Source organism: Colossoma macropomum, unplaced genomic scaffold, assembly GCF_904425465.1.
Source record: "Colossoma macropomum unplaced genomic scaffold, Colossoma_macropomum, whole genome shotgun sequence".
Lineage (NCBI taxonomy): Eukaryota > Metazoa > Chordata > Actinopteri > Characiformes > Serrasalmidae > Colossoma > Colossoma macropomum.
The window spans coordinates 2,237,421-2,309,509 of NW_023496020.1; the positions used below are offsets into that span (position 1 = coordinate 2,237,421).

The 72,089-nt window shown below is 38.9% G+C and overlaps 3 protein-coding genes across 4 annotated transcripts in view; all 3 read right to left on the reverse strand.

The window, feature by feature from the left end:
• Positions 1-19,869: 19,869 nt before the first annotated feature.
• Positions 19,870-28,805, reverse strand: bcl2l10 (BCL2 like 10). Of its 2 annotated transcripts, none has more exons than XM_036564595.1 (3): positions 28,395-28,805; positions 25,153-25,563; positions 19,870-20,937 (listed from the first exon to the last, which is right to left on the reverse strand). In XM_036564595.1, the coding sequence occupies exons 2-3, from the start codon at positions 25,558-25,560 to the stop codon at positions 20,815-20,817; spliced, it is 531 nt and encodes a 176-aa protein (XP_036420488.1). In that variant the 5' UTR covers positions 25,561-25,563; positions 28,395-28,805; the 3' UTR covers positions 19,870-20,814. The 2 variants fall into 2 exon arrangements, with proteins under 2 accessions (XP_036420488.1, XP_036420487.1); XM_036564594.1 differs by having other exon boundaries at positions 28,659-28,803.
• Positions 28,806-29,340: 535 nt separating this feature from the next.
• Positions 29,341-58,271, reverse strand: gnb5b (guanine nucleotide binding protein (G protein), beta 5b). Its single transcript, XM_036564603.1, has 11 exons — positions 58,027-58,271; positions 57,091-57,227; positions 56,110-56,160; positions 54,623-54,699; positions 50,824-50,956; positions 45,918-46,061; positions 43,672-43,763; positions 41,156-41,204; positions 39,782-39,878; positions 33,110-33,276; positions 29,341-30,585 (listed from the first exon to the last, which is right to left on the reverse strand). The coding sequence occupies exons 1-11, from the start codon at positions 58,136-58,138 to the stop codon at positions 30,574-30,576; spliced, it is 1,071 nt and encodes a 356-aa protein (XP_036420496.1). The 5' UTR covers positions 58,139-58,271; the 3' UTR covers positions 29,341-30,573.
• An 11,440-nt stretch (positions 58,272-69,711) lies between these two features.
• myo5aa (myosin VAa) overlaps positions 69,712-72,089 on the reverse strand; it is a 94,997-nt gene continuing 92,619 nt past the window's right edge. Inside the window, exon 44 of the mRNA XM_036564573.1 lies at positions 69,712-72,089. This exon is cut by the window's right edge and continues 283 nt beyond it. The gene's annotated coding sequence lies outside the window, so the exon portion shown is untranslated.

Sequence of the window (72,089 nt, forward strand, 5' to 3'; positions counted from 1 at the left end):
AAGGTTTAAAATAATTACAGTGTATTGTTCGTCACTTAATAATGATAGTCTGAATCTTTTTTTTTTGTTGCAAAAATCCCATATATAAAGAGTAAATAATGTAATAGATAATGTTAGTTTAGCTTATTATTTTCCATTTTTGTTATTACAGAATAAATTAATAATACACAGGACTGTGAAAAGTCTTAAGCAGCCAAGAAAGTTGATTAAAACTATTTCTGTGGGCAGTAAATGTGTTTTGCCTATAAAAAACATCGCCATCAGCTCTATCAGCAGCACCTGATTTCATTTGATGAAGGATTGATTAGATAAAGCATCAGTGTATTGGATGGTAACTGTGAACACTGGACATCCTCCAGGAGAGCATTGGAAACAAGAACGTTTACAATGTACAAAGTTTCTAATGTTTGTGTTTTTGTGAACAAATAAACTCTGACCTCCCAGATAAACAGATCAGAAAGGTTAATGCTGTGTGTTTCACATCAGTGGAGACGGATGGAGAGTGACGGGAAACGTCAGAGACAGTCCGGTCCCAAAGAGATGAAGGGGACACACGCACTGCCTTCTGAAGATAAAGGCTGATGAGTAACAGGGTACACACTATCACTCAGAGCATCATCTCTCCCAGAGAGATCACAGAGCTCGTCCCAGAAGTTCCTCCAGTGATAATAATCTACACGCACTGTCCGCTCATTCAGCCTCTCCTCGTATCACCGCTGCAGTATGTAAAACTCAGATCAGACAGCGCACTGATACCATCACGCCAAACTGCAGACGTAACGGGCTGCTGTGAACTGTCTAGCTTCTGTCTCAGTCCAGACAGTCCAGCACAGCTGTGGTTTCCACTGGAGACGGGGGGACGTGTCCCCACCCAACATTTCTCAGAATGCAGCTTGAGTAAGAAGTATGCAAATATCGCTCATCTTTCGTAATTCTGATGATAGAAATACAATCAAAACATGACATTATTGATAAAAATCCATCTGATTTACTCATGCTACGCTAATAGTTACTCTACACCCATTTCCATAGTTACACTGCGCCCATTTCCGTGATTACCCTATAGTCATTCCTATGGTTACACTGCACCCATTTTGAGGGTTACACTACACCCATTTCCATGCTTATTCTACATGCCTATCCATGGTTACTCTACACCCATTTCTATGCTCATACGCTTCACTGATTTCAATGTAGTGTCACCATGGACATGGGTGTAGCATAACTTTGGAAATGGGTGTAGTATAACCATGAAAATGGTTACTTTACACCCATTTCCATGGTTACGCTACACTCATTTCCATGCTTATTTTACACCCATTTCCATGATTACGCTACACACGCCCATGGTTATTTTACACCCGTGGTTACGCTACACCCATTTCCATGCCTATTCTACACACTTTTCGATGGTTACGCTACACCCATTTCTAAGGTTGTGCTACACCCATTTCCATGGTTACGCCACACTGATTTCCATGGTTATACTATACCTATTTCTATGTTTAGGCTACACCCACTTCCATGGTTGTATCCATTTCCATACTTATTCTATACCCATTACCATGGTTATGCTACACCCATTTCCATGCTTTTTCTACACCCATTTTCCATGGTTATTCTACACCCATTTTTGTGGTTGTTCTACACCCATTTTCCATGGTTATTCTACACCCATTTTCGTGGTTATGCTACACCCTTTTCCATGGTTACACTACATCCATTTCCATGGTTATGGTACATATATTTTCTTAGGTATACTATACCCATTTCCTTGGCTACAGGACACACATTTTCATGATTTCACTGCATCAGTTTCTTTGGTTCTGATTTCAATGGTTATACTACACCCTTTTCCATGGTTACGCTACACCCATTTCCATGGTTACGCCACACCGATTTCCACAGTTATACTACATCCATTCCCATGGTTAGGCTACACCCATTTTCATGATTACACTCATTTCCATGCTTATTCTACACCCATTACCATGTTTAACCACCAGGTGTTTTTTTTAGCATTACACAACTTTACCAGCCTTTTGTTGCCCCCATCCCAACTTTTTTGGAACATGTTGTTGGCATCAAATTCAAAATGGGGATATATTTTTTTTAAAAATAATAAAATTTCTCAGTTTCAACTTTTGATATGTTGTCTTTGTACTATTTTAATGAAATATAGGGTTTAAATGATCTGCACAGCATTTTGTTTACATGTTTACATACAGCTATATGCAAAAGTTTAAATAAAGCCACTGAAATTTTGTGTTTTGTTGATTTTCTAATTACATACAGGAAAAAAATAAATAAAATAAATAACTAAAAAGTGTGCCATAACTTTTGCATAGGCCACATTTTATGTTTGATTTTTTTCTCCAATAAGTTAAATTCAGTAAATAAACTGTAATCGTGTATTAAAATGTACAGAAGTGTGTCTCTGTAGAGGATGTGTTCACTTATTTACACTTAGAACAATCAACAACAACATGGAATTTCACCAGGAGTGCACAAACCTTTGACTGTATAAAAGTCAAAACAAAACAAAAAACCCCTGAAAGTCACACTTTGCCTTTCTTGTTTTCATGTTGAATGTTCTTTTAAAGGCCAAAATGAATGTTAATGCTTATTTTGCATTCTAACAACTTTCATGTGCTTTTATTTTGTATGTATTGACCTTATTGTTCCTGAAGTTCATGGTGGTCTTCTGTCCCAAGTTTTGGAAAGAGTTTCCATTCGGTCTGGAAACAGTGGACAAACAGAACAGCTGACGGGGGATGGGGGTCAAAGGTCGGTTTAGAAAAGGATATCTGGATAAAAAGTTTTGTCTGACCCCTAAAATCAACAGGAGAAAGTAAGACCCTCACTTTATCCCTCTGGAGAAATCAGAATGAGAGTAAATAGCGGGTATTAAGTGAGATGAGGAGCGTCAGTGCTGGAGTAGAGAGACTGAGTCTGAGTGGCAGCTCTGTTGTGGCTGCAGTGCTGATACCGTCTCCAATGACTCAAACTAGAACAATGAGAACAACAGCTGCTCTCATTCCGTCACTTCAAACTGAAACTGCCTGTGGGACAAATCACTGCTGGACAAATCACACAACTGTGTGCCCACAGTTTAGATGGAAAGGAATAAAGGTTAAAATAAATAAAAGCAGGATTATATAAAAATATATAACATTATATACAAATATACATCTGACCACAAGATAGTGCTGTGTTAATAAGGCCCAGAGCAAAGTCAGCTCTTAGTTAATGTAAAACAATTATTTTCATTATTTTCAGTTTGTCACTTGTTCGTTCACTATTTGTTGTTTTTCTGCTTTAACACGTTGGTAAAAAGCTTCTGGATTGTGCACCGGATCAGCTGTGTTAGAGCAGGGTAATCTGGGAGTTATACAGACAGACGTTAATCTTTGTACTAATCAGGCTCTGTAGGGCTGCACTGTACAAGATCCTTACAAAGTTCTGGTACATAGTGAACAGAATGCCCTGAAAGTACGTCATGTTTTCAGTCTAGACAGTCAGAATGGATACACGCACAACACATAATAGCATTCTGAGAGGAGTGGGGTGTGTCTTCTCACAACTTGTTACCAGTGTAACCATTGAAATGAGAGTAACCACAGAAACTGAGGCAGTGAAATAGTGAAAATGTGTGTTCTGTAGCCATGGAAATGGATAAAGTATTCCTATGAAAATAGATGTAGTGTAACCATGGAAATGAGTATAATGCTGTCATGGAAATGATTGTAGAATAAGCATGGAAATGGGAGTAGAATAAGCATGTAAATAGGTGCAGCGTAACTATGGAAATGGGTGTAGCTTAATTGGCAACTAATTAATCATTAATCATTAAAAGATTCAGAGAATCTGGAGAAATCTTTGGATGAGGGGTGCTGGAGCCCATCCCAGCAGTCATTGGGCGGAAGGCAGGATACACCCTGGACAGGCTGCCAGTCCACCACAGGGCAGACAGACAGACATATACATTCACACACACCTAGGGGCAATTTAGCGTGTCCAGCTGGCCTGACTGCATGTCTTTGGACTGTGGGATGAAACCCACACAGACACGGGGAGAACATGCAAACTCCACACAGAAAGGACCCTGATTGCCCGGCCAGGGAAACCAGGCCCTTCTTGCTGTTATTATTTTTAGTTTTATTGTTATTATTAATTGTACTCTAAAGTGTAAATGATGAGCTTACTTAATAAAATGTTGAAAAAGGGGTCGTCTCACTTTTAAAGTCTATGTAATGCAGTATGCAAACACTGTTAACGTTTTACAACATACTATTCACTCTCATGTCCACACAGACCATATGTGGAAACTAAACTGCAGCTCATTTTGAACTCATTATTTTTGTGATGTCACAAGAACCAGCTCATTTACATATATCCACTTACTCAGCCTACAGCAGTTTAGCTCCAACTACTTACACTGAAGATATAAGGAGTGTTTCAGCCTGGACTGCTTGAGAATGAATGAGAGCAGCCAATCAGAACAGAGCTCATTTACATATGTCAGTCTTGAAGGCGCAGTAAAAAAACAATTATTTCTTAAGGTTAAGGAGAAGTTGGAAAATGGTTATGCAAAAATGAATTATGATTGTTTTCCGTGCATAGAAGTGTATATCGGGGAAAAAAATCAAAAATGTCGGATATGGGCCCTTTAAATTCTTCAAGTAAAATATTACTTTGTTAAAAATAAGTACATTTTCTCAAAATGTTATAGTAAAGTGTGCTATGTATTATCATTTACTGTGTAAAATATATTATTTTTACTATTTCTTATTTATTATTATTTATCATCATTATTCTTATTATTTTATCGTGATTTTTTTATTGTTTCCAGTTCTGAGCAGCTTAGTGCTGTTTTCAAGTGCTGAAGTCAGACTATGTTTGTTCTGATTACCATCAGCAGTCGTTATGAGTGATGTAATGACTTTCGTGCTCGAGCTTGTTTGTAATGGTGGGTTTCGGAGGCTCGATTATCCGGGACGCCCCCCCGTTCCGCCTCTTTCCTGCTTCTTTCCCAGAATCCAAACCCAAAACCATCCTTCTGACCCGCTCACCCCAAAGGACTGCTGACTCTAACAGCCCCTCAAAAACAGGCCGCCAGCCTGGCGCGTCCCAACTCACCAACAATCTGCTTACCAGGAGGAACTTCAGTCTGATTTTACGCCTCATACGCAGCTGCTCTTTAATAATGGGGGGGTGGAGGGGCTCATTTCACTAAAATCTGGGAATCCCAAACCGCCCCAACCGACCCCACCCCACACACTTCACTATAATCTCTCTAAAATCCGTCACAAAAACAGCTTAATAAAGACAGATAGATTTCCTGGATGTTTTTACGGAGGCCAGATGTTTTGAAGTGTATCGACCTGAAACAAACACAAACAGGAAATACATCACAAGCGGAATTACACCATGTGCTCAGCAACAATACAGGAAATGATTTTACTAATTTGCTCAGCACAGCGTGACACACATCATCTTTGTGTTGTTTTTATGCTTTGTTCTTCTTTTCTTTATCTCTCTCTCTCTTACAGGGACCCTATAGCGGGGGAAAGGTCACTATCTGGGTCAAACGCAGAAGATGATCTCATATAGAACAGCTAGTGTAAAGCTTCTTTCAACAGCCAGGCTAAACGCGAAATAAATAGTTCAGTCAGAAACGCAAAATGCTACAAAAACATGCAGCTACTTTTATCATATTTTTATCCCACAATTTTCATTGTTCTTTGTGAGTCTGTGTTTTTTGCACAAGCTTACCTCTCAAAACAGTTTCAGGGTAGCATTAGCTTTCGTGGTGTTAAGCAAAAACTAGCCGACTTTAAATCGCTCTCATGTTTTATTTAGACAATGTTAGCTACCTTGCTAATGCTACTTAGGCTCCAGCTTTATTTTAGCTAAAGACTGTAGCTGTAGCTGACAGCTAGCTAACTAACCATTAACTCTACCATGCTACTGCTAACATAGCTAACATCAGCACCAGCCCAGCTACGGCTACAGACAGAGTCTTTCCTTTGTTTTTAAACCCTTTTCTTTTGTTGTGTAAAAAACTTTTGTGTTTCATATGAAAACCTGATTTTTCCTCTCATGACGTCCTGCTGGCAGATGTGTAGGTTGTTATCGGACTCTTAGGAAAGAGTTTCCACTCAGTCTGGAAACGCTGGACAAACAGAACAGCTGATGGCCACATGCAGGGATCAAGAGGTCAAAGGTCGGCTTGTTCCATTGCACCACTACCTACTTGCGTAGGAGCTCACTTTCTCTCTCACACACTCACACACCTGTGTTAGTATATTTACAAGGACAAAGTCTGACCCTCAGACTGACCTTAACCTGAACAACAGAAAGCTGCTTTCTTTCAGGAGGAATATTCCTACCTGTGGATCACAGGGGTCATTTTTTCTGGACATTTTACTTTTTACAGGTTTGAGAGGAGCTGTTTACTTTAAGCTTTGGGGTAAGTAAGTAAGTAAGTAAGTAAGTAAGTAAATAAATAAATAAATAGGATCAGAAGTAAAATATATTTTTCTGTTAAATATTTGCACTGAGTCTAATGTATTTCAAAACAAACCACATTCACTCTCAGTCCACAATCAGAACCAAACAAAACAAACAGAACAAAAAGAAGAAAAGAAAGAAAGAAAGAAAGAAAACTAAGAGTAAAAAAAAAGAAAAGAAAGAAAAACAAAGACGGAACAATAGAAAACAAAGTAAGAGGGATGAAAGAAAGAAAGAAAGAAAGAAAGAAACAAAGAAAGTAGTAAAGATAGAAAATAAAAAGAAAATAAACAAGGAAAGAAAGAAAGAAAGAAAGAAAGAAAGAAAGAAAGAAAGAAAGAAAGAAAGAAAGAAAGAAAGAAAGAAAAAGAAAGAAAATGAAAAAAGGGCAGATAGAAAACAAATACAAAAATTAAGAAAGGATAGAAAACAAAGAGAGATTAAGGAAAGAAAGAAAGGAGAAAAAAGAAAAAAGGGAAGACAGAAACAAAAAAACAAGAAAAGAAAGAAAGAAAGAAAGAAAGAAGGAGACTAAGAGGAAAGAAAAATGAAAGAAAAACAAAGAAAGAAAGAAAGAAAGAAAGAAAGAAAGAAAGAAAGAGAGGAGAGAAGTATAATGGAGGTGTGGCAGCTGTTTAGAGAGCGTAAAGCTGAAATATGAGAGCAGCGGCTTCGTTTATAGCAGCATCTGTTGTTTTTAATAATAATGATGGGATTGAGGTCAGTGTTTGGACAAATACCCACACTAAGGGCCAGAACAGAGCATGAACACCATCAGAGGGGGAGGGGTAGGGGGGATTTTTTACGCTGCTTCAGATCTTTCTGTCCATCTTTCCACTGTGAGAAGACGACTCAGCGCTATGAGTCTGAAAGGATGAGAACCTCACTGAGAAAAGGAGACAGAAACACATCGAACAAAGAAGCTGACCAATGGACTGACCACCCTGAGTCCAGATTACTTCAGAAAATTATCAACCAACTGAACTTTGCAGGTGTGTCTGCAGATTCTTTGAGAAACTGAAAGTGAGACTCCTGAAAAGAATGGAAGCTGGAATAAACGTAAAGAGTGACACACTGGATACTCAAAAAGGATGATATATTTAGTGTTTGAGGCCTCTGTGTACTTTTCTGTTAAACATCTGTTTTGCTTTTTTGATCCACACACTGAAAAATGAATGAATTGTATTAATGGCTGTTGTATCTGGATGAAAAAAATTAATATTTTTTTAATAAAGTACATATTCGTGGCCATTCGTGGTGGTTCAGAAGCCCTAAGTGACTGCTTCTACCACTTACCTGCTGTCAGATGTCCCTCAGACCTGGCACGCCGCTCTACCTGCCACTCTCCTAAATGAACAGCAGAGATCAGAATCAGCCTGTCAGGATCAATCACATCACATTAATATCACTGTCGTTAGAAAACGCTTGATTGACACAAAGGTCAAGAGAGGGCAGGGCCTAAAGCAACACGACACGCTACACACAGCACCTTCTCTCATAAGCACTGAGAGCCGCTGTAGGTGGTACTGAATGTCCCAGACACACACACCCACACACACACACACTGTACAGACGGCTGTTCTCACTAGCGGTTAATATTTAACAGCAGACCTACACTGGAAAAACTGTAACAGGCCAGAGCAGCTGGAGATCCTTCACACAGGTCAGTGGATGTCAAACATAGGTATAGATATAGGATTAGGACTGGACATGTTGGCATAGTGATGGGGTTACCATCGTTACCGCAGTTTCCGGTACAATTAGGTCATTTTCAAGTGCTTCGTAAGCCAGGTCAGGTGTGTTTGAGCCGAGAAATTTTGCACCAAACAGAAGTTACTGCACAGTTCCCCACGTCACTGAATCGCAGGTGACTCAAAAACTGAATTCCACTCTGTATATCTGTGAGCTAATTCACTATCAGTTAACTGTTAACAGCTGGATAGACAGAATTTTTCAGGATACAGTTGAGTTTAAACAGAATTTTATCTGCTACAGTCGATTCAGACAGATTTTTTAGGCTACAGTCGGGTTTAGACAGAATTTTGTCAGCTACAGTCGGGTTCAGAAAGAATTCTATCTGCTACAGTTGGGTTCAAACAGAATTTTGTGGGCTATATTCAGTTTTGGATTCAAAACTTGGTGTTGTGGGTCAAGTCAGGAATGTTCTTAGGCTCTATCAGAATTTCAGGCCTGATTAAAGCTCTAAACAGTGGCTTTTCAGTCTTCTGTTCCCAAAGCTTTCTGCTTATAGCACTGTTTTCTTTCCACGTCACCATAGGTGAACTTTAGAAGTTTCTCATGGGAACCAAATAAAGGGGCGTCTTCCTTTTCAGAAATACCTCATGCAGGATGAACAGAGCCGCACCCAGAGGCCCAACACCAGGGCCTGATAAGGCCGTGTAGGCCCGAGGACACATTGTTCCAGCACACTCTCCCATGGTTTCTCCTTCTATTATTAAACCTCAGGGACTTTGTGGAGGTCAATCATATCTGCAGTGCTTCCTGCTGCTGAGAGTCTACATTCTTTCCTTGGGCATTTATAGCTTGCTTGTTCCTCAGCAGATTGACAGGAGCATTTTAGGAGTGCTGGCATTTAGCGGTGCAAAAATCTACTGTTGGAGTCAACGGAGCTATGTTCTGTGTTCAACATCAATTAAGTTCAGTTTTATCTATTTACTCTTATTTTAGTTACAAACAGCCATTGTCTCAAAGCTGCTGTCCAGAAGTGCAAGTCCAGTCCACTAAGAGGTGTCACTGAGGATCACAGTGGCAGGAAAAACTCCCAGAAAGTGAGAAAGACTTACAGGAACCAAGAGAGGAGTCATGATGCAAGTACTGTACAAGTAGAGTTAGTTAGCATTTAACAAGTTTCAGCTGCATTGTGGCAAGTAACCACTGTGACGCCTCTGCCAGGCTCAGTAACAGGACACGGATCAGCAACTTTTCTGTAAAAAAGGACAAGAGGTGCATTTTCTCACTCTTTCAAGTTTCAGCTTTTCTTTGTGTTATTACCCTAATACATCTCCTTTTACCACAGCCCCTTAAGCACCATATATCTGTTAGCTTCATATTGCTATAGATTGGTTAGTTCCACAGCTTCTTTATCACCATAGACCCGTTAGTTCTATATCCCCATTACCACCAAAGATTCAAGTTCCATAACCTATTTAGGACTATAGACCTGTTACTTCCAGATCCCTTTAGCACTACAGAACTGTAAATGTCTTACCCCCTTAAGTGCCATAGACCTGTTAGTTCCATACCCCCTTTAGCACTGTAGAACTGTTAGTTTCTATAACCCTGCCAGCACCATAGACATGTTAGTTCCACACCTACCAGCACCATAGACCTGTTAGTTCTACACCTGCCAGCACCATAGACCTGTTTGGTCTATACCCATAGGCAACATAGAACTGTTAGTTCTATACCCGCCAGCACCATAGACCCATTTGTTTTATATGCCCCTTTAGCACCACAGACTTGTTAGTTCCATAAACCCTTCAGCACTACTGAACTGTTAGTTCTATAGCCCATTTAACACCACAGACCTGTTAGTTCCATAAACCCTTCAGCACCATAGACCTGTTAGTTTCATAACCCCTTTAGCACCATCGACTTGTTCGTTCCATATCCCTATTTAGTACCATATACCTGTTAGATCTACAGCCCTTTTAGCACCATCAACCTGTTCATTCTATGTCTGCCAGCCCCATAGACCTGTTAGTTCTATACCCGCCAGCACCATAGACCTGTTCCATAAACCCTTCAGCACTATTGAACTGTTAGTTCTATAGCCCCATTAGCACCAAAGATCGGTTAGTTCCATAAACCCCTTTAGCACCATAGACCTGTTAATTCTATAGCCCCTTTAGAGCCATAGGCCTGGCAGTCAGTCCTTCTGCACTACAGACCTGTAATTTTGCATTTTTAAAATACATGTAATATATTTTATTTTGATACTTTTGATGTTTGAATATTGCAGTTAATTCACATTTGGAATTCATATTTTGCATTTTGTACCACAGCCATAAGAGGTTCCTAGAAGTTATAGCAGTCAGTTTGTTAAATGTGCTGAAACCCAAAATGAAAGGTAATGAGTGTGGATCTAAATCTCAGGCCTGAGCTGGGAGGCCGCTACCAGCATATACATCCAGAGACAAAAGCCAAATGATGTCTGAAGGCGGTGCACTGCAGGTGGTGCGGGCTCTGAGGACATCTTCCAAACAGAGAACCAGCCACACGCAGCACCATCCGTCTTATATGCATGACATCTGAGTTATGATGGGGTTGTGGTTGGAGGGGGGAGGGGGGTGATGACTGCAGAAGTCATCAAATAATTTCTATGAAGAGAGAAAAAAATTCTCATATTCAGCAACGCTGGGGAAAGCACCGCACGCCGACTGCATGGAGGCAGAGGCAGCCTCAGCTGAAGCTGCAGACCGACAGGAACAGACATGCAGCAGTCTGGTTTGAGAGCAACACACAAAACACAAAACTGCAAACGACACTGGAAACACAAGATGCTGGAATGTGTTAGTAACTACAGACACACAGGAAGGACTCAGTGTTGACAGAGTCTCTCAGTCTCTGAGACGAGAGGGTAAGAAACGAGATAATATAGAGATAAAAAAAGAGGGACAGCCAGAGCAAAAAGAGGAAAAAAGGACAGAAATACAGAGAGAGAGAAAAGAAAGAGAGGGAGAGAGAAATAGAGAAAGAAGGGAGAGTAGAAAAGAGAGGGGACAAGAGGGGGAGAGAGAAAGAGTAAAGGAGAAAAAATGGGTAGAGATAAAACAGAGAGGGAGAAAAAACAGAAAGAGGGAGAGATAGAAATGAGAAAGAAAAAAGCGTGAGAGAAAAAAAGGAGAAAAAAGAGAGGCAAAAGATGGAAAGAGTGAAAGAGAGCAGAGAGGGGGTAAAGATAGAGAAAGGAAAGGAGAACCAAAAGGAGGGAAGAAAACAAAAACAAGGGAGAAAGAAAAAGAAAAAGAGTGAGAAAGAGAAGGAATTGGAAGACACAAAAAGGGAGAGAAAAGAGAGGGAGTAGAGATAGAGAGAGTGAGAGAGAGAAAAAACAGACAGAGTAAGTGGAAGAAAATGAGGGAGAGACAAAAGAAAAAAGAGGGAGAGAGAAAGGGAGAAAAAGAGAGGGGAAAAGAGGGAGAGAAAGGGTGAATGAATAGAAAAAGAAAAAAAAGAGAAATGGCAGGGAAAGAAAGAGTGAAGGAGCAGAGAGGGGGTAGAGATAGAAAGAGTGAGAGAAAAAAAGGAGAGAGTGAGAGAGAAAGAATACAAGTGAGACAGAAAAGAGGAGTGAGGAAGAGACAAAGATAGAAAGGGAAAAAGAAAGAGGGAAGGGAGAGGGCGACAAAGAAGGAGAAAAAAGAGGGGGAAGAAATAGAGTGAGAAAGAAAAACAGACAGAGGGAGTGAGAAAGAAAATGAGAGAGAGTGAAAGGGGGGGGTGAACTCCATGATGTCTATGAGAAGTAAGTGAGATCAGGAGATCTTGTTTAGAAGACTCCTTTGCTCTGGTCAGTCACAGAGGGCCAGTGAGGTACACAGTAGGACGTTTAAAGGTCTGAGAGAGGGACAGTCAGCAGAGCTGCTCTCAATCTGTAAACATGAACGCCACTCACACACGATCTTCCACCTGCAGAAGATCTGGAATCAGTCAGGAAAACGGAAGAGCTCATGCAAACCAGCGACTAAATCTGTCTATCCATGCAAAACACCAGCGTGTGATACTCTCAACCACTGCTGACAGCAAGAGCTCCTGCTGAGTAATAAACGACAGTCCAGACAGCAGAGTCACTCCTCAGCTGACTCGCAGTTCTGTCTTCCTCTCATTTGCAGCGTTAGGAAAACATGCACACATATACACAAGTTGAACACATGCTCTACAGAGGACTATGAATATGCACAATGTTGTTTACAGCTTCTGCTTATCTGCTAGGTTTAACCCTCTGGGTCCGCAATCATGCCTGCACATCAAATTCTGTTTCTATATCTGTATCTTTGTGATAAGAAATCCAGTTCAAACAGTTCCTGAGTCTGCAGAATCGCCCTTTCCATTCCATCTTATCACGAGATCATACATGACTCACATCCGGAGTTATGAGGCTATGAAGAGGGGCTGAGATACACGTCATCTGTTTCAAGCTTTTAGGTCTCTCCCCATCCATCCAAAGGAATAGGAGTCTGGTCTTGTAAGACTAAACATAACTTCCTGGTGATTCCAAGATGGCCTCTGAGTGGACAGACCTGACCAGAGAATGTGTAGAGAGGAGAATTACCACTCTGTAACGTGTTCCAGGTTTCTCAAACACTAGAGGGCGCTCCTGAGCGATTCCAAAATGAATGTGTTAATATGGGCCATTTGTGCAAAATCATAGTTTGTAAATGCTTAAACATTTTTAACATAAAAGAATACATTTATTTGCTGAACACAGAGTCAGCACTCAGTAGCAGTAATGCTAACCAATGGCACTCAGCAGCAGTAATGCTAAACAGTCGGCACTCAGTAGCAACAATGCTAAACAATCAGCACTCAGTAGCAGTAATGCTAATCAATCAGCACTCAGTAGCAGTAATGCTACACAATCGGCACTCAGTAGCAGTAATGCTAACCAATCAGAACTCAGCAGCAGTAATGCTAACCAATCAGCACTCAGTAGCAGTAATGTTAACCAATCAGCACTCAGTAGCAGTAATGCTAAACAATCAGCACTCAGTAGCAGTAAAGCTAAACAATCAGCACTCAGTAGCAGTAATGCTAACCAATCGGCACTCAGTAGCAGTAATGCTACACAATCAGCAATCAGTAGCAGAAATGCTAACCAATCAGCACTCGGTAGCAGTAATGTTAACCAATCAGCGCTCATAAGCAGTAATGCTAAACAATCAGCACTCAGCAGCAGTAATGCTAACCAATCAGCACTCAGCAGCAGTAATGCTAAACAATCAGCACTCAGTAGCAGTAATGCTAACCAATCAGCACTCAGTAGCAGTAATTTTCACCAGTCAGCACTCAGTAGCAGTAATGCTAAACAATTGGCACTCATTAGCAGTAATGCTAACCAATCAGCACTCAGTAGCAGTAATTTTCACCAGTCAGGACTCAGTAGCAGTAATGCTAACCAATCAGCGCTCATAAGCAGCAATGCTAAACAATCAGCACTCAGCAGCAGTAATGCTAAACAATCAGCACTCAGTAGCAGTAATGCTAACCAATCAGCACTCAGTAGCAGTAATGCTAAACAATCGGCACTCGTTAGCAGTAATGCTAAACAATCAGCACTCATTAGCAGCAATGCTAACCAATCAGCACTCGGTAGCAGTAATTTTCACCAGTCAGGACTCAGTAGCAGTAATGCTAACCAATCAGCACTCATTAGCTGTAATGCTAACCAATCAGCACTCAGTAGCAGTAATGCTAAACAATCAGCACTCAGTAGCAACAATGCTAATCAATCAGCACTTGGTAGCAGTAATTTTCACCAGTCAGGACTCAGTAGCAGTAATGCTAACCAATCAGCACTCATTAGCTGTAATGCTAACCAATCAGCACTCAGTAGCAGTAATGCTAAACAATCAGCACTCAGTAGCAGTAAAGCTAAACAATCAGCACTCAGTAGCAGTAATGCTAACCAATCGGCACTCAGTAGCAGTAATGCTACACAATCAGCAATCAGTAGCAGAAATGCTAACCAATCAGCACTCGGTAGCAGTAATGTTAACCAATCAGCGCTCATAAGCAGTAATGCTAAACAATCAGCACTCAGCAGCAGTAATGCTAACCAATCAGCACTCAGCAGCAGTAATGCTAAACAATCAGCACTCAGTAGCAGTAATGCTAACCAATCAGCACTCAGTAGCAGTAATTTTCACCAGTCAGCACTCAGTAGCAGTAATGCTAAACAATTGGCACTCATTAGCAGTAATGCTAACCAATCAGCACTCAGTAGCAGTAATTTTCACCAGTCAGGACTCAGTAGCAGTAATGCTAACCAATCAGCGCTCATAAGCAGCAATGCTAAACAATCAGCACTCAGCAGCAGTAATGCTAAACAATCAGCACTCAGTAGCAGTAATGCTAACCAATCAGCACTCAGTAGCAGTAATGCTAAACAATCGGCACTCGTTAGCAGTAATGCTAAACAATCAGCACTCATTAGCAGCAATGCTAACCAATCAGCACTCGGTAGCAGTAATTTTCACCAGTCAGGACTCAGTAGCAGTAATGCTAACCAATCAGCACTCATTAGCTGTAATGCTAACCAATCAGCACTCAGTAGCAGTAATGCTAAACAATCAGCACTCAGTAGCAACAATGCTAATCAATCAGCACTTGGTAGCAGTAATTTTCACCAGTCAGGACTCAGTAGCAGTAATGCTAAACAATCGGCACTCATTAGCAGTAATGCTAACCAATCAGCACTCAGTAGCAGCCATGCTAACCAATCAGCACTCAGTAGCAGTAATTCTAACCAGTCAGCACTCATTAGCAGTAATGCCAACCAATCAGCTCTCAGGAGCAGTAATGTTAAACAAAAAGCGCTCATTAGCAGCAATGCTAAACAATCAGCACTCAGCAGCAGTAATGCTAACCAATCAGCACTCAGTAGCATGCGAAACAATCAGTACTCATTAGCAGTAATGCTAAACAATCAGCACTCATAAGCAGCAATGCTAAACAATCAGCACTCAGTAGCAGTATTGCTAACCGATCAGCTCTCAGTAGCAGTAATGCTAAACAATCAGCACTCAGTAGCAGTAATGCTAACCAATCAGTACTCATGAACAGTAATGCTAACCAATCAGCACTCAGTACCAGTAATGCTAACCAGTCAGCACACAGTAGCAGTTAACCAGTCAGCACTCATTAATAGCAATGCTAAACAATCAGCACTCATTAGCAGCAATGCTAAACAATCAGCACTCAGTAGCAGTAATGTTAACCAATCAGCACTCAGCAGCTGTAATGTTAACCAATCAGCACTCAGTAGCAATTAACCAGTTAAAGGTAGCCCTCTTGTGTTTTGCAGTCATGTTTTTGATATAATGGTAAAAACAGGAAGAGGCCAGACTCCTCATAAACTGGCTCTGACTTGACTTTGCTTTCATCTTAAATATTTCTGGCTTAGAATGTTAGAGGTGCTAATGCTACTGTTAATGTTGATTCACTGTTCAAAATCTGTCATAATCCAGCAGAGTTCATCCATGTTGAGCACGCTTACAAGAAACGTTCAAATTTAAAAGAAGAGTTTGGTGAAAAATCTTCTGTAGTCTTACACTGGAGCTATGAAGCTAACGTCTCTAACAAGCAATGGAAGTTTATGTGAACCAGTTAGCCTCAAGTAAACCACACTATGGAAATCTTCAGGCTTTTAGTCAGTCTACTTGAGATTGCTTAACAACTTGACACGGTTTAAAGCGATTGTGTAACAGTTTAGACATGATTAGCGCCATGCTAACTGGTAATGCTTAAAAGCTTCAATACTTGTTAGCTACATTAGCCTCATAGCTCCAGTGCTAAAACGAAAGAAGCCAAACTCCAGACACAAAACATGTCTTGGCTGATGGGCTACATTTTGGGTAAAAGGGGAACCCGAGTAAATTGAACTGTCTGCCGCATGTCACTTCATGTTTAATTTTTTTTTAATCTGAAGATGGTTCTTCAAAGGTTCTTTAGTAAAGGCAGTGTTTCTATTGAGAACTATGAGAACTATTTGCATGCTTAAGTGGTTTTTTGCATGGTGAAATGGTTCTTCAGATTGATGGAGACTGTGTTGTACATGGTTCTATAAAGAACCTGTTTGAAAATGGTTCTATATAGCACCAAAAAGCGTTCTTCTACTGAGACAAGCTTGACATCATAACAATATAAAAACTCTTTTTGGTGCTATACAGAACCACATAAAACATACTTCATGAATCTCAAGAACCATTTCCATTTTTAAGCATGAAATGGTTCTGTATAGAAATAATACCACTGCCTTTACTAAAGAACCCCTGAAGAACCGTCTTTTTTAGTTCATCTTTGCTGACTGGCAAACTGCTAGAGCGCAGAAAATGTCAGTAGGTCACTAACCTACATAGTTTCCCTGAAAGCAGATTAGTGCTGCTGTCTATGACAATAAAAGGCATTGTGCAATAATGTTCAAGGGTGTTTTACTTCTGATATGGTTCTGATTTTAAATGAAGGCCTCCATTTATGTGCACCAGACCTACAGACTTTCAACACCCTACAAATAGCTAAGGCCAAGATCAAAGGTTTTAGCATAACAGAACCAAATGGACAATGGAAATGAACACAGTCCCTCCGAACAGCCTACAAGCAACTGCGCTAAAACTAGCCTCAACTCATCTGCAGCACATTTGTCTTCTTGTTCTATTTTGTTTCTGAAAGATCAGGTACCCTGGAGCGTTTGCCAGAGCGCTACACGATAGTTTGCGCTTGGCGATCCACGCCGTAAAGCGATCCATCATTCGGGTCACGTTTAGCGAAGCACAGTTTACGCAGCAAGCTAGTCGGGTTTCAGTGGGTAAAAGTTCAGTGAAACTTGAGCAGGTGGTCAAGGAAGGAAGGTGCATTGGAGGAACCTAGCTTTGAATTCCAGGTGAAAACACTAGTCTGTACAAGCAGAGCTACAGTGAAGGTATGAGCGTCCTGACTGAAAAAAAAAATGTACACATTTTCAACATTTACATTTTGACAAATAGCCCCAGTGTTATCAATTTGCCAAGACAAATTCTTAGGTGCCTGAAATTTACTTCTTTAATAGAAGTCAATTAGCAAATAGCATTAGCTGATTGCATGCTGAAATCATCACACTTCAAACTGCACTGATGGAAGGCTATTAGCAATTAGCATTAGCTGACTGCATGCCTAAAGCATCACACACTCTAAACTGCACTGATGGCAGGCTATTAGCAATTAGCATTAGCTAACTGCATGCTGAAATCGTCACACACTCCAAACTGCACTGATGGAAGGCTATTAGCAATTAGCATTAGCTAACTGCATGCTGAAATCATCACACACTCTAAACTGCACTGATGGAAGGCTATTAGCAATTAGCATTAGCTGACTGCATGCCTAAAGCATCACACACTCTAAACTGCACTGATGGCAGGCTATTAGCAATTAGCATTAGCTAACTGCATGCTGAAATCGTCACACACTCCAAACTGCACTGATGGAAGGCTATTAGCAATTAGCATTAGCTAACTGCATGACTAAATCATCACACACTCTAAACTGCACTGATGGAAGGCTATTAGCAATTAGCATTAGCTAACTGCATGCTGAAATCGTCACACACTCCAAACTGCACTGATGGAAGGCTATTAGCAATTAGCAATTAGCTAACTGCATGCTGAAATCGTCACACACTCCAAACTGCACTGATGGAAGGCTATTAGCAATTAGCATTAGCTAACTGCATGCTGAAATCGTCACACACTCCAAACTGCACTGATGGAAGGCTATTTGCAATTAGGATTAGCTAACTGCATGCTGAAATCATCAGACACTCCAAACTGCACTGATGGAAGACTATTAGCAATTAGCATTAGCTAACCGCATGACTAAATCATCACACTCCAAACTGCACTGATGGAAGGCTATTAGCAATTAGCATTAGCTAACCGCATGACTAAATCATCACACTCCAAACTGCACTGATGGAAGGCTATTAGCAATTAGCATTAGCTAACTGCATGCTAAAATCATCACATTCAAACTGCACTGATGGAAGGCTATCAGCAATTAGCGTTAGCTAACTGCATGCCTAAATCATCACACACTTCAAACTGCATTGCACTGCATGCAAGTGTACAGTGATTTGTGCATGCAGTTAGCTAATAGATATCTGCCTCTACATGAGCCTCAGACCCCCAGTGCTAAACATGTCTTGGCTGATCGACTACATTTGTGTAAACTTGGCTGTTACCCATAAAAATGGACAAAGGTCAGTCAGACAAAATGAAAAATGTTAGCATTTGGATGCTACTAAATACTGTTTTAGCTATACACTGTTTTTTCATAGGTAACAGTATTTCAGTGTCAGAAACCACATAGGCATCTTTACAGCCCCACACAGTTTGAAGTAAGTGTGTCTTCATTTAGGAATGTAGTTAGCACCGTGCTAACCTGCAGTGCTAATGCTTCTATTACTTGTTAGCCACATTAGCCTCGTAGCTCCAGCGCTAAAACAAACAAAAAAAAAGCTTCAGGTATTAGGTGTCTTGGTTGATTGACAGCACTACACTGTTAGAAATAAAGGTACCATGCAAGTATTTTTCGTTCATCAAGGTACAAACAATGTAAGTGTTCCCTCAAAGGTGGTTTTAAGGTCCAACTGTAAACCTTAAATAAATTGCCAGATGAAAAGTACGTATTTTACCTTTTCATAGTTTTAAAACAGGACAATAAAATAAAAAGCCTGGAGACGAGACGGGGTGTGTGGAGTCAATGCAGCTTAGAATATATCATTTTAATGGATTATTGTACAGTTATGACTAAAGGTACTAACATGTACCCTTGAGGGGACCACCCCAGTGACAGTTTAGTACCTTTATTTCTGAGAGTGTTGGGCTAACTGGGTAAATGTGTCACCACTCTTTCACTTTAAATACAAGCCAACTTTTCGCCATCTGGTAAATCAAAGGGGAGAAACCATTAAAAGTTTCACAGCCTCCTTTGCACACAACTCATCAAAACAGCATTTCAAATGAGACTCAGTGCAGACTCTAGATGAATCAACATTGAAGCCAGGCTTTATTGTTGTCTTCTAAGGCCCTTTAACCTATGTCTGATGAGACATGTTGAGACTAGATCGCATCAGGTTTAGCTGCATAGAGATTATGGTAGTTTCGTTCTGAACACTCATTCCGAAAAATCAGGTTGACCTTCAAATCACTTAGTGAAACCTGGTTTCTGTGGTTTTGCTGGGAAAGATCTGCCCTGATTGTAGGAAGATTCTACACGGTTCTATAAAAAACATTTTTGGAAATGTCAATTCTATACAGCACCAAAAATGGTTCTTCTACTGTTACAAGCTTGACAGCATAACAATAAAAGAACCCACTGTAGTGCTATATATAGAACCACACACACAAGCAATCTGAATAACCATTTAAACATCAGGACAGCACATGCTTATTTATAAAGTCCTTATGACATTCTGACATTGGCGATTAACAGTAACGGTAAATGCCATGACATTTTATGACTGCATATGACATCCATCATATCATGTTTATGTCAAGGTTATGCAGCAGGGTTCAAAGAAGGACTTCATCCTAGAAACTACCTGTTGCAATTAAAACAAGTTAAAACAAACCAAACAGCTTTACTGTAATAACGTTTTTTTATTAAGAAAGTGTTAAATAAATAAAACAATGCAAAAATATGCTTTTCATCAATGCAAGGGAAATTGCCTAAATAGTTACAATTTGTTCTTCAAATGGTAAATAAATAAATTTTACAAACTAAATTGGTCACTCGTGAGAAATTGGGAAGTTACAAAAAGGCTCGGAATTGAAACAGATTAGCACCTTCCAAAACCTTTACCATTACAAACTGAAGACAAACACAAGAACCCAAAAGAAAAGCAATATTCAATGTAAACGAACACACTAATGTACAGTAATGTTATGTTTCTGGCTGCTGTTTACATTTTTATTCATATAAATATAATATATTAATTCTGTGCGTTTCAAACGCGATGGAGAATGAACTCAAACTTATAAACAATGAATGAAAACCATTCATGTTTTTCTACTTTGTGGGTTTCCTTTGTCGAAAAAAAACAAAACACTATCTAGACTAACCAAGAGAATGAACAAGAACAACTACTTAAAAGCATTTATGAAACAAAAATGCACCATCAGATATGTAGGCTATCATCACTTGCAAGTGTTCGTGTAGAGAAGGCCATATTAGAGATTTTACAATCAGAGAGATAGAGATAGAGATAGAGAGAGAGAGAGAGAGATTGGTGGTACAAATGTGCAAATAACATTCAGTTTAGGCCTTAAAACTGGTTCTTTAAAGAAAACGTCCTGCAAAGATTCACTGTCAACAGAACCAGAATGGAAAACAGCAAGGAAGAAGGAAAGAGGCAACACAAGACACAGCATGGAAGAAAGAGAAAGGAAGTAAAAAAAGGAATGAAAAAAGAGGCAGAAAAGGAAAAAAGAACAGAAGACAGAGCAAAAGAAAGAGAAAAAGAGCAAGAGGAAGAAGCAAAGAAGAACAAGATAAATAAGACTATGAATAAATAAGCTGTTGAGGTCAGCGCACCAGGAGAAAGGTCAGTCCAGCTAACCCAACCCCCGCGGCAGCGAACAGCGCCGTCTTCATGGAGGAGTCCTGGCTAACGTGTCCAGCTCTGCGGACGAACTTGCAGAACCCCTCCTGCACATGGAAAACAACAGAAAGGCATTTAACACTCACCAGTTCAGAATAACTAAAAAACACCCACAACACACAAGAAGCCTCAACTGGGCTTTTCCCATTTAAACCTCAGGATGCAGTTATTACAAGTTATAATAAAACATCTTGCAATTTTATGTGAATTATTTCTCATAGTTCACTGAAACCAGAGGAGAAAGTGTGTGGCAAGTGCGGATCCTACAATTTCAATCTATACCACATTGGTGTTTGGGTTTGTAAGTAGACGAGGAGACATTTTTGCAATGTTTTTGTCACTTTTTGACAGTAGCTGTGTTCTAAAGTCTAGGCCGCATTTCTTCGGTTCCAAAGAGAAAGATCCTGCAGCCTACGTTCTGAGTGATTTCGAGGATGCAACAGATGTATCCGTCCAGGCCTTTGGTTACCCACAGTTCTCTACGCACAAACGACGTGACCCCCTTCAGCTCCACAAAAATGACGAAAGACAAATCCAGTGGAGCAGAGCTGGTCTGAAAACGCAAGACGAAACTAACAATGTTTATATACTTCAAAATGATTTTAAAAAATGCATGGAAAATTCAGCTTTTCGTGATAAGGGCCCATTTAACAGCATAAGCAAAAAATGAAATGTTATTCATCTATTTCACCAAATACTGGAACATGAACTTCCTCGAACTGTTTCAGAAGAAGCCTGAAGTCATCATGTTTTCTTTCCAAGACTGATATGATAAGGTTTTTCCACAAAATGAATAGCAAAATATGGGCTTAATAAACACGTTTAGGCCTTATTTTCAAACGAAAAAAAGAGGGTGAACTGTTTTTGAAGCAGCAAGCTGAGCAGCTGCTGAAAGTCTGCAAAAAGCCACCTGCTGTACTGGTCAGAAAAGTCCAGGTGGTGGATATTTGAGTTTTTCATGTTTCTTTCTAAAGTCTATGAGGCGTGGAGATCAATAGTTAACAACAGGCTGAAAGGCTGTGGTGTCACAGTTAGATGCCAGCTGTGGGTTTGTGTGCATGTATTTACGTGAAAAAAAAAAAAACAGAAACAGAAAGAGAGAAAGATAGAATGATCTGCAGGAAGTGTACAGCGACTGCAGCTGACGATGACTGACGACCGCATCAGTCATCATCTCATCTTTCCTTTTTATTCCGATTACCAGGAAGATGTCAATATCAGTGATGCAACTTGGAAAGAGATGGAAGGTGCCTTCGATATAAAAATGAACTGAAACAAAAACATTATTATTGCTACAATAACAGAAACGCATATATTGTAAATACATTGTATTTACCTCTAACGAAAAAAAAAAAATCTATTTAAAACTTGACATAAATGAGAACACTGCTGCTGTGGTGACCTTCCCATCAAACGTAATGAAACGTGCAGTTGGTCAGTGTCTACAAGTACTGATGATATATATACAATATGTTCAGAAAAGCATATTGTATTGTACTGTGACAATTTATCACAATGCAAATTTCAGTTGTGGCCGAACTGTCATTTTGATGCAGGATTAATTTACTAATTCCGGTACTGGACAGTAAAGTTACTTGATCTTGGTGTTTGGAAAGTTTTTGAAAGTTATTTTGGTCCAAAAACGAGAGCACACAAATATTATAATCGATTACTCCAATATTCCAAAATTGAAATCACCACCACGAACATTAGTGTGTGTTCACAGCTCTTGTACTAGTGCTGAACTGAACAGAATTTTTCACTGTTAAGCACCTTTGACAGGTATGACCGAGCTAGCCAAGTCTGCAGGTAGAAATAAGAAGTTCATTCCAAATGTCACGGGGAAGAGGAAAACGCCATAAAGCGGTTAAACACAGAAATACGATGGCTGAGAGGAAGTGGTCGGAGGGACGCCATTTCAGGTCTAACGTCACTTACCGACTTTCCACAATAACCTGCAGTAACACTGAGTCAGTAGTCAGTGACTGTACAGGTTAAAAAAAAAAAAAATTGTGACCAAATAAGGACAAGAGCAGAGTTAATGGAGTGTGATGGAGGGGCTCATTCCAGATTCATGAGTGGGAAGAAGTGCTTCAAAACTGAAAGCAAATAGAGCAAAGAAAGAAAAATAAAGAAAGAAACATGAAAGACAGACTGAAAGATGGAGAGATATATAAAAGGAAAAAAAAAGAAATGGGAGAATACTAAGAGGTACAGAAATTACTTAAAAAGAGAAAAAAGAAAGAAGTGTCAGAGAGAAAGAGAGGCATGAAGAAAGAAATGGAGAAAAGAGTGAAAGACAAACAGAAAAAAAGGAAGACAGAGTCAAAAAAAAGTTGAACAGAGAGAAAGAGAGAGAAACTGGAAAGATACGGAGAAAAATAGGAAAAAGAATAAAGAAAGAAAGGAAAGAAGAAAAGGAAGGAAAGGAAGAAAATAAGCCAGATAAAAAGGATAAAGGACGAGAGATATAGAAATGATTTAGAGAGAGGAAAAAAAGTAGTGTCAAAGAAAAGGAGAGGCATGAAGTTAGAAATGAGTGAAATAAAGACAAATAAAGGAAAAAAAAAGAAGAAAGACAGAAAGAAAAGGAGGACAGAAAGACAGAGAGAAATTGGAAAAAAGGAGAAAAATAGGAAAAAAGTAAAGAAAGACAGATAGACAAGAAAAAGAAAGAGACATTAAGCTTTTCCAGCAGAATGAACCTCCCCCTGTATAAAGTGCAGCTCTGGCGGCTCCCACGCACATTCCTGGAATCGTTTGGCTTCAGTCACTCTCTAATTGCCATAAACAAAGCAGCCGCAGGAAGGTGCAGCATCTGCCCTAAAACCTCCACACACAGCAGAGAAAGAACGACGGAGATCCAGAGTTGAGGTGCTGAGTCTTAAAGGTTCAGGGAGAAAAACTGTGCAAATTTGAATATTTGGTTTAGAGCCTTTATTGAAGGAGTGTTAATGTATAAATCCTACTGTTTTGTTATTGGTCTTGTTTTGTTATTTTAAGAAAAGTGAAAAGGTTCTGAAAAGTCCCTTCAGGGCAGAAATGATCCATCACCTGATCCTCACGCACACACACACACATATGTCACTGGACCGTCCCTGTGCTGTCTGATTAAAATGCGCTGATAAAAGCAGTGGAAAATCCCAAAGATTAAAGCTAACTGCCATCACCTAACCCCCCCAGGGAAATTTATATCACTCAGTTTTTTTTCTGTTCTTTGTTTGCTTTACTGACTTCAGCGTCACATTCTAAACTCTCCACTTCTCTGTTCAAGTGCAGTGAAACTGTTCACACTTCCCACTCTAAAGGGCAATTTAGAGATCACTCACAAAATAAAGGGCAGTTCACAAGGGTGTGTACAAAATTTCCATGTGTATGAATATCTATCTGTAGTCTAGCGCAGCTTATTAAGCCTGTTTAGTTCATTATATCGAGATACTGGTGACATTGTTAGTAGAAAAAGTACAAAAAGTAAAAGTGTAACAGAAAATATACATTTTTTTCTTTCACTCTTTGTAATGACAAACAAATGCATGCTTTGATATCTGCATTTGCATATGATACTGGTAAAAACATAGAACAGTGGGGCTTTCACAAGATACTTCCCCCACAAAAAAAATATCCTTCAACAGAAATTATGTTCGAGACCCCTTTTGAAACTGCAACTGCAATACGGCATGCAGTAAAACATCACACTGCCAACGTATAACGCCCCTGTATTATGAATCACACGCCAGAAGTCAATAATATATTTTGTATAGTATGTACCCAACAATAGGTCTACATCATTTATCTTTTCCTAAGTAAATCGCAGGCTAAAGCTGTTTTTTTTTTTTCATTAAAACCTTTGTAATAATAAATTACACAAAAAACACTTTCGTTCAAACAGCCAATATGACATTATTGTGGTCAGTTCAGCTTCTGCAGCGCCCCCTTTGGTTCAACTCTGATATAGGCACGCATGACGTTCATCAGTGATAGAGTCACAACATGCATTTCATCTGCATTACTGTAATCAGGTTAACAGGCTACGTTTGGGTTACACTGAAGTTAAGATGACCCAAAGAGTTGTATGTTTGCTTTTTTTGGCACAGTACCATAATGTGTATATATATATATAAAAAAAATTTATATAAAGCACTTGGGTCAAACTAATGCAGGGTAACTGACCAATTTATTGATTGTTCAGTGCCTATTTTGTACAGTGGAACTGCAGTGTGTAGCACATATAATCGCATTATTAGAACTTGTTAACTGCTTACCCAGCCCTCATTTTCCTCCAGCCAGTCTTTCTTCTCTCCTCCCAGGTAATCTGCTATCGTCTCTGCTAGCGTCCTACAGACCTCTGGCCCCTCTCCTCTAGAGAACAGTTCGGTGGCCAGAACGCCCGTAAACGTAAAGAGGGACACGACTCTGCCCCAGTTCAGCTGTCCGTCCTCCACCAGCACGGTCATGACGCTGTGTAAATACGCACTGGGGTCCGAGCCGCAAGCCGACAGGAAGCTTTGCGTCAGCGAGTGAAATTTCGAGTGGTGCTGCCGCTCCATCTCCTTGGCCAAATGCCGCATGGCCTCGGCCGACTCGCTGGGAGGTGTCCGCTGGATCCCGGTGCAGAAGTCAATGTAGTCCTCCGCCAGCACCAGAGTCTCCTTCCTTAACCAACAGGACATTTTCTACAAAAGCAAAAGGCCAAAGACATGAAGACACTTCCATTTAAAGCAGCTCAGTTGCTAACCAGCATAAGTTACTTCAGCTAGCTCACAGCTAATACGACAACAAAAGCCATAATCTTAAATGTATTTTGTTTTATACACACAGAACACCAGCGTCTCTTTCCTTAATCTATAGAAAGTATAAAGAAAAAATAACACTGCTGCTTAATATGATCAATTATATATTGTATAATAAAAGTTTCAGAATAATAATCGAGATTAATAATATTCCAGGAAGTTGCAAAAGTCAGTTCAGTCATAGTTTGCAGCAGGCTTGAGGTTGTGACTGATATTATCGACTACCAAGTTCTGATATTAAGCATATTATAATTCTTTCCTTGTTTTTTTATTGCTTTGGCTTTATTTAACTAGTCCTTATGTTCAACCTTTCTAATCCATGGTTAGTTAAAAAATGTACACAACAGAAAAGACTGCACTATTATAGGCTATATAAACAGAACATTAACTATTTAACTGCACATTAACTACACAAAAATTATTATTTTGCAGACTATAATCATTTGCCTAAATTTATATTATCACCTGAGCTTAGTTTGGAGCCAATAAACCTGACAAACTCCTTTCCTTAACTAAGATTTTATGTACAAACACAAGCAAAAATAAAAATGAACTCTGGCAATAGCTGCTTAAAGCAGGCCTGGTGTAATTTCATCTTTTGTCCAGCAGCTTAAGCTAACTCACATTAAGCTAATTCACAGCTACTAAGCCTGAAGCATTTTGGAAAAGTTCTGTCAGGATTATCCATACAATGAAAACCCCCAGTAACAAGACAACTAGTGTTAGCCTAAGCTATAGAACATAATGCATAGCATAAATAAAGAAAAAGCATTAATCATGATCTTTGTCTGTGCAGCAAACCATCCACTGTTAACGTCCATGTTTTGGCTGTCTGGGTGATGTCATGGCCTGGCTATGACTAACCCTGACTGCTGGGCCATACATTACTTCCATTCACTGTATTCTTCTCTGTTGCTAAAAAGAACTTATTTTAAATACTGCTGGACTGGTATCTAAGGCATCAGACAATTCTGACCTCTCTTATAACTTCAGTTGTGTAAACATTAATTTTCTAGCACATCAATGGCAGGGACTATCACTTATACTGACTACTATAGCAGGAAGCCAACCCTCCATCTGCAGAGTTACCAGCTTTAAATACATGACAAAGAATGATCTCTAAAATAGTCCATTCATAGGTTTCAACTTTAAATTGTACTAAAACCAGGTTTCTACAGCCTTCTTAATGCTGGTGGAAGCACAGAAATATATAGTCTATTCCACATAGACATTTGTGATACTGCTTTTCAGTTATCACTGTTTTTAGCAACATATTTGATAAGTAATTGGCATTGTATGGTTTAATGATGTAATGCATATAAAAGTGCAGCATTTCTGTTGCCAAGTGGTTTGTTTTCAGCTTTTTCGTTCCATTTTGTGCATTTTACTCATTACAGTTAATGTACATGATTTGCAGAGTGCTTCAGGTTGTTTTGTAAAAGGGGTTTAAACTCAAAAATGAATGCTTCCTGCAAATCTGGTCTGCTTTTCTGATATTAAGTTTGCTGTAGTATGTAACCCCTGTTAATGTACCATTCACTCCAAGTACATATATGAGCCACATCCAGTTTTGAATTTATCACTTTTGTGATGTCACATTTCTATATAGCTGCATATATAGACATCATAATTAAACCCCAGGAGGGCAGAAAAACACAAAGAGCATGAAAACTGGAAAATATGAGCCCTCTACTACTCACAATACTAGTTAAGATTCTGTTTGGTTTAAAGAAAGCACTCTATTAGAAACATGCTAAATCAAGTTTATAGGATCATGATGTTTTAAGAAGTTTTCACTATACACAATATGGCATGATATTTTTTATGGAAAGTAAATCCACATTTTGAAATACTAAAGCCAGTTAAACAGGACTAATTATGCTCTTTGTAGTCAAACATGCAGTTGGGAAGTGTTTTTAGGTACTGATGATATCCAGTGTGTTCAGAAAAGCAAACTATTGTCACTATAATCACAATTATATTAAATATAACATGACCTCGTGACCCATCTGAAAAATATCGCGATGTTTGATCGCATCAGTACCACCTGTCCCCATTCACAGATGCAAGTTATAAACAGTAATGGTTACAGACTGCACTGAAACTTCCAGAAGAGCAGGCAGGCAGGAAAAAATAATGTTTGCAAGCTTGAATGAATCTGAAGCACAAACCGAGAAGAAGGAAAAAGTCCTGATGGGAAACAAAGCGCTCTCTGTTTTTAAAGATATTCAAGAGGCTTCCAGTAACAGACCCTTATATTTGACTGTGTGGGTGTGAAAGCCAGCTAATCTCCTCGTTGTACAAATGGAAAATGCTAGTAATCTGAGAATACCCTCAACAAAACAGACGAAAACAAAAAGCTATGTCCTTAATAAACAGTACCAAATCCAAAATACACGAGACTAAAGCTGGCTTCCTATTCGAATTTCCCCGTTCCACCTTAAATGGTCCAGAAGTTGCTTTCATACAATGTAACTGCTGCACCATTTAAGGTGGAACGGGAAAACTCGAACGGAAAGCTGTCAAATAAAGATACTGAGTTTGAAATACTGAGTATGTTCTTATTAAGCAGCTGTCACCAGCTAGCATTAGCATTAGCATTAGCATGCTGGGTTAACAATGAACCCCGTTCAAACCGGTTTAAACTAACGTTAGCGTTAGCTTAGCCAACCTAGCCACCTAACTACAAAACAAAACAATGCTGTTTTACTCACATCAATGTCACAATGCAGATACACCCGAAACACCGCTGGGTTAAACGTATATGCAACGTTAAGAGCTCCGTTTTATCCACAAAAAGCGGCTAAAGGCTAAAGCTGCAGTCCGTCTGTCAATGAGACACAAAGAGGTGAGAAGCCCGACCGACTTCCAGAGGGCCCTCAAAGCTTTAAAACGCAATGACCCTCGCTAGAAGTGAATTAAATGCGTGCAGGGCGTTGTGTACGGTCAAATGATGATTTAAAAAAAATAGTGCTGACCCTCCCAGCGGTGTCCAGTTGCTCCCTTCACTCAGGTCCGTGGTTGTTTTGGAAGCGTTTAAAGCAGCGCTGCTACCGACCTCACTGCTTATTAGCGCGGACAAACCCCGCCCACTTCCCTTTCCGTTCGTGGTAGCTAATAAATTCCGTGTTCAAAGATGAATGATGTACGGTGGTGCGGGTTTGCCCATTTTAAATATAGATATGATGACGACACCGTCTGATAAATACGCATATATTTACATGCTTTTAAAAAGCAAAGACTTTGGGTGACGTTAGAATTTATATGACCTGTGATGGACTGGTGACCTGTCCAGGATGTTTCGTGCCTTCCGCCCGTTGACCGCTAGTATAGGCTCCAGCTCCCCCAAGCGACCCAGAGGGATAAGCGGCTTATAAAATTGTGTGTGTGTATGCTGGAATTCTAGAATTTTTGGTTCTGCATGTAGAGAAAAGCAGAACAACAGAACTTAGTGAGAGTTCAGAAAACATGCATCACGTGTGGGAATGTTGCCATTAGTACAAAGCAACTAAACATATTTGGATATTCTAGTTAAAACCTGCAAAGGGCTCCTTTCTGGTAGGTGTTTCTGCTAAAATGGCCTACAGGTATGAGCATTTCCCATATGCCGTTTATACTGTACTGTTAGTATTGTTAAAAAAGACTACCATAACCATTACGTACACATGAAATTATATTTAATGACCTCGAATACAGTACAGAAGTGGGCATTTAACAACCGGAGACATCAAACAGTAGTTTATAACCGAATACATCAATTGATCAGGTTTGCAGTGAGATAGAACCGTTCCGTGAGTTTATACTGATGCACTTTCAGCCTAAAGGAAAAAACATTATATTTTCTATGTAACATCTTAAAGCAAGCAGGATCCACATACAGTAACACTGAATGATAAACTAGAAAATTCAGGATGTTTTAATGCTAGACACACCGAATCATCTAGAGCTTCTTGGACTCACTGGTTTTAACAGGTATCTCTTCTGATTAACTATGCGCCTTAGGAACGTGTTTAACTTGTGCACTAAAGATCACATCGTTGCTGTCATATCAAAACCTCGTAACTTCGAACACCATCTGAAAACAGCTGCCCTTTACATTGAGTGAACACATCACGATCAATGGACCAACAGAAATTACATAAATGGTCCAAAACTATTTTAATGAAATCATTTCAGAGATGTGAGGTTTTGCAGTACTGATCACCCTTTGTTTATTTATTTTAAAGCTAAAAAGTACAAGTTATTTAATTTTCAATGTCAGGGAACAAAAGCAGGAAACAAATTTAACAGAAAATGACATAACAAAATATAATTTCAGTATTCAGTGTGTCCACCTTTTCACTCTATTCAGGAGACTCACTTTTTAGTTTCTCAAAGAATCTGCAGTCTTAGAAGTTCGTTGATAATTTTCTGAAGTGATCAAACACATTCAGTGATGTTGAGGTCTGGACTTTGGTTGTCTTCTCACAGTGGAAGGATGGACAGAAACCCCTGTGGATGTTTTCAGATCTGAAGCAGCTTGATTTTCTCCTCTCTCTCAAAGATGAAAGCTTTAAGTGTTGTTTATCTGATGGGGGCAGCTTTGGTGTCTACCAGGTCTTTCAAGTGGTTGTTAAGAGCCACAATATCTCCTAAAAATGAATATGTACTCACTTTTGTGCAGTACGGTATGACAGCAACGACGGGTCTAAAATCATGACAACAGATACTTGGGTGATTAGTGGTCAGCTTTAGGGAAAGTTTTATTCTATATTGAGAGAAACTCAGCTAAACTTAAGACTAACTAACAAAAACTCCCCATATATATATAAAAGTCCAGTGGTCACTTTTTTCTGCATGTCGTTTAACACACTCTTCCTCATGTTTGCTCCGAAACTTCGCTGGGGACTCCCCTCACGCCCAAACCTGCAGAGGGGGAGGAAAAAATAGCACAATTAACTTCTCTTGTCAAAGCCATTGACAATACTCAAGAATTTAAAGCAAAGAGGGAAGCGAAAGTACTTCTTTTTTTTTTAAGTTTCTATTCTCTCTCTGTGTGGAGATTTTTCCAGCTTGCGGTGCAGCGCGCCTGACTGACACCGCAAGCTGGAAAATACTCTGAACAATCACAGGTGAGTGACGGCATCACTGTGTGAGCTGACTGGGGCAGTCGTGGGCTGGAGGTCAGGGAACCAGCCTGGCAACCAAAAGGTCGCCGGTTCGATCCCCTGAGCCAACAGGATGTAACTGAGGTGCCCTTGAGCAAGGCACCCAACCCCCAACTGCTCCCCGGGCGCTGCGGACAGGGCTGCCCACCACTCCGGGCAAGTGTGCTCACTGCCCCTAGTGTGTGTCTTCACTAGGGTGTATGTGGTGTTTCACTGCACGGATGGGTTAGATTGCGGAGGTGAAATTTCCCCGTTGTGTGACTAATGAAGTTCACTTAATCTTCAAACAGAGCCAGCATTTCTCACTTTATCTCCCCCCATGCCATAATCAAACAAAACATCAGCACTTTCACTGCAGATTTTTAAAAGATGGAGAGCAGCTGAATGTCCCCACAAGACGTTTTCATTACTAATTTTGAATCTATTTATTTTTATTTGCAGTGCACATTAAATCAACCCGAAAGTAAATGTGTCGCTGTTAACTACATTAGAAAATGGCTCATTTTCAGCTGTAGCGCCTGAGGCTTGATGTCATTAGCCAAAGATAAAAGACACTTTACACCAAACTAACCTTTGGTCCCCATCAATACTTAAATATGCAGACAGATGATTGTATTGTGAGGCCACTGAGAACAGTGTTTGGAGGCCTCCCCATGCTCCATAATAAGACGTAACAATAAAAGCAAACAAATAAACAACAAAAATAAGACCTGAAGAGTGAGACAAAACAATAATTCAGGTTTGTGTTTATGTCTATTCTGAGCAACACTGGAAACTTGTTTTTTTGCTTAAAAAAATAAACAAAATTAGCTATGCTAGTGTGCAACAACCTAACGTGTACACTGTAACCAACATCTCATTTAAATGGCATCAGAGTCAATAATACTTGAAAACAAAAAACTGTCGTGAATTCAGATCACATTTTTTCCATTTATTTCAATCATTTTGCCATTTATACATATTCTAAGGCACATGTATCAGGCTCCAGTCCTCGCAGGCCAAAACACTGCAGACTTCAGCACACTGCCTCATTAAACACACCTGATTCAGCTCATTAGCAAGGCCTTCATGAACTGAATTGAGAGTGTTAGATGGGGGTAAACGCTGATCTCCACAGCACTTTGGCCTGGAAGGTCCCCAGCTTGACATGCCTGTTCTACAGTATCTGAGCCACCTCAAGCCTTGTGGTCTGAGGCCCTCCAAGGCTCCTGACAGTCAGTGGCCCCTAATCCAGTCAGTAATCCATACCTGCTTGAATAAATAGCAACACATGCACACAGTTGAACATTTCCTGCTGTAATATAAGATTCAACTAACTTTATGCATGAACATGTAGGTTTAAGCATGTTGTTGCTGTATGAACCAAATCTTTTTTCATTATTATTTTTTCAGAATTTGAAAATGATAGTATGGAAATGTCCAAAATTACTTAAGACTATTTCTTTTCCTGTAAGGATATTACCATTTTTGAGATATGAGGTTAACAATGTGTAATTTTAAGACACATTACAAAAATGTGAAGTGACACAGTCCATTACACTAATTCACATAAAGGCTTGTTTTTTCAAATCACTTCTGTAGTTCTATGTTTTTTTTCTTCCTTACACTGTGCATGTTTTGATATATGTGGGTGGTTCTAATAATCACTCTAATGTGTGATCTGTGATATATACCAGTAGGCTCTCGGTTTCAATTCAACACAGTCCTACCTGTTTTCAAATAAGTAATGTTTGTTTTAAGCATTAAACCAGCTGGACTACTTTTAACCCAGCAGGTGCTGCAATGCATTCTTATAAAGGTAATTTGTCGGGATCTGATTGGCTGGTTCAGGACAAAATATCTGTATAATCTCCCCAGATTCCCCCAGACAGCCCGGACTAAAAAATCTGGGATTTTTTAGCCTAGATATGCACATTAGAATTAAAATTAAACTCACTCCACAATTATTACCGTCAGACTGTAAAACTACACACACTGCAGATTCATACTGGATTAAAATCACAATTATTACTGTCAGACTGTAAAATTACACACATTGCAGATTCATACTGGATTAAAATCACTCCACAATTATTACTGTCAGACTGTAAAACTACACACACTGCAGATTCACACTGGATTAAACTCACTCCACAATTATTACCGTCAGACTGTAAAACTACACACACTGCAGATTCATACTGGATTAAAATCACAATTATTACTGTCAGACTGTAAAATTACACACACTGCAGATTCATACTGGATTAAAATCTCAGTAAACAAGTGATTAGTTTTCTCACCCGCAGTGTGTTGTCCCACGATCCCGAGCAGAACGCTGTCCCATCGGGCGACACTCGGACAGTGCTGACCCGGTTCTCATGCCCAAAGAGAATGGCCACTCTGGTGCCCTTTAAAACATCCCATACGTTGATGTTGTAGTCGTTATATCCAGCAAACAGCAGCCGACCTGAGAGAGACAATAACAGTAAAACATGCATTTACAATGAAAATAAGTTTAATACATAAAACTTAAATGTGACATTTTTTTTATACATGCAAAGAATAGGGTGTTTTGCCACAGGTGTATAAATCAAGCACCTAGCCATGCAGTCTGACTTTACACACATTAGTGAAAGAATGGGTCGTTCTAAAGAGCTCACTGAATTTGAGCGTGGTGCTGTAATATGATGCCACCATTGCAACGAGTCAGTTTGCGAAATTTCTTCCCTCCTAAGTATTCCACGATCAACTGTGAGTGGGATTATTGAAAAGTGGACCACATAAAGTTACAGAGCGGGTCGCTGAGTGCTGAGGAGCATAGTGCATAAAAGTCACCAACGCTCTGCTGATCAATAACTGCAGAGTTCAAACCTCCTCTGGCTTTAACATCAGCACAGAAACTGTGTGCTGGGAGCTTCATGGCAGGGTTTCCATGGCTGAGCAGCTGCACGCAAGCCTGACATCACCAAGTGCAAGCGTTGGATGGAGTGGTGTAAAGCGCCGCCACTGGACTCTGGAGCAGTGAAAACGTATTCTGTGGAGTGACGAATCACACTTCTCTGTCAGTCTGATAGACGAGTCTGGGTTTGGTGAATGTCAGGAGAACGTCACCTGCCTGACTACACTGTGCCAGCTGTAAAGTTTGGTGGAGGAGGGATAATGATATGGGGCTATTTTTCAGGGGTTGGCCTAGAGCCCTTAGTTGACCTGAAACCCATCAGGCACCTTTGGGATGAACTAAAACAGAGATTGTGCACCAGGCCCTCTCGTCCCACATCTGTGTCTGACCTCACAAATGCTCTTCTGGATGAAAGGGCAAAAATTCCCACAGACACACTTCAAAATCTTATACAAAGCTTCCCAGAAGAGTAGAAGCTGTTACAGCTGCAAAGGGCTGCAACTCCATATTAATGCCTATGGATTTGGAAGGGGATTCATAAAAGCTCCTGTAGGTGTGATGTGGTATCCCAATAATTTTGTCTTTTGTCCAAATATATATATATATATATATATATATATATATATATATATATATATATATATATATATATATATGTGTGTGTGTGTGTGTTTGTGTGTGTGTGTCATAACTTTCATAACTGTGGCACAGGGTAGATTTTTTGTTTCATTTTTTGTCCAATAGGTTAAATTCAGCAAATAAACAGTAAATGTGTACCAAAATGTGCAGAAGTGTGCAGACTTATCTGTAGAGGTTAAGTTCACTTATTTGCACTTAGAAAACAACAGCATGGAATTTGACCAGGGGTGTTGTGGAAGACTGTATGTAAATAACTCTGCTCCGATTGGCTGCTCTGTTCTGTACCACATTAAAAAGTGGTCCAGGCTGAAATACCTCAGTCCTGTTTACATACTTACTCTTTTAAATGTCTCGGCCCAGTCAGTTTCTTAGACTCACTAAGAACTTAGCTAACGATGCCAAATCCAGCTAGTCAACAAGAGTGCAGTTGCTCAGACTGACTTGTTTTTTTCTCTTTCTCTTGGAATGATATTAGCTACAAACTCAATGACAAAAAGATTGAGAGAGTGGGTAAAATGCAAATAACAAAAAATACAGGGATATTTTAAATCTACTTTGACCTACTTTTAAACAGAAACAGTACAAAGACAAGATATGCCTGATTTTATCTTGTCAACTTCATTGTTTTTTGTGTAATATACGCTCATTCTGAAATTAATGCCTGCAACATGTTCCAAAAAAAGTTGTGTAAGGGGCAAACTTAAGACTAGGAACACTGTGATATGTTCAGTAATTATGCTTGGATTTAAAAGGAGTATCCAGGAAAAGCGAGTCCTTAACGAGCGAGGACGGGTCAAGGTTCACTACTCTGAAAAACTGCATCAGTAACAAATCCAACAGTTTAAAAATAACATTGACCAATGAGTGACTGCAAAGATTTCAGATATTTCACACTCTGTTGTGTATAATATCATCAACAGATTCAGGGAATCCAGAGAAATCTCTGGGCGAAGAGGTGCATAAATGAATGCCCATGATGACCTTTGACCCCTCAGATGGCACTGCATTAAAAAACAGTATTTTTTTTTAAAGATATCATCACATAGGCTTGGGAATACTTTGACAAACCATCAAAAACACTGTTCACCACTGCATCCACAAATACAGCAGAAGCCATATTTCAACAACCAAAAACGCTGCCAACTTCTCTGGGCTCGAGTTCTCCTGAAATGGACTGATGCACAGTAGAAACATGCTGTGGTCCGACAAGCCAACCTTTGAAATTGTTTATGGGATTAATGGACGTTGTGTTCTCTGGGCCAAAGAAGAAAAGGACCATTCAGATTACCAGTGTAAAGTTCAGGGACGTCCATGTTTTTTTCAACATGGCAAAACCAGAACACATTCTGTTTGTGTTACAACAGCATGGCTGCGTAATCAGAGTGTGTGTGGTAGACTGACCTGCCTGCAGTCCTGAACTGTCTTCCATTGAAAACGTGTCTTATTGAGCTCACAAGACAACAACAAAGGTCCTGTACAACTGCACACCTTAGGACTTGTATAACTGAAGAATGGCAAAAAAATTCCACTTGCAAAACTGGTTCAGTTTTTGTCTTCTGTCCCCACATGATTATTAAGTGCTGTTAAAAGGAAAGGTGATATAACACAGTGGTAAATATGCTCCTGTTTCAACTTTTTTGGAAAGTGTTGCTGGTATCAAATTAAGAATAAGCAAAAAAACAATGATGTTCATAGGGTAAAAAATTTAATAATGTGTTTTTTTGTACTCAATTCAATACAGCTCAAACAGAACATACTAATCAATGTTTTCTGTTTTTATTAGCAGTTCACATCCTGTCCCAACTTTTTTGGACTGGGATTTGTAAAGTGGGCGGTCTGCACTCCCCAAACATTATATTTGACTTTATGTACTGTAGATGAAGCATGTTAACCCTCACTTTCTAGTCTTACAGCTATAAGGGTCATAGGAAAATTTAGATAGCAAGCAGGAACTTATAAGCCAGTGAAATTAAAACCTTTTGGCACATGAAGTACTAAGAAAGTCACTTTGAGCACAAAAAAGCAACAATATATGTAGATTCAACAATAAATTTACATTAACTACAACATTTAGATGTAGGCTTTAAGTTTAGTAAAACAGCTGCAGAAATCAGAACTAGACCAAACTACAAATTACAATTAAGCACAGCAACATTTGATGTTTAGCATAGCAGCCCATTCTATTATTATATTATTAACCACACACAGTTTATAAGCGTGTTTATCACTGGCTGTTATTGTTTGACCAGATCCTTGGTTTCTAAATAAAACATTACAGATCTAAATTACTAAGAAGCGACCAAAACAACTGAAGTTATCAGACTGACTGGTCAAAAAACATAAAAAATTCCAGGTTGTAAAGGTAAATTCCCCAGAGGGCATGTTTTGATATTTACAAATTAGAAAAGGGAGAACAAAACTAGAACACACTTTCTGCAACACGCTGAGGTTAGTGAGTTCTTGGTAATGACCAAATTTTGTCCCAGTCTTAGCTGTTGCTGTTTTCATACTTTTATGTATTTATTTATTTATTTATTTATGTTTATGAAAACATGTTTGCATTTCTATTATTTTGCTTTTTGTTTGCTCTTAAAAATGCACTGCACTACTGTTATTCTTTTAAATGTGCTTTATAGATAAAATCTGCATACTTGCTGTATGTTCTACACCACTGAAAAACCTTTCAACCCACTGACACAAATGAAAGCCGATGCACTCAGCAAGCCCACACTGGTCTTATCACCACAGTCAAAAGGAAAACAGAACAGGGCTGAAGGGTTAATGGGAGGGACACAGTTCGTTAGAATGAGCTACTGTCTTTACTCATGCAAACCGGTGCTGTAACTGGTCTTTTTCCCAAGTGCTGAGCTTGGAGGATTCCACCCACAGCCCCAAAAACACCTTCGGGCCTGTGGAGGCCTGTGAGGGGTCAAAGGTCTCAGTGTCAGGACTATGGCACTGTTTTTCAACCTAATCTGTATTTGTTGCATAAGCAAGATACACAGAGGGGAACCCTCAGGGCCTTTTAGGCCTTAAGAGAAGATTTCTGTGAAACAAAAAGTACATTTGTATTTAATATAATCGTCATGCTGGTTGAATTTAAAGTCTGCAAGTATTATAGTAATACTTATTAATTCATTAATAGTTTGGTTGGAAAGAAAATGGACAAATTCTTGAAATAGCCAATCAAAAATGGTCCAATCAAGGTAGACACAGCTGAGCGAGCTCTCCCATTGGTTAGGACTTCAGGACCTGAACTGAAGGCCTTACACTTTAGAGGAACTACCAACATAATTAGGAAGTTACAGAGGAACCAACCAATCATGTCTCGATTTACAATGTTGTGAGAAAAAAATCATCTTCTGGAAGATCTAGATACATCACTGACTGTGAACACGTGTCGTGGTCTAAGCAGGTTCCGGTTAGTTGTTAGGAATGGAAAACAGTGGCAGCAGGATACATACAAGCTCAAATATATGTTATTGTCTATTACAAGCTCAAATAAAACATATGTAATGTCTTTTACAGGCTTCGACTGTTTGTGTTTCATCTAGATTGGCCAAAAAAGTTAATGTTCTTTGCTGTCTGCTTTTTTGATAACACAACAACATACTACGTTGATCCAATACTAGCTGAAATTAGCATTATCATATTCCTCGTTTTTTGTCATTTATAGCCAGAACTGTAGGCCTACAGTCACAGCTCGCCATTGAAAATACGGTCGACAATAATTCTGAGACTTAATAAAAGAACCGAAAATCTGTTGACTCAAAAGTCACTTATAATAGAAGCCCAAAGGGCAGGTGCTTCAACATGTGAACCTTGTGATTCTGAACCAGCTGGTTTTCTGTTCTATTCTAAGTACAGGGAAATTAATCGAAATTATTGCTCGTGCCACTAACCATACGCTACAGATGCGACAGACAGAGATTAAGCTGAAAAATGCTGGAGTACTCCTTTAACAGGACTCTGCTAAAACAGCACCAAAGCAGGGACAGAAGTCTGTTGTTTTGTCTCTGCCATGGCAGAACCACAACAAAATCAGGGGAAACCCATTTAGACATAACTGTCATGGGTGTTTTCCAAAAGTGTCTTAGCTGAAGGATGTAGGAATGAGTGGGGAATGTTTTCACCACTAATTTTTATCAAAATGTTGATGTAGTCTTTCTGGAACTGTATACTGAGCTTTGCTGGTATTTGGTATCTGTTCTTAAAGAAGTACACAGCTAAAAACAATAGCAGCCATCCTCAAACCACATTATAGCCCAGGCATGTCAAAGTGCGGACCTTCTGGGCCAAAGTGCTGCAGAGATCCGCGTTTACCCTCATCTAACGTTCTGAATTCGGTTCATGAAGGCCTTGCTAATGAGCTGATGAGCTGAATCAGGTGTGTTTAATGAGGCAGTGTGCTGAAGTCTGCAGTGTTTTGGCCCACAAGGACTGGAGCCTGACACATGTGGTTTAGCCCACGTTTATAGATAACAGTGAGTCATACAGTGTCAGAAACCACATAATCAAGTCTATTAGAGATACTGAACACCTCCACACAGTTACCAAGAAACCAGCATATCATTGTTTTTGGAAGAAAACCTCCAAATCTCCAAAATGGTAACTTTACAGGAGAAGGAAAAAACATACTTTACTTTTAATGTAAATCAATGGAAACAGACTTTTCTCCAAGTCACTGTGGGCCGTTTCTTTTTTTACATCTTTTTTCCATTCATCATGAAATTTACACACAATATGGTGACAGGTATTTTCAAATTAGGTCAAACATTTAAAAAATACAAAAATGGAGATACGAGGTTTTCGACAGCAGCGATATACTGGTGCACTGACTTAATAAGGTGGGCACCCCGTTGACTCTATGCCATTGTTGATCCATCCTCTGACCACCCAGATTACTGTCCTGGTTACATGGTCAAAACAAACCTGTAATGAGAACAGTGATTCTCTAGTTCAGTGCAGCTATGAGGCTAATGTAGCTAACAAGCACTAGAAGTCAACAGTCACCCAAATCGTTTCTGTAAATACATCCACAAAATGTGGCTGTACGAGCACTGCTGTCATCCCTAGTTTGCCTGGCGGTATATCAACAATATGGCAGTGGCGACGTCAATCGCATACTATGTATTGTTTGGTAGCACAAGTGCTACGGATGCTACCAGGTGGCCTGAGCTGAAAGTCTGCCGGAAATAGCAACAGTAACTAAGGGAGGCAGGGCTAACAATTTGTAACCCAAATGGGTAACGGATGCTAGCAGAGCTTTCTTAGCATTCTGCATCTGTAAGAACAGACACAGCTGGTTTCCACCTCAGACCACAGAAACCACCAGGTCAGTATGTTACATTACGGTGTTTATTGGTTTGCTAATAACTTCAGCACAGGCCTCAAGCCTTTCTTAGCATTAGCGCTGTGCTCTCCATTCCCTCACCGCTGAGCGAGAAGTCCACACTGGAGGCGCCGAAGATGATGCTCTCTTTTGAGTAGATGGCCACTTCACGGTCGGCCCGCAGGTCATACAGGCGGCACTGGAACGCAATAAATGTATTATTTACTGATGGACAATGCCATAAAGCATAACAAAGCCACAAACCATAACCATCCACACATTTCAAACCCTAAATTAGCCACTTTTTTTTTTTTTTTTACAATAGCCAATATGCTGTCCACATTTACATCTCTAGGACTGTCACTGTCATTAGCTGGTTCAATATACGATCATGCTGCTAGGCATATTGGGCTAACTGTCACTGCACTATGCTATGCTGCTATTGTTACAGTTTATTTATCATTAGCACAGTTAATCTACCCTCAGATCTTTTGCATTAGTCACATTCTTCTTTCTGTCTCATACTATACTATATCGTTCGTTATGTTCATATTACTTCATTTAAGGATGAGACTCGAGCCTATTTTTATACTTATTGCATTTCAATTTAATATATAGCACTGCATAGCCTTGCTTAAAGGACAATTCTACATATTTTTCAAAATTTCTGCTTAATTTAGAGGTTAAGATCAGAGGTTGCCATGTCTACAACGCAAATATAGCCATTTTATGTACTATCCATACTATTTATACTTCGTTTTTATTCATTTACTAAAAATATTTTCTTTGTCTATTGCCATCTGCCATGAATGTATTTAATATATATATATATATATATATATTTTAGGCCAAAAGTTTGTATGAACACTACCATAAAACCTCAAACGTCAGGCAGCATATTCCTAACTGTTTCATGTAATAACTCTCTGGGAGGGAACTTTTAGAGGTGGACGTCTGGTTCCCATCACCATCACTGTGAACAATTTTGACTCGGTAAGTTTCTCTAGAACAGAGCATTTCACACCAAACCACTCTGAATGACTTTACATCTTATCCATTTATGCAGATTTTGAGAAGGTGGTGGAATTTCTCTTGGTCTATAATGAGTCAACTAACCAATGGCATTATCATGTCAATACTTCAAATGAACTCTCAGTGCACCTGAGAACTCAAAACCACATGATTTAGTCAACAAGCTACCATGAACTTTGACCAGGAACATCAATACCAGATGAAAGTTGTTCAATCACAGTTTGTTATCTTGAGAATGGCCTTTAGACATTTTTCCCAGCATGCTCTATGTTAATTTTTGATTCATTTGCATCTTTCGACTTTTGAAACTGCTCAGTATTGCTGGTTAGGGCAGTGGGCTGGGGGGTGTAAGGGGTTTAATGTGGTGTGTCATGGATTCTGGGGCAAAACAGGAAAGTTTTACTGATCAGCTTTTACTGAGTGAGAATGCTAAAAAAAACTTACAGTGGCATCGTCAGAGCCGGTGGCAAATGCATCGCCGCTGGGATAGTACCTGCAGGAAACACATACACACAGGGAAGAGTGAGAGAGAACAACTTCTATTTGCACTTGATCACACCCTTCACTTCTCGTACACCCTGCATGCTTCACTTACCTCAGATGTAGTTGAACAGCCAAGGAATGTTTGGGGTCCAAATTTTGCTTCTTTAGTTTAGCGCTGGAGCTTCAAGGCTGCTGCAGCTAATAAATACTAGAAGTCAATAGTCACCCAAATCCTTTTCTCATTCTCACATTCTCAAAACTTCTCTTAAATGCAACATTAAAGGGTTATTCAACATTCCATACAAAACTCAGAAGACTCGTGTAGGTTCACTGGTGGTTTTGGATAGTAAATAAAATGTCTATATTTGTGTTGTAGTCATGGCGACCCCTGGTTCCTATCACCACCACTGTAAAGACATCTGAACCATTTCACACCAAACCACTCTGAATCACTGTTTACATCTCAAATACTGAATTATGCAGAAAATTTGGAAAAATAGGTAAAATTTGACAGGTGTTTTGCCAAATTTTGATGATTTGGTGATGTTTTTAGAGAAACGATTTCGGTGACTATTGTCTTCCAGTGTTTGTTAGCAACGTTAGCCTTGTAGCTCCAGTGCTAAATTATAGAGGCAAAAGAATTTGGACACCAAAAGCCAACTACATCTGGGCTAAGAGGAAAATTGTGTAAATTCGATCATGAATTATTTAGTAACTGCTATAAATTATTTAGGAACTACAATAATTCAATATATTTTATGAATTATTCAATAACTACAACAAAAGTTTAAGTACATGCTATAATTTTTTCATAATGTCTATATTCAGTAATGACTATGAAATATTTTGCACCTACTATATATTATTCACTTAGTATGAATGATTAGTAACTCCTATAAATATTATTTACTATGAATTATTTAGCAACTATTATAAATTATTCAGTATCTAACATAAATAAGTACCAACTATTAACGATTCAGAAACTGCTATGAATTATTCAGCATGTACTATGAATTCATCCCCTTGGAATTATAAGGTTCTATCAGCGTTCAGAGCAGTTTTAAGATACTAAGATTGAAAGATTTTGCATTTAAAATAGCAAAACTGATATGTGAACACAATTCTTTCAGACATGAAAATGACCGACACCCTAAATTTATTCTAAATGTATAATATCAAAATCCTATCAAATCTGTAAATTAGTTTTTTGGAACAGGTCAAATGCAGATAGAACCTTCTAATCCTGAGAACTCACTTTCACTCACTGCTTGGAATTATTAGGTTCTATCTGGGAAGACATGAAAAGAAGCATTGATTTTCCAAATGGTTTATACTCGTAACAAAAAATTAGTCCAACAGAGTGTCTACATTTTCATACTTTATCAGGAAGTTAAATTTAACGCTTTGTGACATTTTTATGACATTTATTTTCACTATCAATTTATATTGTTATAACATTTATTTCTTGTTTTAGGACAAATCATCTTTTTCTTTATCAAAAAAGCATTGTAGATTAAGTACAAAGGTCAGTGCTAAACATTTTGTCCAGTGCAGAGGTCAGTTTTAAAAGGGAACCATTAGTTTCCTTCAGGTTAAACAGAGACCAGCTACTGTAATAAGTTATCACTGAAAGTAAGTGTAGCAGGTCAGTCTAAAACTGTGTGAGGTTTTGTTTTATATCAGAAATGTGACTCTAATGAACCAAAACGTCTTGTTTTGGGGGGAAGAAGAAAACGAAAAGATGGATGAATGAATGAAATTAATGTTTATGTTGTAATTAAGAGCCCATTAATTCAAATGCTTACTATTTCATTACCTTTAAGGCTTAATGTGTATAAAATTTAAGATAGTAAGGCTTTTTAAAGAACTTTAAGTTTTACTTAGTTCTATCTTACTAAGTGAGTTTAACCTTTTTGTGTTCCAGACAAAGAATCTGACACAATGTAAAAAATCACTCATGTAAACGTTCAGAAGTGTCACAGAATAAAAATGTGAAAAAGTCAATTTTGACAAACCTTATAATTCCAAGGGGACAAATTATAAAGTAACTAGTATGAAACTAATGTGTAAGTTCTGTAGTTATGCGAGTGAGGAACTGAAGTATGGACCCCCACATAGACCTTTACACCTTTTTCTAACAGCAAGCAAAGTGAGCAAGCATCAACAGCAATACCAGGACGCTCCTGTAATAATCATTTAACGAGCGCTGCGCTGCGATTCGCTGCACTGTTCTGACTGATGAATGTCCTGTTACTATTTCTGACATCAGCTCATGCTGAAGTTTCGGTTTATTAGCTGATAGGTCTGTAAATTATTTTGTTTTGACCATAAAATCCTGAAGGCTTTGTGGTGTGATACTACATTCTGAGCGCTTGCTTGCTCTCAGGACGGGGACGAGATGCTGCCTGGAAAAACAACACTGAGCTGAATGCCAAAGAACCCTGTGGCAGTTTGTATCAGTTCAAATCACTCACTTTACGCTGTTGATGTCCGATTCATGAGTCTCAAAGGACTGGATGTTCTGGCCTGAGCGCATGTCCCACACATTAGCCTTCTTATCACAACCCTAAATAAAAAAAATGAAGCACATACACGTTAGTCTTTTATCACACCCTAAATATAACACCAGCGTTAGCTCTGTCTCAACCACAAACAGAGACACAAACGCATTTTAGACTTATCACAGCCCTAAACAAACATAGTGCTGGAAGAAGCTGCAGGTCACAGGAGGACGACTCAGACAACAGCTGATGATGATAAAGCTATCAGCAGTAAATATGTCAGCAACACCACTTAATCAAATCATCTGCATGTGATCTGCTTTGCATGCTGTATCAGTGACACAGAGAGGAGAACAGGTGTGATCTTCAGACAACTGGGCCATATTCAGACATTCACTGTTGTAAGTCAGCATGAATAGGTAATATTAACTCTTCCTCCTTTGTTATGTATTTGTAAGTTTCTGTGTTTACATGCAAAGATTTTTGCCAATCTGATTTAATACATTCAAATTATAGATGACTGAGGTGTTTATATCTCACTCTATGTTGAACGTTATAAACATTGACGATCGCACCACACATGCGCAGAACGTACTTAAACTTTCTGATAGGGAATGTAATCAGATATAGGCGTTTACACTGATATTATTCTTTTATTTAACTGATTATTTACAGGATTACCCACCTTGTTCAATCGGATAGAAACTGTATTCCGAATGACCTCAGTTGGACTAGACTTTTCAAACTGAGGAGTTTACATAGACATATTCTATTCCGATTGAGCTATTAGTCAGATTATTAACAAACTGTTAGGCGCCATGTAAACGTGGCTGTCCTGTATTGTGCCTCATTCAGAAAGCAATCCAGGCTGAAACACTCCTTATAACTTCAGTGTGAATGGGCGGGGCCAAAATGCTGTCAGCTGAATAATCAGAAATATGTACTGATTGTTTTTTGTGACATCACAAAAGCAATTCCAAACAGGCTGTTTTTGCAGCTTATGGCCTGGAGAGTGAATGGTACATTTGGGGCTGCATGATAAGTCGCATTTTTATCGTGATAAACACATTGATAAACACATTGAGCGGCGATGACAGAACAGATGTCGCCCATAACTCAGCTTTAATGGAAATACCATTAAACTCAAAACAGTGTACAGCAAAGGGGAAAACACACAGCACACAGTCTGCTCAGGCTCTTGTGTTTTCTGCCAGCTGGGCTACTGAAACTTGCTACCTTACAGCCCCCCAGAGTCCTTCAAAATAAGAGTCCCGGACCAACTAAGAACATGGTGCCTAACTACACTCAACCAAAAGCAAAAACAATGTTATTTTTTTACTAAATACAACCCGGAATGTCTGATACCACAATATTTAATAACTAAACAAAAAAATAAAATGAAACAAGAATCTGTATTATGTATATATTTGGTTTTGTAGCCTTTACATAAAAAGCTGTTGTGGTAATGCTGACTGTTTCTTAGCCCTTCAGTGCACAAAAAATGTGCTTGCAGTTCTGATGTAAGTAGTTGTTGGTATTTCACTTCTTTTTAATTTACAGAACAGTAAATGGTGCTTTTGTAAATTTGTATTTTGCTATTTGTTTAAACCTGCGATGGACTGGTGACCTGTCTAACTGCCTTCCGCCCAGTGAATGCTGGGATAGGCTCCAGCTCCCTCCGCGACCCAGAAGAATAAGCGGCTTAGAAAATGTGTGTGTATGTGTATTTGTTTAAAGAGAGGTTATTTAGATTCTGTTTACACATCTCAAAAAAATGTTTGCATGTGCATCACATCCAGCCATAGACTCATTATTTTAATACTAATTTATCGTTTTTCATATCGTCATCGTTATATCCGACAGCTTTACTGAACAGCGCATTTTATGTCCATATCGTGCAGCCCTAGTACACTCCAAAACTTTAAGTTAAAATGTGGTACATCGAACTCTTTCATTAAAGAATAGGTTCTCCTGTGATACGAGTCCTTTAAAGTTTCTCTACTCAAATGCCTAACTGGACCAGTGCACGGGTTTGCTTGAAAAAGGCCAATTAAGTGGCAAAGTTGCAGCTAACTGTCAGGACTGGTTAAGAAAAATCACAATAATAATATCACTCAAAGCCAGCTCAGAGAGCAGAGTGAGCACAGATGGGTGGATGGGTAGAATGACCATAAAGAGTGATCAGGGAGGAGAGCGTGAAAGATGAGAATGATACTGACTCCAGAAACAAAGGTGTTTCCCGTCTCTGAGGGCGCCAAGTCCAGCGACAGCACATCAGCTGAGTGGCCGTGGAAACTCTGCAGCAGCTGACCACTCTCCACATCCCATAATGCACACGTACCATCACCACTGGAGGTCAGCAGCTGAAGAGAAGACACACACATTTGTTTTTACACAAAGTCAGGACACTCATATGTAGGTATGTAAGAACTATATATTTAATGATGTCCCACATTTGTACCTATATGTCACATGCTATATATGTATTATGCATATCGTCGCTGTCCAAAGAAAAACACAAATTTTTACTTTTCTACATCATTTGAACACGGCAGCTCTTCTTTATATTGTGTTACAATTTCATGATGAACAGACCAACAGAAATGCTCCAAAATAGCTTGGAATAAAATATCTTTACATTAACGCAGATTTAAAGAACACTAGTGCTTATCTATGTACAATAAGGCCTACATATCGTTGCTGTCGGGACGAAACCTTGTATCTTCATTTTTGTCGTTTTTGATATTTTGACGTAGTTTGAAAAAGGCAGTTGCCTTTTATGTTGTGTCAGAATTTCACGATGAATGGACCCACATAAATGGTCCAAAATTACTCTGAAAAAAACATTTCTTCATTTACCTCCCTTAAAAGTTAATAATGTTTGTCCTTGTCCTGTAAAGTTAACCTTTTGGAGATGAGGTTTTGTTTTGTTCCAACATCAGCGATACATAAAAACAGAACCAAAAAAGTTCTGTTTTTGTCCTTTCAGTTTTAAAAAATGGAACCACACTGTTGGTCATGCAGGTCAGCCTGACTCTGGTTTCCCTGCAGATTCAGGACATTTTTGTCCAAAACCTCACAAACACTCTGAATGTGAAAGATCTTGCAAACTGCAGCAGAGTTTTAGTGCAGTAACCTCTGAGTGGATCCACGCCTCCCCCTGCTGGCAGGTGTGTGGGTGTGCATGCAAATTCTGCTGCCCCTCCTGTCAGACTCGCCTCATAACTAAACCAGTCCTTCCTGAAATCCCCGTAGCATGTAGATGACGTAAACTATCAGTGTGTGAGTTCAGAGAGATGCTCAGTCTACCGTGCTATGGAAATCTCTCATTACAGTGTTTTTGGTAAATTCACGCATGACCGCTCTCTCTGTCTCTCACCATTTCACATGAGTGAGAATACATGTGTAATATCTGTACAGTGAGTGTAATGTACTCATAAACCAGTGAAGCGTACTCACTGTAAACCCCCCACAGTCAGCCCACCTACTTCAACACCTGAGCTGTGGTGAGCACTATATAATGATCTCATTATATATTATTATAATTGGGGCTGTCAGTGTAATATAGTAAAATATATAATAACTAGGGCTGGATTTGAAGGGGGGGGGCATCATTATATCATTATATCACCAATTATGTCCACTGTCAACATTTAATATCAATCAACATTTGAGATTTGCACACTAACTTACTTTAGATTTATGAAATCCATAAAATACACAAAAAAAAAAACAATGCAATGTTATTTTAAAGTCGGATTATTGCTTTCTAGGCGATATAATCAGAGTATGAGATCACAGATTTATTAAAAAAGGTATACCTACAGTTCATAACCACCACTGCACCACATCTTACGATTTTTTGAATTCAACCAATAATCATACTGAAAAGCGCCTTTATAGTATGGTACAATATTAGAACTGAGACTAATTTGTTTGCGAAACATGAAAACTATAAAGAGAACATAACCGTCTTATAAAATTTGGATGTATTTTCTGAGTTTTACATATTGGAAAAGTATAAAACATAAATATAAAAAGTGCTGTAGCTTTTGCACAGACCACATTTTATGTTTTATTTTTTCCAATATAATAAAATCATTTCAGTGATAATAATCTCTCTGTATACAGTAATCTGGTGCACTGTAAACTCCCCACGGTTAATTTATTCACAGTGACAAGAAACTTCTGTTTGGCGATTCTGCTGCTGATTGGGGTAAACCAGGAAAACCCCGCCTGACTTTCACTTCTGCTTTACACTCTCAGCTTCTGCGGTAACCAAAATCAAGAGCAGTCACTTGTGTAAGATCTAAATATATGTAAGAAAAGAAAGCACCTGCCACCTAAGATTTATGATGAAGAAAGAAAAATCCTGCACACGAAAAAACACCTACTAGCATTTACATATTAATCAGCCTTCATCAATGAAAACTCACTTCCAGAAAGAAAACATTACAGAGTCATTTTAGATTCCAATTAGAGTTGAAAAGGGACTTTTAAATGTAAATTATGTATAAATTTACCAGGAAATTAATAGGCAAATTACATTTAACATAGCGCAACTTATATATATATATATATATATATATAAAATGTGCTAATGGCCATTTTCTAAATTAATCATGAATAAACATTTGTCACTCTAATGTATGTGGTTGACTGTGAGCAAAATAAAATATGATATAGAACGGCTCCGGCAGCAGATATAAGAAAAAAATGCTAAACTTATGTCCGTCTCTTTGCTAGCAGCTACGCTAAGCAGCGCTTACAGTCGGCTCCATCTTCCGCTGCACTCAGCGTCCACGCACATCTCCAGCTGCTCCAGCGCTAAAAATAAACCCACAATGGCAGGCCATTAGCGACCACCCCGCTGCAGCCCACGATTTGGCCTGCAGACACGCACTCAGCTCAGCTGAATTATTCACAGTCCCAGCAGGAACCGGCATCAATCAACCAACCAGCAGAGCTTCTCACACTCAGCGTTTCTACAGGATCCTCACTGCTGAAGCCTGACTCATCACAGCCAACAGCTACACACAGAGCAGTTTACCATCACCGGACCCTAAACGTACTGACCAGACCATCTGTAGATCACAGGCAGTGTGACGGGACTGAGGGGTGATCTTTCAGGGCTGCACACATACATACTTACATACAATACATAGAGGTGGACAATATGACAACAGCATAATATTGAGATACTTCAAGAAATTTTTGCAATACATGAAAAGAGAAAAAAGAACCTAAACAAAATGACTTCCACAATACAATACAATTATTTTGCATACTGTGTTGCACTAAATCAAATTGAACAGGACAAATTTTGCTCTCTTTAAAATAAAACATGCAGTTGGTCAGTGTGTACAATCATATACACAAGATATGTTCAGGAAAGTATATAGTATTGTACTGTGACATAATTTATCACGATAATGACAGATGTTGTCATGTTATATATATACACACACACACACACACACACACACACACACACACACACACATACATACATATATATATATATACACACATATAAAAAAGAGACATGCGCCATATGATTATTACACATAGGTGTCTCATATATATGTAGTACATATGAGGCACATTATAATTATTACATATAGGTACTTGGGGATATTGTGGGATACTTTGCAGCTGGTGTGATTTGAAAACTGTGATTTTGATATGAAAGCGATTAATCGTTCAGCCCTAACATCGGCCACGTTGTTATCACATAAAGGTACTTACATATCGCTGCTGTCAGAACAAAACCCCCGTATCTCCATTTTTGTCATTTGTCAGCTTTTGACACATTTTGCGAGTGCTCGTTGTCCTTTTTGTCCTTTACATTGTGTGTAAATTTCAAGATGAACAGACCTAAAGAAACGGCCCAAAATGACATGGAAAATTGTTTGGTTCCACTGACTTACATTAAAAGTAAGGTATGTTTTTCTTTCTCCTGTAAAGTTACCATTTTGGAGATACGAGGTTTTGATCCAACAGCAGCGATTTATATATAATACATATGGGACCAAGTGCACACTGAATATACAAATACAGAAGGAACCTTTTTGTTTTAGATGTTTGAAAATAGCATGAGAATTTTATTTCAGCCAAAAATATTACTGAATATTGTTATACAGAGTATAATTGACTGAACACAGCTGAATCACCACTTTCAGATTAATGTACCACGATACATTTTACAGACTTACTGTCCTCCTATGTGAACGAGAGCTAACAGGTTTACATGTCCCTGATTAAAGCAAAGGTCAAAGCATGTCATTATCACAGTGTGAAGATCAGCATATTCATAATCAGCATATTCATAAGACACCAGGAGGCTATTAATAAAGATGGTTCTTCAATGGTTCTTTACAGGTACCAAACCATGAACACTCAAAGAACACTTTGCAAGATTAAATGGTTCTTTGCATCACAAAATGGTTCTTCATATTGTTGCAAAATGTGTTATATGGTTCTATATAGAACCTTTTAGAAAGGGTCCTAAATAGCACCAAAAAGGGCTCTTCTATTGTTACGATATCAAGCTTGTTGCAATAGAAGAACTATTTTTGGTGCTTTTGCCTTTTGCAAAAAAAGTTCTATATAGAACCATCTACAACACATTCTCCAACAATCTGAAGAACCATTTCACAATGCAAAGAACCCTTTAATCTTGCAAATGGTTCTTTGAGTGTTGATGGAACCACTTTCTTTACTCAAGAACCCTTGAAGAACCATCTTTTTTAAGTGTGTAGACTATAACTACACCTACAACACTGTATCCTGCATATAGTGTATTTGATACATGCAAGGAATTTCACTATTCTAGCAATTAAGGTACTTTTATTATTATTATTATCGTTTTTTATTTTTCTTTCTCAATTCTGCTCTACTTAATTTACTCCATTCTATGCTTTTAATATTATGTAATTCAGATTTTGTTGCTGAGTATTTATTTGTCGTTATGACTGAAAGAATTGTTATGTTATTATTTCATGTTTAAATGTATTTTAATTTTATTTAACATGTACATTTGCTGTACATTTGGTATAATTCAACTGAATTGAAATCAGAATGTCCTTAATAAACTGAGATTATAGACTCTTAATAACATCTTACCTGCATGTCAGAGTTGGTGAAGCTGCAGGCTGACAGGTAGTTGGTGTGCATCGCTACGGATTTCTTCTTAGCGGCCAAATTCTCATTTTTATCCAGAGACAGCGGATACACAGAGCATTTATTATCCAGACCACTGAGAGAGAGAATAAAGAGAGAGGAGGAATAAATGAGGGTTCGAACGTGTTAATAATCCTCACAAGTTTTAAAATGAACTCAGCTCTGCACTTTTATTTAAAAGGTCAGTACAGCGGACAACAAATTTTCCTCAATTTCTTAACATAGAAAAGAGTATATAAACATTAAAACCTCAAAACGTACCGTTCCCTCACCAGTCTATACAGGCTACACACGAACTAACCCACAAAAACAGCCTGTTGTACAATGGTTGCTTTTGTGATGTCACAAAAACCAACAGCTATTCAGCCTACAGCAGTTTTGCTGCCCTACAACCTTTGCTCCCACACCCCTGCACAACCCCGCCCTCCCCCAAATATATGGAGTATTTCAGCATGGAATGCTCCTTGAATGAGGCACAATACAGGACAGCCAATCAGAACAGAGCTCATTTGCATATATCAGTCTTAAAGGCACAGTAACAGTACCCTGTTTAATTGTAAAGTTTGGAAAGTGGTCATGTAATATACACATACACACACACACACTACACACACACACTACATATATATACAAATAAGGGTTTCTTTCGACAACAGCGATCAGGCGTAAGATTCTGACCACCTCCTTGTTTCTACGCTCATCATTTTATCAGCTCCACTTACTATATAGAAGCACTTTGTAGTTCTACATTTACAGACTGTAGTCCATCTGCTTCTCTTAGCTCCCTTTTACCCTGTTCTTCAGTAGTCAGGGCCCCCATGGACCCTCACAAAGCAGGTAATATTAGGGTGGTGGATCATTCTCAGCACTGCAGTAACACTGACGTGGTGGTGGTGTGTTAGTGTGTGTTGCGCCAGTCTGAGTGGATCAGACACAGCAGTGCTGCTAGAGACCTCAGTGTCACTGCTGGACTGAGAATAGTCCACCAACCAAAAATATCCAGCTAACAGTGTCCTGTGACCACTGATGAAGGACTAGAGGATGACCAACACAAACTGGGCAGCAGCAGACGAGCTATCGACTCTGACAAGGTAGGATTGTCTAATAGAGTGGACAGTGAGTGGACAGAGTGTTTAAAAACTCCAGCAGCACTGCTGTGTCTGATCCATATCCATATCGTATGTCAATCTATCTACTCTTGTATGCAAAAGTTTGGGCACCCCTGGTCAAATGATTGATTGTTGATTTTTTATGTGTGAATAAGTGAACACGTCCTCTACAGAGAAGAGCACATTTCAATACACAATTACTGTTTACCTGCTGAATTTAACACATTTAACATTTAACGCAAAACATAAAAAAGGCCTGTGCAAAAGTTATGGCACATTTTATATTTATTTGCTTGTTTTGTATTTATTTTAAATTCTGCATTAAAATCGGCAGAAAATTGCTGATGTAAGTTACTTCTCTGAGGATGTTTTAACTCATTTTCATGTCTGTTAACATTTCTGTCATCTGACCAGGGGTGTTCAAACCTTCGCACACGACTGACCCTATCTATCCATCTGTCTATTTTTTTAGCTCCTAAACCCTTCAGGACTCCAACACTTCAGTGTTTTTCTGCTCAGAAACGCTCATGATTCCATATGATTAATATTTAATGAGGTGAGTCCTGTGGGTTGGTCCAGGAAACATCTAAACATCCGTGCGGTGGTCCTGTGGGACGGAGAACGAGGAGAAGTGAGCGAAGATTGGCTTCACACAGCTGGACCAGAGCTGTAACAGACCAAACTTCATTAAGGTCCATTTAGCAGAGAGAGACGACATATCCCACACAGCGAATACACTGACGGCTGAATCAACAGCCTAATCTCTAATCTCACTCAGGTTTCCACCTTATTATGTCTGTCTATATTTTCCTTTAACTTGTCCTCTGCACTACTGTTTAACTGTTACTCTGTTCAATTTTGTCTAATTATTTTACTACTTATCTACCCATTTATTTTCAGTTAGAACGATATACTAAATCAAATGATAAGTTTAATTAGTTTTCACTGTTATTGACCTTATTTTAAATTGTGTTTTTCAGCTTGTCTGCTTTTGCCTCTTGCTTCTTGGTCAGTCAAGACATGTTTGGTGTCTAAAGTTTGCTTCTTTAGTTTCGGCACTGCATACATGAGGCTAATGAAAAAAAATGTAGGCTGTACAAAAGTTATGGCATATTTTATATTAAAACAAAAAGCCACAAGAGGCCATGCGTTACTGCAATTTTATCATGGGGAAGGGTGTTCTTAGGCATGATATGAAGCAGAGTAAAACTCCATTCATGTGATAAAATCACCGTAACACACAGCCTCGAGTGGCTTATTGATTTTTGGACAACATAAACTATGATAAAACGCACAATATTTCAGAAAATAATTTAAGTTTTTATTAATAATGATTGACATAAGCAAGTATTCTGCCAACAAATTAGAGTATGGTATCGCTGCCAAGCAACTACGCACCGCTGAATGAGGAAAACGTTCCGTCACCAATCGCTGTGTACTGCAGTCATTTCATGAATTTTAAAAAATTTTTCTTGTATAACAATGAATATATGATAACACAGCACTGTTAATTGCAAAAACCTTCACTTTTTAAGTACTTTTTGGTCACCAAATTACCACAGCGAGTCTTATTTAGCACCAGCAGCGCCCCTCTTCTCACACTGGGGATGAACCTCAAACAGCTTCCCACTCCCTACATAGTGCACTAGGTAGGAGTTTAAATACTAGCTCCTGCAGCCAACAGAGCAAAATATAGCTAAAAAATAGTCATTTGGGACTCATCCACACTTGATAAACGATGCACTATTTGGCTGTAGAGGCTAGAATGTTTACACTTTCATAGCTAGCACACTATTTAGGGAATACTGAGCCGTTTGGGATTCAGCCTGGGTTTGAGGCGAATTCTGACTGAAACACGGACATTTGAAGCAGTAAGTCATTCAAGTGACATTTTTAGACTTTTAAGCTGCCATTTTACAGTTAATCATCGTAAGTACCTTAATTCAAGCCTGTGATATTAATAATGGATCTCTTTATCATGTTAGCTATCTTTTAGCCTGTTAGCTAGCTGAGCAGCCTGGTTCTAGATAAGAACATAAGTTGCCAGCCTCTCAGTTTAAACAAAAACAGGTTCTTACTTCATCAGTACACTCAGTGCTCCATGCGAGCTGCATTAGAGTCAAAGGTTACTCCATTAACAGCACAAGGCTTTCAGAAGAATTCAGTTGCTGTGAGGAGGTGTGCATATATCGTGGATTTTACAATGGCTTCAAAAGCGGCTCAGCCAATCAGATATTACAATGAATGTTTTACTTTTTCCCCCAATATAATAAATTCATCAAATAAGCAGTAAAATGTGCTGTATGTTCTCTGTAGAGGATGTGTTCACTTATTTACACTTACAAAAATTTCATTTGACCAGCGCTGCACAAACTTTTGCATGCGGCTGTAAATAAGCCATAATGTAGGCTTATACCACACCAATTAGCATAGTGCTAACCGCAGCCCTAAATCATCACACACTCGTCTCAGACCGTGTGGAACTGCTCAGTATCTCTAACAGACTTGATTCTGTGGGACGCTGTCTGAATGTGACTGTACGGATGTTTTATGTATCATCATATGCTGTTATTTCTCCGTGATGGTTCTGTGGAGCTGGTGCTGGATCAGTGATGCTGATGTAGAGGACTCACCCGCAGGCTATCACACAGCCGGATGGTGCGTACGCGCATGCCATCACCCACGTACACGGCATAGTGACCGCATGCTCCTGTAAAACACACACAACAGCAGACCCCATGACTCTGCTCCATCGGCGTGTGATGATGTGCACATATGCAGTGCTTGTTTCTGTTTTTTGGCATTGATATGCAGTTATAATATACATAGCAGGTTCAAATATCATACAGTGGACACTAAAAGGTGTTTTTAGATGTTTGTTTTGTCTTTTTTGGGGGAAATCAAGAGGTTTTTAAGTGGTAAAGATAAACTGTAATGATCAATTTTCAACATTTTTTGTCAAGTTTTTTTATCAGCTTCAGTATTTAGCTTTTGAAGGATAAGAATTCTGTATGTAAATTTTCTTATTTATTACTAATTAACTGAATTCTGTTAAATTGTATGGGGGAAATTATTAATTTTAAATTATTTTTTTAAGTAACTGTACTTTATTAATCATTTTTACATCATTTTGTTTTTATGCTGCTGTAATGATTTTAATGGTTTAATAAATGATTTAATAAATAATAATAAATTAATTAATTAACATTATTAACATAATTAAAATTAATAAACATTAAATATATTTTTTTATATTTTTATGCTGTCATAATTATCTTCAGTAAAAATATAAGATGTGAAGTACCTTGATCTGTCACTGTCATGGAAGTGTGCAAATACAAGAATAAAATTAATATTAATATTAATATTAGTATGTACTTGTATGTTGATGTATGTTAACATGCAGGTTTTAACGTGTTGGTGTGTGCGTGTGTGTGTGTGTGTGTGTGTGTGTGTGTCTGTAAAGTGCAGCACTCAGGATCAGAGCAGCAGTTAAACCTCCATTAGAGAGCATTAGCACAGCATCATAAACGCAGGGTCAGTCCCCTCACTGGATAATAACCAACACTGCCCAATAGAACCTGCTACAAATACATACTGGATTATAGACCGAAACACTCAGTACAGATACACACTGGATTACAGGACGAGGGTCCTGAAGGCTCTGAAGTGTAGTTTCTGCATGATTTATACATCAATACTGTTCAGGTTTGGAATGATGGCAGATAAATATATAAAATGATCCAATTATGATCCTGTTAACAATACATCAAGAATGAAGTCCTAATAAAATTAATATCCAGAATGATCCATGTTTAAAAAGTGTTGATGAATCGTGACGCAGATAATTTAGCGAGGAATTACTGTAAAGTCATTACAGTACATTGTTCATCCTTTGATAACTTCATGGTGTTAGAAACTAAAACATTAAATAAAATATCTTAAAATAATTACATCCTTTTTGAACACTGTATACATTCTCACTATATAAAATAGAAATTACTACAATTTACACAGTTTCAAAATGGAGGGGTAAATGCAATGTACTATTATAATTTTTAATATCAAAAACATTTCATAATGTATTTTAAATTAAAATCTATATCCTAATATTAAAAACAGATTTACCTTGTTTCGTTGTGTAGGCATCCCAAACAATGACCTTGCCATCCTAGAAAAGAGAAAATTAAACAAAAAACGACAAAAGTGTGTTAATCTGTTTGTGATAATATGCAACAATAGCAAATAAGCTTTAAAACAATGCAAGCTGTTCTGCTCTAGGGTCAATTTTATCACATTATTTTTAACATATGAACATAAATCTTATGTAACTTTTATAGGTGAAGGAAAAAAATGGCTTAAAGAGGAATTCCACCCATTTTTCAAAATACCTGCACAATTCAATAGTTAAGATATAAACAGAGGCCTTCAGAGTGGTTTGGTGTGAAATGCTCTGTTCTAGAGAAACTTACTGAGTCAGAACTGTTCACAGTGGTGGTGATAGGAACCAGACGTCCACCTCTAAAATCTCCCTCACAGAGTAAGTTGTTACATGAAATGGTTATAAATACACTGTCTGAAACATTGTTTTGCAATGGTTTTGAGAAGATTTTGGCCTAAAACATAGTTTTAAAATCCATTCATTTACAGTGGAGGCATACACTGCAGGGTGTTGTGAGACAAAATAGTCCTCAAAGAAAACTATTCCACTATTTTACCATCTTCAACATTCCATATGAAACTCGAAGAAGACACATGTAGATCACCATTTCACATAGAACCACTCTGAATGACTTTGCTTATTCACCAACCACTAAATTATGCAGAAGCTTTGAAAAATGGGTGTAATTCCCCTTTATCATCTGTTAATGTAACTTAAAGTTTCAAGACATACCGCTCACCCCCTAGTATATACTTACATATTTATGTAAACTAAGCTCCAAAAACAGCCCATTCTAAATGTTTTGTGATGTCATACATCCACCTATTCAACCTACAGCAGTTTAGCCCCACCCACTGGTGGAAGAAATTTAAAATCCCATGGTAAGGACCCTGGACAGGGGTCACATAGACGTTATGTATCCAGAAGCATCGTGCTTACCTGAGAGGAGCTCACCATCCTCCTCTTGTCTCTGCACCAGTCCATACACAGCACTTTATTACCGTGACCCTTCAGCGTCCTGCGGGTTTTTATCACAAACTGACCCAGAGTCTCCACCTTCTCCGCCACCTGGTGCACTGAGAGAGAAACAGACTGCAGTCAGACGGAGGTGAACACGATAAAGACTGTGGATGTGGTGTGGAGTGTGCAGGGCTAGAGTGCATGACGTAGTGTGGAGTACGCACGGCTACAATGCATGATGTAGTGTAAAGTGTGCACAGCTAGAGCGCATGATGTGGTGTGGAGCATGCGTGGTTAGTGTGCATGATGTGGTGTGGAGCGTGCGTGGTGAGTGTGCATGACGTGGTGTGGAGCGTGCGTGGTGAGTGTGCATGACGTGGTGTGGAGTGTGCGTGGTGAGTGTGCATGACGTGGTGTGGAGCGTGCGTGGTGAGTGTGCATGACGTGGTGTGGAGCGTGCGTGGTGAGTGTGCATGATGTGGTGTGGAGCGTGCGTGGTGAGTGTGCATGATGTGGTGTGGAGCGTGCGTGGTGAGTGTGCATGATGTGGTGTGGAGTGTGCATAGTTAGTGTGCATGATGTAGTGTGGAGTGTGCATAGTTAGTGTGCATGATGTGGTGTGGAGTGTGCGTGGTTAGTGTGCATGATGTGGTGTGGAGTGAGCATGGCAAGTGTGCATGATGTGGTGTGGAGTGTGCGTGGTTAGTGTGCATGATGTGGTGTGAAGTGAGCATGGCAAGTGTGCATAGTGTGGTTTGGAACATACATGGTTAGTACACACCACACACTACAATACAGACATTCAGTAAAACAGTCTATGCATGTTGAGCGTGCAGTGCGGTCTGCAGGGTTTACGGTCTGTTGTCCAGTGTGTCCACTCATTGTGCACTGTTTGGTCAGTAAAGCTGTACTCACGCTCCACATCGTGCAGCTTGGCTCGCTCCTCCTCCAGTTTGGCCTTCAGGTTTTCTGACTCCGCGCGCAGTGTGGCCACCGTCTCACCCTTCGCCAGACCCTGGCACGCCATCTTCAGCGCGAGCGCGGCGGACGGACAGAGAGGGAGGCGGACAGACAGACAGGTGGAGAAACAGAGGGACGGATGTTATTATCCCGTAAAAATCAGCGCCGTGCCTGGAGCGCGAGCTGCTGCTCCTTCGCCCGCCTACTCTCTCGCGTCACCGAGATGGCGCGCCCTCATTGGCGGAGAGCAGCGGCGTATTTAAATCAATACGCAGCTCTTCGTCATGAACACAACAATAAAAGCCCCACTTTTTTCTCAGAGACGGTTAATTTTATTATTATTTGTTGAGATTTTAACAAAAAAACCCATAATGTAGCCATTAAACACACATTCTCTCATGCAGAAAGTGTAAAATTGATTATTGTTAGTTTTTGTTGTTGTTTTTCTTGTTTTTAGTTAATAGTTAATATTGTCTTTTCAAGTGAAAAAGCCTTTTCATTTTTGTAGTGTAAATGTTTATTAATAAATATAATTTTTGATTTTAATACTCCTAATTACTCATAAAAGGATCAGTACTTTTTAAAATTATTTTTGGTTGTGATTTTATTACTTAGCCCTTGAGTGATTACTAAAAACATTTTCCTTTTTGGAGACTTTGACTTTGCTACTACTAATAATAAAAATGATAATAATGATAATTATTATTATTATTACAAAACAACAACAACAACAAGAATACTATTGCTACTCCTACTATTACTACTACTACTAATAATAATCTTACTTACTTACTTAGTTTTTTTTTTTAATTCTGGGGTCTGAAACATCTACCTTCATGCATTTATGTTGATTTTATATGGAAATGTTTGATTTTTCTCTGGTTTTCTGTCCTCAGTCACTCTCTGGAGGCATGTTCATGTTGATAAGCTGAGGGGCTTTTGTAGATAAAGCTCCATTAGCACACTGTGTGTCTCTCTCGCTCTGATAGCTGTTGGTTTTGGCTGCCGCTCTGTGTGTTATCTGCTCTATGCTGACAGCAGGCCTAATGCAGGCCTCCACTTTACTGTCCTACATAAAGCCTCCACTTTGTAGCCTTGAACCAAACACGTTCCAACTAAACACGAATCTCAGCATTATCTTCATATCCTGCATTTCTCACTACACTCTGCAGAGAACCAGGCATAGTTAAAAGGCCCATATCTTCTTTTTCCTTATGTTTCATTTTTCTTCACTTTCCTCATGTTTGTGTAAGTTTACATATCAAAAATATCCATAATTCATTCAAACTTCTCTTTATGCCTTAAAATTAATCAGACTGTTTCAGTTATTATGGTTTTGACATTGAAATATGTAAATGAGCTTTGTCTTGATTGGCTGTGCCTCATTCAAAGAGCAGTCCAGACTGAAACACTCCTTATAACTTCAGCGTGAATGGGTGGGGCTAAACAGTTGTAGTCTGAATATGTGTATATGTATATTTTGTGACATCACAAATTCAAGACTGCTTTTTCTACAGCTTATTTTTATATATGAACTGGGAAGTGAACATTAAGTTTTAAATCTTTAACAATATATACATACTGCGTCAAAAAAAATCTATTTATGAAATCTTTCCATGATATGGGCCCTTTAATTACTTTTTGTGCTTCTGGTAGGAAGTACTTAAATAGCCTCAATGACCAGTCAGTTGTGAGTCCTTATGAAGGAGTTCAAAGATGCTATAAGCTACTTAAGCTGCTTCAGTTTTAGAACAGTAAAGTCGTACCAGCTCCACACACAGTGAGCAGTAGTTGACAGGGTTCATTCTGCAGGTAGATGTTCATCAGAGGCTTATTCTGGCTGCAGCTGTCGCAGGGGCCAAAGGTGATGGCCAAAAACGTCTGGTCACACATCTTGGCGAAGTTTTAAGGTCAGTCCTGAATGAACAAGGAGAAATAAACACAGATATCACAGGTGAGCAGTACAGCCTCCCCTTTAGCATTACAGGAATAGTTCAGTTAAAAATGCTAATGTTGCTCATAGCAAATGAAATAGAGCTGGGCTACTAGGGCTGAATCCCAAATGGCTCCCTACTTCCTATGTAGTGCACTATGCAGGTCAGGAAATACTGGATTCTACACTAATTATACACCCATAATATTTTGATATATATTATATAATATAGATAAAATAATCTTGAACAAACTATAAGATTGTCCTTAAAGGGGCACTCTGGCCAAAATGAAAAATCTGACCACTGCTATGTCAAATGTAAACATGCTTATTCACCTTCTACTGTGGTCCACAACAGCCTCTAGAGTGAGATTTTCTAGTTTAAAGACTGAGAAAATCCCCTTCTGGTGATGCATCTTGAAGGCAGGAGGAGTTTTTGAAAAAAAGCGCTTTGGGGCGGATACTAGATGAAGGGCTGACACAGAAGAAAGCCAGTAAGCTAATGCTACTGCTAAGAAGCTAAAATATCACATCTTTATTGCACACTGTATTTGTGCAATGCATGCTGGGTGTTGCAGTGAGAGAACACTGATGGACAAAAAACAAAAAGCATGGTTCTTTGAGGGTTCTTTAGCAGAGACAATGGTTCTATATAGAACCATAAACACTCAAAGAACCATCTTTCTTCCTAACGGGTTCTTTGCATGATGAAATAGTTTGAGATTAAGATTGATGGAGAATGTGTGGTATATGGTTCTATATACAACCAAAAAGGGTTCAGCAATTTTCACAAGCTTGACATTGTCACAATAGAAGAATCCTTTTTGGTGCTATAATCATTTTTAAAACATACAACACATTTTCCATCAATCTGAAGATCCATTTCACCATGCAAAGAACCATTTAAGCATGCAAAAAGTTGTTTGAGTGTTCATGTAGATGTATAGTTAAACAGCTTTCAGTAGAAAGTGCTTTTAGCTGTGAGGAATGTGCTGTGAATTATTGCAAAACAAGTATATAGGTTTTAGGCCACTTGATGGTGGTGAAATAAAACAAATATATGGAGCAGTACACATAGACATCAAGTAAAAATGGAAAAAAACAAAAAAATGCAGATATCTAAAACATTTTGAAAGCATATTACTTATTGTTTTTTATCCCCAAAATTATTAAATATAAAATACAAAATAGTATTTTGCATTTAAACTATGCAATACTGCTCAGATGTGCTAATAATGTTGTTTGCCTCATGCTAATGTAGCATTCTTTGGTACTTTGGTTAGCCAGGTTAGCATATTTAGCTGACACTTTCTTTAAAAAGGCGATGTTCAGCATGGCGCTAGGCCTAGCAGGGAACATGGTGGAGTGGATCTCTTTTTAATGGCTCTCACTAATAGCTAAGACCATAAATAGCAAACCAAGCCCAGACACGCTCCTTCAGCTCTGTGTGAGATTAAAGCTCAGAGCAGAGCCTCGTCCTGCTGATCCACAGCGCTGTGTCCTCCCTGTTCAGACGCAGCCAGCGATGCTAAACTAGCCACCGTGTTCAACAAAGCTAAACACAGTATCAGCAGCATCTAAAAGCCTGGATTTAGTCCATACTTTAGTCCATGTTTATAGATAACAGTATATTATACAGTGTAAAAGCAACATAATCCACATTCAAGTCTATTAGAGATTACTTAATAACCTCACACAGTTTGAGGGAAGTTTTTAAGGCAGACATTTTGCATCATGCTAATTGCTAAGGCATAGGCTTCCATTAATTGTTAGCTGTGCTATCATAAAGTTCTGATCACTGTTTTCAATCATATAAACCCATTTGTTGTAGGTACATCTATAAAATTATTCTATAAAGACACTACTATTGTACAGACTTCAAACTATTTGTAGGAAACTAGGAAACTGTATAAATTAAGAAATTATTGATGATGAACAGAGCAGTATTATTTATTTATTTATTGGTCATAGTGGAGGCAAAATAGTTGCCAAAGAAAACCCATTTTTTCCAGATTTCACAATCATCAACATGCCATATAAAACTGGATGGTAAACAAATTGTCTATATTTGTGTTGTAGTCATGGTGACCCCTGGTTCCTATCACCACCACTGTAAAGACATCTGAACCATTTCACACCAAACCACTCTGTTTACATCTCACACACTGAGTTATGCAGAAATTTTGCAAAATGGGTGGAATTCACCTTTAAGCCTGCAATAATGGAAACCAATGGACCACCCCCTTGTCCACTGGTTTCCATTATTGCAGGCTTAAAGGTGAATTCCACCCAAAATTTCTGCATAACTCAGTGTGTGAGATGTACTGATTATTGATTCTTCTGCTGTAGGGTTCTCATTAGCTCTCATAGCTCCAGTTGTGTGTGTGGTGTGTAGCTGAGCGTATGTGTGTGTGCGTTGAGGATAAGTGGTGCAGTAATCTGTGAGCCTGATCCTGTCTGGTTGCTGAAGGCTGCAGTGTCCTGCTGTAAATGACTCTCCGGCCTACCGGACACAGCCGTTCAGAATGACCATACTATCAAAAATAGGTGATCACTGATCAAATAATTGATGGATTGGTTGAGTAGCTTGTAGAAAATTTTGGTTGGTCCAAAATATAAAGAAAATGATCACTCTGCACACACCAGCTAAAGACGCAAACGTGTCAAATGTGTTTTGTTTTTTTTAATATAAAATGCTAACCATGACATTACATCAGCGCCCTTGGTCAAATTCCATGTTCTGTTTTATTTTCAGCGCAAATACATGAACACATACTCTACAGAGACACACCTCTGCACGTTTTAATACACAATTACTGTTTATTTGCTGAATTTGGGGAAAAATAAAACATAAAACATTGCACATTTTATATTTATGTTTTTTTTTTCTAATTTGTTAAACTTTTTGATCAGGGATGCACAAACTTTTGCACATAACTGCAATGTATTAGATGATGTATTTATTACAGGATTTATTACTTGCAATTTATTTTACTTGCATGCATTTATTTCTTTTATTATTTATTCATTCACTGTTGCCTAAAGATTCTATCCCTTTAGTTCATTACTGTTGTTGTTTTTATTCAACTTTTGCAAAGAAAATGAATGAAATACTAGTTCATTTTCATCCATGCATGAAAAGTTAACACAGCTGGGGTCACCTGAGGCCCCAAGATGTTTAGAACTGTATGTCTAGTACTCATTTTTTAAACATTGGTATAAAATATGAAGAAATATAAACTCTATGCATATTCAGTGATTGAGAAAGCAAACTAAATAAAATTATTATAAGCCTTATAACAAAACTGACTGTGATCTGTGATCATTTCTGATGCTGTGGGCTGCTTGCAGTGACCCTCCTGATGGAAAAATGCCCCTTTTTAGTGCAGTTTATAGTCAGGAGGTTCAATTTGTTTCATTTAACTGTGTAAATATATTTTTACTTGTATATTTAGAAAGATGTGTGCCAAAGCAGCATAAACACCCCCGAATATAATATAACTGAACCACTATTACTTAGAAAAATCAATAAAATGTAGGTTTAAAGGTCTGATCTTACCGTCTGAGCGGGATTGTGAGCAGGTGAGAGCGGCGAGGTGAGTCAGTGAGTGTCTGTGTGTGTGTGTGTGTGAGTGTGTGGTCTTAAGGCAGAAACTCTAATCTCCTTACAGAAGCTTTACTGTTCTAACTCTGTGCAGCTTTTACCTGCAACCGAACAGCACACACTCACAGAGAGGAGAACCAGCACAAACTCACAGGGTTACTTTATCTACACCCTCAAAAAAGAGGGTTCTTCAAGGGTTCTTTAGTAAAGACAGTGGTTCTATATAGAACCATGGACACTCAAAGAACCACATGCATGCTTACAGGGCTTTTGCATGGTGAAATGGTTCTTCAGATTGATGGAGAATGTGTTGTAAATGGTCCTAAAAAGGTCCTGCTATTGTTACCATGTCAAGTTTGTAAGAATAGTAGAAACTTTTTTGGTGCAAGGGAGAACCATTTTGACCAAAGTACAAAAAGGTAAAAAAAAATTTAATAAGGTTTTAAAAAGGTAAAAAAAAGGAAGAGGTGCTTTTAGTTGTCTTCTTATGTTCCATTTTGGCAGCATTCAGTCAGATGTTTCTCCAGTTTCAGTCTGAAGACTGTTTGTTTTCCATAAAGTAAATTTTTTCATCAGAAGTGTTGATGTTCTCTTGTTCACTGTGATGTGGCTCAGAGTGAGAGGCTAAAGTGGCCACATGGGGGGCTAGTTTAACACAGGGTGAGAGAGCTGCATAACCCCCCTTATATGTTCAACACAATTACTGGTTTGGAACTTTTTATTCACAGAGTCTTTAGAAATATGAAATGTTTCTAAAGGTAAATTAAAAATGTTCCAGTTTTATCGTGCTGATATCTGCCGGTCAAAATGTTTGACATCCTAAATAAAAATAATGTGTGGCCATGACTTAGTAAAACATGGGAACAAGATAATTAAGTCATTGCCATGACTTAAGGCATGGGAACGAGAACCTAATGCGTGTCCATGACTTAGTAAGGCATGATCTTGTTCCCATGCCTTACTAACTCAAGGCCACGATTTAATTCTCATTCTCCTGCCTTACTAAGTGGTGCCCATGTGTTAGGATCTTGTTTCCACATGTTAATAAGGTGTTGTCACGCATTATTTTTATTTGAATGGGATGACACCAGCAGGGCTCTGTAAAGTAAGGTGTGGGAACAAGATAATTAAGTCGTGGCCACAACTTAGTAAGGCATGGGAACAAGATAATTAAGGTGTGGCCAAGACATAGTAAGGTGTGGGAATGAGATAATTAAGTCGTGGCCACAACTTAGCAAGGCATGGGAACAAGAACCTAATTTGTGGCCACAGATAAGTAAGGCATGGAAACAAGAACCTAATCTGAGGCCAAAGCTTAGTAAAGCATGGGAACAAGATAATTAGGTTGTGGCCACGACTTAGTAAGGTGTGGGAACAAGATAATTAAACCGTGGCCACAACTTAGCAAGGCATGGGAACGAGATCCTAATGCATGCCCACAACTTAGTAAGGCATGGGAACGAGATCCCAGTGCGTAGCCACAACTTAGTAAGACATGGGAACAAGATAATGAAGTCGTGGCCACACATTAGGATTTCAGTCCCATGTGTCAATATGACGTGGCCATGCATTATTTTTATTTATACAGGATGTCACCAGCAGGGCTCTGTACTAATGATGATCATTGTGTTGCATATATTTCTATGATTTTGGGTTGGAAAGCAGGTTCAAATAGCATAAAAATGTACTGCATTGTGCTGACATTGTTTAGCCCCTCTGTTTGTAAAAATATTAATTGAAAATTATTGGTAAAAATTTGTAGGTTGAGCGCCGCTCTTCCCTATGCACTTACTCTACCGTTCAAAAAATGTCATATTCATAATTGTTATTTGATAATAACTAATACTGTCTGGACTGAAATGTTAAACTGAACACTGACCGGGTTTATTCACAATTTAAATGATTTTCACAACCATGAGAATTTATGGCATGGCAGAAAATAATACATGTTATTAAATAATTAATAAATGTATCTCTTTATATTCATTTCTTGTCATGAAATTACTGAGAAGAGACATTTGACCAAAGAGATCAGGGGGATTTGACCACTGCGTTTTGATTATGAGGTTTCTGGATATAAATGCATTTGGATATAAATGCATACAGTACGTACAATTTTTATTCAAAAGAAGCATTATGTATCACATATTTCAGGAAGTGTAACTAACATATTTAAAAATGTGAATAGCAGACCTAACAGTGCAGGTACAATATAGATGGTGATATTAAGGATTTTCACTGGCAATGACAACCTGCGCCCAGCAGAGGGCGCCATGGCGCCTTTCTCCACTCACACATCTAGCACTCTGAAAGCGTGGACAGTAAAATGGTCACCACTCCATTGAGAAAGCTGGTCTCAGAGGTGAGAAGAGTAGCCTGAATCAATAAAGTACAAGCATTGATACTTGTTAAAATAATGATTATAAAAGTAACAGTTTCTAAAAAACTGCTTAAGTACTGAGTAACTTACTGCAGTGGAACTTCCAGCATCTCTTAGCCCCAGAACTGAAGACTCTATTCTTCTCTTTTTGGGATTATTTTGGCCCAAAATAAAATGCTAAATAAAATAAACTTTAACAAAAAAAGGAAGTAATAATTAGATATGAATGACTGAAATGCAACTAAGTAAAAAGTAGATTCCTTTCACTAATATATCTGAGTAGAAGTATTTTGATTTAAAAAGAATACAAATCCATCATTACTTAAAGGGCCAAAGGTCATCTTCCACTAAAGGGGGCACAAATGAGTTGTTAAAGCTACAATTAAGATAATATTATTGCATTAAAGGGGCAGAAAAACAAACTGTACAGTTTCCTTACTTCAAATGTAGTCCAGCCAAGACATGCTTGGTATCTGAAGTTTGCTTCTGTAGTTTTGGAGCTAACAGGCTAACATAGCTAACAAGTAAATCAGCAATTAGCATCCAACCTGCATGTGCCTGAATGATCACACTTTCCTCAAACCACGTAGAAATGGGGGGAACTGTGTAAAATGCTGTCATTTCTATAAATCTGATATAGACTGAAGTAACACAGGGTGTGTTTACATCTTGCATTAACATGTTTGTGTCCAGATCTTTTCACTAAAATGCGTCCTCAGTGTGACCAATTCAGAGCCCCCTGCAGTTTTCTCACGTAAAAAGCTTGTCAACACCCACATTATTCCCACTTTACTTTTGTTTACTCTTTTCCTCGTTACTATGAATGGACATGCATGGCCTGGACATCTTCATATGCTTGGAGTGCATGAAGGCCCTTGGTTTGGGGATAACTTCAGCCTTGCGTGTCCTCCGTCTTACATTTTGTTGTTCATTCTCTCACCTGCTAGTCAGAACTAAGCAGATGCATTTTTGCTCATGTAGTTGGACATGGATAACGAAAACTACGACGGCGTTTTAGGGCTACTGTTAATAAAAATCAAAACAGTAGACTTCGAGAAAAAAGTTGTAACATTTAGAGGAAAAAAGTCATCTTTTTCTCTCGAAATAGTATGACTTATTTTTCGAAACAGTACTTTTTTCTCAAAATATTATGACTTTATTCCGAAGTATCATACCGTACGATGTTTTCCGCGAAATATTACGACTTTATTCTCGAAGTCTACTATTTATATTTTTATTAACAGTGGCCCTAAAACGCCGCTGTACAAAAACACATTCCATTTACCCCTGCGTTAAATGTGATCAAGATCCGTCTCTGACCACTCTGAATGTGGCCTGAGATCTGATTGTAATGTGTCTTGGTGGTGTTTACACCTGGCTTTTCACGCAGTCTGGTGAAATCTGAATGAGCCGATCACTGAAAGCGCAAGTAAAGGCAGTGTGAACAGGCCCAACATACACTTTAGCTGCACTTCCAACTCCAGCGCACCGGAGTACTGCGATCTGTCTCCACGCAGACAGAACTGTGTGAAATAAGAGCCCAATCATAGTGCTTAATTCTTTTTATTCGACTCAAACAGGTTTTGACATTTGTACCTTACTCCATGGAATCTCAATGGTGAAACACGTGTAATTGTCACAGCTACAGAGACTACGAACAGTTTAGTTCTTATTTTCTCCCCCCAGATTTCCAAATTGACTCATGGGTCAGTCAGAGGAGAAGGTTGCTCCTCTATGGCTGGACCACATTTGAGCAAAACAAACTCATCTATCATTGGTACGGGATGACTAGCTATTCGGCTAGAGCTAACAAGGCTAACAGATGTTTCTGAATGCTACGCTTTTGTACAGGCATGAATGGACTTTATACAGCTGCAAAACTGCAGGATCTTCCATCATAACCACAATGCAAACCCATTAATTCACTTATTAAACTGATACGTTTATAAACTGAGATCTCATTTTAATCTAGAATGATGGATTAGTGCAACTTGTTTCAAATTTGGTGATGATGGTGCTGTTGGTGGTCTTTTGGGATTGGGATCACACCAACATGATAGTGTGGTTTGATATAATAATGATATCAGTAGCACAATAGATAAGATGACTCATTAGCATCTGCCACGTTTAGCCTAGCGCAGCCAATGCTGACAGCCCAAGGCCGAATGAAAGTGAATGGCATTGGATTTGTCTTATTTTTTCCCCCAGCAAATAGTTAAAAGTGCATAAAAGACACACTGAACTACAACAATGCATCACTGCTCCACTTTAGGGACGTGAAAAATGGCAGAAAAAATAAATAAACTACAGGACACAGGAAACAGGAAGAGGAAATGCATTTACCACCTCGATAGCACTGTTTTCCATTCCAAGGTAAGGCTTTATCAAAATCATGAATAATAATACTCTAACATTCAGTTGTTTTAAACGTTTCTTGTTCCAGTATAATCCCACAATTTTCCCACTTAGAACAAACAAAATAATGCAAAACCACCGCATAGATGGTCCCGAGATAGCAGAACAAACCAAACGCACCTGATGAATGGTGCCTCATGTCTGCTTTAGAGACAAAACGAGGGCTGATGTTGAGGTTTGAACTGGACTGCTGTAACGGAGCTGCTGGTACAGAGGAGAGAGGAGGGGGGCAGTGTGGAGGAGCGGCATACATTAAAAGTCAACTAGTCCTCAACTACGAATAAGGCATTTAAAGATATAGACACGGTACAAGCAATGCAGAGCGGGTGGTTTCCCCCCAGACAGGGTCCCCGTTTTGTGTTTGTATGGTGTGTGTGCATTGGTATGAGGCCCATATGTGAAATACAGCAGAATAGCGTATGTATGTGCATTCCCAGTGCACTGATATGTGAAAGAAAAGAGTGTGTAGTTATATTTTATATCTATATATATCTATATTTTTATATATATATATATATATTATATATATATTATATATATATATATATATATATATATATATATATACACACACACACACACACACACGCATACACACTCAAAGGTCTAAGGCACCTAAGCACATTATTTAAAACCACTTATTTTAACAATAAGTGTGTTTTGCTTGTAAAATTCTAATTTATCATTAGAATAAAAACAAATAAACATAAATACAGAAATACAGTAACAAAAAAATACGCATTGTGAGAAAAGCAGTTCAGAGCTAGTTTGCAGAACAAAATGTTTGCTTGCAAATTTCAAATTTCTCCTTGACGCCACCAGCTATCTTACAGATTTGGTCAAATCCACCAGCATATCACTGCAAAGACTGTGTTAATGTTATTTGGATTTATTCTAATAATTAGTGTTTTATTGAGCAGAATGCATTTATTACCAGGTGCCTTGGACTTTTGTACAGTATGTATGTATGTGTACAGAGTCACTGTCAGAACAAAACCTTCTATGCTCGTATTATTTTGGTTGTTTTTTTTATATTGTTTTTGCAGAATTTAAAAATGCCAACTATTCTTTACACTGTAAAACAACTGACCAATAGAAATGCTCCAAAAGTACTTGTTCCATTAAAAGTTAAGAGTTAAGTTTTACTTCTCCTGTAAAGTTACCATTTAGATTTTGTTGTGACAGTGACAATATTTTCTTAACGTATGTATATGTGTGTTGTGTGTGCATTCGTGTGCAGTTCCAGGGGTTTTCTTGGTCACTAAATCAGCGTCAGACCTGCTGCCTTGCACATTCAAATAAACAAACAAAACATAAACAAACAAAAGAGTAAACGAGAATAGAGCCCTGCCCATTAATATCACCCAATTTATTATTTAACATAGCATGCTGTTGAAGCAACAGTGTTTTAGGTTTTAAAACCTGGTAATACTGAAGGAAGCGTCTGGAGGCTGAAAGAGACGGAGCCTCCACTCCTGTCGTTCAGTAGTTCAGTAGTGCACAGGTACATGTCAGCTAGCGAGTGTGCACTTTCGTGCATTCGAGACTCCGGCTTGGCACAGGATGTGGAGAAACTTTACAGCCAGACAAGCCATTCTGACAAACACCAACAACTGACAAGCCAAATGAACAAGTGCGAATCGAGGAGAACTTTCTAGAGACTCTCCAACATGATACACCAACCCAGCAGTTTGGTTTATTTATGTTTGTTGGAAAATACAGGCTCATCCAAAATGTGACTTTGAGAGCTGGTGACTTTAAGATGTTCAGGAGAAGATCTGGAAAGCCTAGATCTAGAGACTCTCTAACAAGCACACAGATCTAACACAATCAATCTGACATCTGTGTTTACTTGAGAACAGGCTTTGTGATATTCAGGGGACAAAGGTCTTCAAATCTGGACTATGAGTCCAGTTTCCAGTTCTGGATTTTCTAAATCGCTGGTTGATATGACACTAAGTGGCCAATCAGTTCCACCAACAGTTGAGCGATTCCAAAATTCAGGACTGCTCTATTTAAGCTCCAGATTTGAAGAACCTGTGCTCTGGAGACTCTCCAACAGCCACAGGTATGAAACACCAACCCAACGTTTGGGTTTGTTGGTGTTTACTAGAGAATACATGATCAGTATAGTGTTCTAGCTCTGAAGAAGTTTGAAATTTTTTGCAGTCACTGTGTTCTGGAGAACTTCTAGAGCAGCATTACCCAGTCTCGTCCTCAGGGAACCCCAGATAGGTAACTTCTTAGCAGTTCCCAGCACACCTGAGCCAGGTATGCAGCTCTTTAGCATTTGGATCAGGTGTGCTGGGAGCTGAAAGAGCCAATAAGAAAGGTTCTGGTGTGCAAAACACCTAAGGACTGGATTAGGAACCATTCTAGAACTCTCTAGAATTCAATAACAGCTGCAAAATTTCCACTAAAACATCTGTAGACCAAGCAATCAAGAACTGAATACCTGGTACAGGTGTGCTGGGAGTTAGGATAAAGCAAAAATTGGACCGTCTGGTGGTCCTTCAGTACTGGATTGGGAAACACTGCTCTAGAACTTTCCATAACTCAGTGACCACTCCAAAATTTTCAGTCAAACTTCTCTAGATCAAGCATTCAAGAATGAATACCTGGTACAGGTGTGGTAGGAGCTGGGATACAGTAAAAAGTGGACCATCTGGTGGTCTCTTAGGACTGGATTGGGAAACACTGCTCTAGAACTCTCCACAACTCGGAGAGCACTCTAAAATTTCCAGTCAAACTTCCCTAGATCAGGTGTGATACCTGGTACAGGTGTGCTGTGAGTTGGGATACAGTAAAAAGTGGACCATCTGGTCATCCCTCAGGATTGGATTGGGAAGCACTGCTCTAGAACTCTCCAAAACTCTCCTGACAGCTGTAAAATTTTCAGTCACATGTCTGTAGAGCTCCAGAGGTCTTCAAGTCCAGACCTTAAATCCAGTTTCCAAGCCTTTCACTGTAATTACAAAATCCAGGACCCGAAAACTGGACTCAAGGCCTGGATTTGAAGACCTCCGCACCACTCGCACACCTCTCACCTGTGTTTTCCAAGCTTGAGATGAAGAGACGTGAAGGACGTGTGACGAGGAGCGGAGGCTCTTGACTTCAAAGCGGTGCAGGTGTGCGTGACATCATCAAGCGCCAAGTGACGTGAGACACAACTAGCTACGTACGCTAAAAACTAAAAGCCACTGTTCACACGGCCTACGAACAAATAAACATCTACATCGAAAGCAGACTTACTGTAGCGCCTTTTTAAAAAATTATTCTACATTATTCATCTGATATGGACACTGCAAATAGAGGACTAGAGTTTACATACTATTTCACTTCCTGACGATTTAAGATCGGACCGTCCCGGATATGGAAACAGCCGCGTATCTGTGTTTGAGTTCGGGGGGAATTATCTAAAGCAGAGAATGGGTTAAAGCAATAAATAAAACTTTCTAGCATGATACATACTCTTATATAGCTATGCAGTGATACATGGTACAGGTACTGTTCTGAAGAGTGCATTCGTGATGAACCCAACCGGAGGAAGTGATTTTTTAAAAATGGTACATTCCTATCGGTCATCTCAAGCCACTGAAGCTCTTCCTTGCAATCTTCCAGTGCTGGACGAACGAGAACAGAGGGATGTGTTTGTGTATGAGGACGATCTGTTCTGGACAGATCAG

Bases quoted from the DNA above. Each gene is read 5' to 3' on its own strand.
- bcl2l10 (XM_036564595.1), bottom strand. From the start codon at position 25,560: ATGTCCTGTTGGTTAAGGAAGGAGACTCTGGTGCTGGCGGAGGACTAC. The intron at 20,938-25,152 runs GTAAGCAGTTAA...TTCCATGTGCAG, and splicing joins TGGAGGAAAATGAGGGCTGG to GAGGGGTTCTGCAAGTTCGT.
- gnb5b (XM_036564603.1), bottom strand. From the start codon at position 58,138: ATGGCGTGCCAGGGTCTGGCGAAGGGTGAGACGGTGGCCACACTGCGC. The intron at 50,957-54,622 runs GTGAGTCCTCTA...TCTCTCTCTCAG, and splicing joins GGCTGTGTGATAGCCTGCGG to TGGTCTGGATAATAAATGCT. The intron at 39,879-41,155 runs GTAAGTTTTTTT...ATTGCGTTCCAG, and splicing joins CCGGCTCTGACGATGCCACT to TGCCGCCTGTATGACCTGCG.